This window comes from Phaseolus vulgaris, chromosome 3, assembly GCF_051622355.1.
Source record: "Phaseolus vulgaris cultivar YP4 chromosome 3, ASM5162235v1, whole genome shotgun sequence".
NCBI classification, from domain to species: Eukaryota; Viridiplantae; Streptophyta; class Magnoliopsida; order Fabales; family Fabaceae; genus Phaseolus; species Phaseolus vulgaris.
The window spans coordinates 37,212,359-37,273,487 of record NC_143500.1 but is presented as its reverse complement, the minus strand read 5'-3'; the positions used below and the strand labels follow the sequence as shown (position 1 = coordinate 37,273,487).

The following is a 61,129-nucleotide window of genomic DNA, read 5'->3' as shown; positions in this document are numbered from 1 at the left end:
TCATTTTTCATTAATATTTTATTTCAATATAAATTTATATTTGAGATTAATTCAGTCAAACATTCTAATTATGTTAACCATTCTGAACTAACTATATCATTATTCTTAACTATATAACCTTATCAGGAGTGCAATTTGATAGTTTTTGCAATTCGATTAAATTCAACAATTATTTCTAAAACTCTGTAGAATTACAAAACAAAATTATCTATATTTATATTAACCTTTTTATTGAGAATGTAAAGTTAAAGAAAACAATTTTTAACTTCTAGAGATATATATATATATGTACCTAAATTTCAACCACATTAAAATAAAAAATAAAATAAATTTAATTTATTTAAATTTTGATAATTATTTATTATATTTTTTCATTATAATTTTTTTAATATTTTATAATAATTTTGTATTTTAATTTAAATTTCATTTTAACTTTAATTTACATTTTAAAAAAATCGTTTTTTACATTAAATTATTTTTTAAATTTTATTTTTTTAAATATTTTCTAAATATATTATTATACCAAATTTATTCTAATATATGAATCAAATTCAAGGCACCTTCCTGAAGTCAAATAACCTAAGTTTCCTTACTTTATTTCCTTTAGAATACCGCCTAAAAAATGCAAAATATAAAACAGGATAAAAAAATATATTGTATGTATTTTATTATAAAAATGGCCGTATTTGTTAACACAGTGATGACGAACAGGGGGAACGAAGGAATGAAAGAATTTAAGTATAATATAAAATACACAAAGTATTGGAATGGCACTCTGGTCCTAGAAGAACATAAAAATAAAAGTACTACGTTGCTTTGTGTTTGGCTCAAGAGATGTTGCATTCCGGAGGAAAACCTTGTGGAAAACGCTTCGCATCTGAGCAATAGTTATATATCATGTAGTTCCTCTGCACCCATTTCAACCTCTGTTGGCCTGTAGCGTCCATCTCCTGTGAAAGCCATGATGAGCCACCGGTGGATTCAGAAGCACTGGAACCACAAGATGATGCTCCAGAAGACCATATGCAAGCTTGAGCATTGAAGTTTCTGTAGGAAGCTGTGAATGGAGCTCGTGTCCAATCTGTCTTCACAAGTCCACCTCTTGTTGCCCAGTCATCAGCATTCCACAAACTGGAATATATCCTCATGGGCTGATTCTTTGGGAAGGGCACCCCAATAGCCTCTGAGTTCTTGAACTCTCTAATAGGAGTGCCATCAACGGAGAATCTGAATAATGAGCATAAGAAATTATGTTAAAGATTGAGAAAAAAAGGAAACAAAGTGGTGAATGGGTGAATCAGATGAGGACTTACATAATCCTCTGGGGGTTCCACATGATAGAGTAAGTGTGGAAGTCAGCAGTTGGATCAAACCATAGATAGAATTGTTGTTCCCTGTTCCCTTTGCCTTGGCTGAAAACGTTTGTGTGAAGAATGTATGGGTCACCGCTTAGATTCCCCAGAAATTCATAGTCTATCTCATCCCAAGTTGTTCCTTTTGAAGATAACTGCAAACAAAAAAAGGCAAACTTTTATCATTAACTCTGAGTCTATAAACGAATTGTTATTTGTATTATTGTTGTATGATGACAAAGTGAAAGGAAGAACTTACATAATAGGCGGTGACAGTTCCAGCAGAGTTTCCAGGCACAAGCTTGAGCTGCATGTCAATCTTCCCAAAGAGATACTCATTCTTTGACTGGAATCCTGAACCAGACGCTTTGTCCAGTGTCAGAGTGAGCAACTCTCCATTGTTCAATATCCTGGCACGGCCATCTCCCCAAGTGAGATCAAAGTCTTTGTTGAAGTCACCAGCAAAGGCAACTATAAGTATAACAGGAAATAAAAGCATGTAACACAAAGTTAAAGCCATCTCTAGAAAGTAGAAAGTAGTAGTAGTGTTTGGTAAGTAAAAGATCTTCAGCAATTGGTAGTGATTGAATGGATAATTATGGTATGAAAAAGGGTTGATGATGGTATTTATAAGATCTTAGTTGGTGAGGAGAATTGGAAGGAAGTGTGTGTGAAATTGCAATTTGTAAAACAAAGCTGGAGACAGTTGGCTCCTTTTTGTCTGTAAGAAAGTGTACAGATGGCACTCGCTATTATCCAGAATTCAGGATTAGATATTGTTGGAAGGAATGCGTTTGGTCCCTTTTCATGAAGTTGGAGACATGGTTAAGTTTTAGTAGTTGAGAGAGAGAGAGAGAGAGAGAGAGGTAAGGTAACTCTGACACAGTGCGCAGTTCACAGAGTTGGCTGCACAAACTCTATCTCATTTTCTTCCCTTTGGAAGAGCAACACCGCCAAGTGACAGCCAATGCAATCGCTTTTACAGCTAAACTATTATAATAACAATAGTGTGCTAAACTTTAAGGACCATACCCTATACCCTACACTCCTTCTCCTTCTCCTTCACCGCCATAGCCCCATTTGAAACGAAACTTCACTCCTCCACAATCTAATGCAAATCTACTGTTTCTTTGCTAGACTACATATATACATGAGTGTGTGTGGATTAGGTGACACATGATGTTAAATAAATAAATATAATGGGTGAGTCGGTGTGGTTCCTTGAAGATGTGCGTGTGTTGGGTTGAGAGTAGAAACGTGTGGAGTTAAGGCATTATCTGTAAGTAAGATCTTGGAAAAAGCAACGTAAACCCGCGTGACCCTCTACCCTCCACCAATATTTCTTTCTCATCTCATTATTAATTTAATCAAATACGACACAAGTTACTCTCATACCAACCTTTTCACGCCTTTCTTCTTACCATAACACAACTATCCACATGTCCTTTTCCTCTGGCACTTCCTCACTTTCACTCACTATATATGCCTTCTTCTCTCTTCCATCTTCTCATCACACCGCAAACATTACTTCATTTCCCACTAAACATTGCAAGCAAACCTTACCTTGTTCATTTCTCAACTCATACAAAATATTGGTCAAATGTCTTCTCCCAATTCTCCAACCCTACTACCACTTCTTCCTCTCCTTGTGAGTGCATACTTTGTTCTCTGTGCTGCTGCTAACTTCAACCAAGACTTTCAGATTACGTGGGGCCATGATCGTGCTAAAATTCTCAACAACGCCAATCTTCTCACTCTGTCCCTTGACAAAGCCTCTGGCTCTGGCTTCCAGTCCAACAACGAATACTTGTTTGGCAAGATTGACATGCAGCTCAAGCTCGTTCCTGGAAACTCTGCAGGCACTGTCACTGCTTATTATGTTTGTTCGATTTCTTAAATTATGGAGATTTATTTACATGTTTAATTCTCACCTAACAATTACAGAGACTTATAATATGGTGTTTGTTCTGCTCTTTTCAGATGTCTTCGAAGGGAACAACATGGGATGAGATTGACTTCGAGTTCCTTGGCAATCTGAGTGGTGATCCTTACATAGTTCATACTAATGTGTACACACAAGGCAAGGGTAGCAGAGAGCAGCAATTCTATCTCTGGTTTGACCCAACTGCAGATTTCCACACATATTCAATTCTCTGGAATCCCCAACGCATTGTGTAAGCACTAAGCACCCAATCCAATCTTCTACACACATAAAATTGCAAGCTACTACAATTCGATACACATCAGTTGTTTCTGAGTAGCACACTAGTCACTAATTTCAATTTGTTATAATTGTGTGTTGCAGATTTTCTGTGGATGGAACCCCCATCAGAGAGTACAAGAATTTGGAATCAATTGGGGTTCCTTTCCCGAAGAGCCAACCCATGAGGATATACTCAAGCCTTTGGAATGCTGATGATTGGGCCACAAGGGGTGGACTCATCAAAACAGATTGGTCCAAAGCTCCTTTCACTGCTTCCTACAGGAACTTCAATGCCAATGCTTGTGTTTGGAATGCAGGAAAATCCTCGTGCAATTCAAATTCTCCTTCCTCTGCTACTCCTCCCACTAATGCATGGCTATCACAAGAGCTGGATTCAACTGCTCAGAAGAGGATGAACTGGGTGCAGAAGAATTACATGATTTACAATTACTGCACGGATAGCAAGAGATTTCCTCAAGGCCTTCCACTTGAATGCACACACTCCTAGAACTCCACTTGGATCTCACAATACCCACAACAACTGCTACAAAAACCATTCTTTTATTTTTTTTATTTTTGAAAAAAAATCCTTGTTTCTTCGCCGTTTTTGCTCTTTTATGATGTAAAATGTCTCCAGTAGAATAACGGTTCTGTTATTTGGATGTAACCTTTTATATTACTTATGAGCGTAAAATCTCTTCATTTCTATCCATTTAATTAGTTTATAGTTTTCAAGAAATTAATGCTCATGCTGATAAAAAGAAAAATTAATGCTCACAAGGATTATGTACTGTGAACCAACAAAATTTTCACATGAATACGCTGGTTGCATGTACTAAAAGGAGTTAGGTAGTAAATAAATCAAGTTTATTTTTTTTATTAGGTGACAGATTTTTTAAGAAAATAAATTTGGAGTTTAAATTAAAGTGTTGTCAAGTAAAATAATTTTACATAAAATTAATGATATTTTGATCACTGTCTTATATTATTCTATTCATTAAAATGACCTGCTGACAAGTAGTCATACTTCTTTTCACACTGTTATGGATATACACAAGTTTTTCAAATATTTGGAATTCAATTTTTAATTGCTTCTACAGAAGTAGGATAGATCGTGAGTTTGAGTAACACTATACGATTAATTTCATAAAATCCTATGATTTTTCCATTCTAAATAAAGTAAGTTTTTATGAGCAATATTTGACTCGACATTTTCTCTTCCACACAGTGAGAAAATTTTGGCTTGTTTTTGAAAAATTATAAATAAGTCAAAGGTGTGGAAACTTTCACTTTTAAAAATGGGTGGATACGAGTAGGAGCCTTTATTACTAGTTCTTTCAAATAAAATTTTATAATATCTCTTTCTCTTACTTAGATTGTTATTCATTAACTAAAGCACTTTTTTAATTATTGAAAAAATATTATCTTAACATTAATTGTTTTGAACCATAAAGATTGTGATATACTTATCATCATATAAAATATAAAAGAAAATTTTGATAACAAAGACATCTTGTCCATGTGATTTCATCTCATGATATTCAATTGTGTTAGATATTGAATAGTTAACACAATAGTTTGATTTTTATAAAACGGTCTATCAGTTTTATATATATCAGAAAGAAAGAAAAAATGATATTTTTTAATAAAAAATTATTACTTACATTATAAAGTATGTATTATATAGAGTATCATATTTATATAGTTCACCAGGTTTAATATCGATTATATAGAGTATTATATTTATATAGTTCATTTCTAATGTGATTTGATTTTTTTCATCTTTTGGTTCCTTATGGTTCTAAATATTTTTCATTAAATATATCATTGAGTTCTATCATTTTTCACTATTAAAAAAAATCCTTTAACGACGGTTAAAAACGTCATATAAAGATGATTCTGAAATCGTCGTTATTGTGGGTGTCGCTATAAATCAGTTGTTTATCACGACGATTCTAGAACTATCATTACAAAACCACATTAACAACACATGTAAAAATTGTCATTCTGTCAAATAAATTAAAAAAAAAACACTTATAACAATGATTCTAGTCTAACGGTGTGGGTTTGGAGAGCTTGGATGGTTGGTCATGGGTGTAGCGGCGATCGCGAGTGCAACGACATGATACTCCATTACTGAGTCCGAAAGCATCGGTGCGACAGAGCTGACGGTCAAGACAAGAAGAAGGGAAGAAGAAAAGAGAAATCTAGTGAAGAGGGATATTTCTTTAAAACCACTATTTGTGATCTTATTTATGATTCAATTGCTTGTGTTTTGTGTTTCTATTTATCATTCAATTGGTTTAATAATTCACTTAAATCATTTCAAAGAAAAGCGTAGAAATATTTTAATTGATGGATTTAAAATTTCTATAGACATTATATAAACTATATTGATATGTAATAAATTTAAGCATATAATTTCTTAAATATTTTTATAGTACCAGTTTTAGTTGAATTGAGATTAAAATCTTTAAGTAATGTTTTTGTAAGAAAAAAAATACGATTAAGAAAAATTTCATCAAATGTGACTAGTTAATTTTTATAACAGCTAATTTACAGAGTTGATAAACGCCACATATATTAATACTATGATGAACAAAAAATCCTTGTTCAAATTCAATTCAACTAATGACGGTGGTATAAAATTTGATAAATTATAAAAATATCTTCATTGCATGAGTCATTCTATGATATCTTAATTTAATTTGTAGCTTCTGCCGTGTTACATCACTTTTAAGACTTTTTTTTTTGCAATTTACAAATTTTACTCCAACATAAGTTATAAGACTTATAAAACTTATATGATCTAAACTTTCATATGAATGCTTTATTTAGTTATTGACAAAATATATATATATATATATATATATATATCTAAGATAGAAAAATATTTTTTTTATTCTTATGATTTAATTTTTTTTTAATTTTATATCAGCATAACTCAGTGATAAAAAGTTATAATGTAAAAGTCTTAATCTTAATCTTATAACCGAATATATTACCTCTGAAATGGAGATATTGTAATAAAATAAATTTTATAGACTTTTACTCCATTTAATGATCTCATCCCAAAAATACCTTCAACTTTTTAAATTACTTTTTATGTATCTTTTATGCTTCCAATAGCAATTAAGGAATACATATAACTTGTCAGTTGCTCCTTTTCAAGTGAGTTGACAATCATCAAGTAGAAGAGATGCATCAAAGATTTGACTAAGAATTTTTTTAGTTTGACACTTATATAAAATAAAATACTCTCAATTTACAACCTATTTTATTAATATAATAATATATATTAAAATATAAAAAATGTTTTTAGAATAATAATATATTAAGTTGCAAAATGGGAATAATTTTTTTAAGGTGCACTCATTCGACAAAAGAATATTAACTAGTACAAACGTGTATTACTGCGACTTGAAAAAAAAAAGCCATTTTAAACTTAAACAAATCAAATTTGAGCAGAATTTGCACAGTGTAAAGGATTGAAGAAAATTAATGATGCTTCTTTCTGTTTATTGTAACAGAATGGAAAAATACCAAAGAATAAAAGAATCAACATTCATACAAGTGAAAAATGAATTGAATCGACTTAGAAAGAATGAAGAACTCTGTGGTATTTGTTTTGAGTAGGATTAATAGGAACTCATGATGCTTGGCACTCTGTGGGAAAGCCTTGAGGAAATCTCTTGGTGTCAGTGCAATAATTGTAAATCATGTAATTCTTCTGCACCCAATTCAGTTTCCCTTGGTTTGATGAATCCAACTCTTGGGTGTAGTACCAGGCATTGGAGGAGCCAGAGTTAGAACTGCAAGAAGAAGATGATGATGATCCATAAGGGTCACATGTATTGGCATTGAAATTCCTATAAGAAGCTGTGAAAGGAGCTTGGCTCCAATCGGTCTTCACAAGACCACCTCTTGTTGCCCAGTCATCAGCATTCCAAAGGCTAGAGTATATCCTCATTGGTTGATAATTCGGGAATGCAACTCCTTCTGATTCCATGTTCTTGAATTCTCTTATGGGAGTCCCATCTACTGAGAAGCTGAAACATGTGTGATAGATTCATTAGCATAATTCATGGCACACTGTGTGGAATTAAAATGTAACATTGTCAGGGATGTGTGGTGATTGAGAAATGCTTACATTATGCGCTGAGGATTCCAGAGAATGGAATAGGTATGGAAATCTGCTGTTGGGTCAAACCAAAGATAGAACTGTTGCTCTCTGTTGCCTTTTCCCTGACTAAACACATTTGTGTGAAGGATGTAAGGGTCACCACTCAGATTCCCCAAGAATTCAAAGTCAATCTCATCCCAGTTTGACCCTTTTGATGACAACTGCATTACATCAAACAAAACCAAATTAGAATAAAAATGATGAAGGAATTTCAAAGTTTAACAGGACTAGAATGGAGGAAAGCATCAAGTTTTGCTGGATGTGTACTTACATAATAGGCAGTGACAGTGCCTGCAGAGTTTCCAGGTACAAGCTTGATTTGCATATCAATGTTGGCAAACAGATATTCATTTTTGGACAGAAACCCTGAGCCAGAGGCTTTGTCAAGAGAAAGAGTGAAAAGATCGCCATTGTTCAGTATGTTGGCTCGGCCATCTCCCCATGTTATGTCAAAATCCTGATAGAAGTTGGAAGCAGAAGCTGCAAAGGCATAGGCCAATACCAATGCATAAAGGAAAATGATTGTTGAAGATGTGGAATGAAGAGATGGCATGGTTGGTTTGAATATAAGAATGAGGGAAGGATGAAGGGATGTCTGGGACAGAGAAGTAGGATTGGTATTTATACAAGTCTGTGACTTGAAAGATGTGGAAGCAACAGAGGAATCTGCAATAATTAAAATATTATTATTATTGCCTAAAAGAGTTGAAACAAAATATTAATATATTAGAAAGAAAAATTGGGTGTCATACTCGTTTTCTGTGAGAAAGTGGAGTTGTTTGGTTGTATCTAAGGACGCGCTTTTGCTTTTTTTGGCGATTCACCAAATTGCAAGCTGGTGGGGAGTGGCATGTGGGTCTCCAAACAACGTTCACAACACCTTCTTAATTCAGATTCTATTAATTACTTCCCCTTCTTAATTTTTTATGCACTATCATCAATTGCTTCTTTATTTGAGGAAAAATAAATGTATATATTGTTATTGTATCACATATAATTATAATTTATATCTTAAAATCATAAATGATAATTTAATTGATTTAATTTAACTTGTTTGAAATATGACGAAAGTGTTTAAAATAATTATCTTTAACGTCGAGATCATTTTTAACTACCACAATTAATTTATTTTATTTTAAATTCGAGATTTCGTAGTGATTCTCCTGTGTGTTAAAAGTTATTAACAGCGACAAATAAAACTCGTCAATGGTTTAAAAAGATATTTTAAACTCTTATTACTCACGGTTCAAACTCGTCAACAAGTATTAATATTTCTTCATAAAATTGTTTATTAGTTTTTTTATATCTCAGTTAATGTATGCAGATGTACGTATTTAATAAGAAGAATGGTAAAAACCAGTTTTTTTTTTATGAATAAGAAAATAATCATTGTTATATTCTTTAAAAGAATTGATATATGTATAAACATATCTAGAAAATGAAAATAAGAAGAAAAGGAACAAAATTTTTTTTTTTTATTAATTATGAAGATCATCAAGGTTAAAGTTAAAGATCACAATACAGAATGAATAGTAAGGGTCGGTGCAAACCTTTATAGAAAAAGTGTGGAGTTAAAACATTTAAGTTTGTGCTTCCATAAGTCTGTCCTCCAATTCATATATTTTTTAAATATTTTATTATATAATATATGTATTAAATATAATTAAATATTTTCATTTATTATTTTATTAACATATATATATATATATATATAAATTTATAGTATCTCCATATTATCTTAATAAATTTAATGTCAAAATATATTTAGATAATTCTACATGTTTAGAGAAAGTTAATAATAATTTAAGTATACATTAATTTTTAAACTTTAAAATAGATAATATCTTAAATATAGTAAGTTAATAATAATTTAAGTATACATTACTTTTTAAACTAAATAATATCTTAAATATATAGTGATTGATTATATAAATATTATAGATTTATTTATATGGAAATAATTAAATTTTATTCTTTCTATTTATAGTTATTATTTTTATAGGAAAACTTTGTTTTTACAAGATTCTCAACTTTGAGATTATAATTTTTTTAATTTACTTCGTAAATCTTCAGCTATACGAGATAGGACAGATATTTTAATCCAGAAATATTATGCAAATTAGCCCGTTTGTAGTGAACCAAGATTGGGCAAACATCCATATTGTCGTAGGTATAACATAAGTGTGAAGCTAGACACTCATTATGTGCAGGTATGACAAATTATATGACAAACTACACGTATGCAAATTATATGACAAACTACAAGTATGAAATTCAAAAAATATTTGTTAGATTTTTTATAATTTTAGTATAGTTTTAATAATTTAAAAAAAAAAATTAATTTTCTAAAAATTTAAATTATTATATAAATTTTTATTATAATTATATAAATAAGAAATAAATTCTAGTGAATTAGTCATGAAAAATATTTTTCTACTTTAAAATATAATCAATTTATATAATTCATAATTATATAATATATAGATCTGTGTTTTTTTTTTTATAATGTTGAACTTAAACTATTAAAGAATTATTACTTTCATAAGTTAGTGTTTTCTAGTTACATATTAACCTGGGTCAAGATAATCAATTGTATGTTTTTTTATGAAGATTTAATATTTTTAAATATGTTGATATACATATGACAAGCTTTTTATGCAAATATTTTAAAAAAACTTATAGATTAAGATAACCCTTTTATAATAATATTTATACAATGAATAAAAGAATTTACCATCATGGAAATTACAACAGAAAAGAATAGAAAAATGAAAAAGAAAGTGCAATAGATAGGAAAAAAAACAAAAAATTAGGCCGTATTGCATTCTGTAGGAAGGGCTTGTGGAAATCTTTTGGTGTCAGTGCAATAGTTGTAGATCATATAATTATTCTGTACCCACTTGAGCTTCTCCTGACTAGTGGAGTCCAATTCTTCTGAGAGCCAAGCATTGGGAGAAGACGCAGAGTTTGAGCAAGAAGAAGTTCCAGAGGACACTGTGCAAGCATTGGCATTGAAGTTTCTGTATGAAGCTGTGAATGGAGCTTGGCTCCAATCGGTCTTAAGAAGCCCTCCCCTTGTGGCCCAATCATCTGCATTCCATAGGCTTGAGTATATCCTCATTGCTTGGTTTTTGGGGAATGGAACACCCTTTGACTCCATGTTCTTGAACTCCCTTATGGGACTTCCATCCACCGAGAACCTGAAATAGAACAAATTGAGAAATGGACTCAACACTTTGCTTCTATCACAAGTAGGAAACCAAAGCAAAAGCAGAACAAAGCATGTAGTAGTGATGTTAGTTCATAACAATATCTGGAGAATAGCATAATAGGCATCTAGAAACTTACACAATACGTTGAGGGTTCCAGAGGATGGAATAGGTGTGAAAATCTGCAGTTGGGTCAAACCAGAGGTAAAATTGTTGCTCCCTATTACCCTTGCCTTGGCTAAACACGTTGGTGTGGAGAATGTATGGGTCACCACTCAAATTCCCCAAGAATTCAAAGTCAATCTCATCCCATGTTGCTCCTTTTGAAGATAGCTGAAATTAAGCACCACAAATATTTCCCATTAGTATTTCTAAAAGGTTAAAACTTATAAAGAATATGAATGATTAATTAGATGCATAGAAAATGTATGAGTAATTGAAGGCATACATAGTAGGCAGTGACGGTGCCAGCAGAGTTGCCAGGGACTAGTTTGAGTTGCATGTCAATTTTGCCAAAAAGGTATTCATTCTTAGACTGGAAGCCGGAGCCAGAGGATTTGTCAAGAGACAAAGTGAGAAGCTCGCCATTGTTTAGTATCTTGGCGCGACCATCTCCCCAGGTTATATCAAAATCTTGATAGAAATTGGCTGCAGAAGCAATCAAAAAATACCCAACAATGGATATTAACAGCACAAGTCTTGAAAAAGCCATGCAAAATTGTTTGTGTATAAAAGTGAATGAAATAGGTTTTGGTTATTTGTGAGTGTTGGGTGATAGTGCAAAGAATGGTATTTATAGGTGCAGCAAAAGGAAGAGGGGTAGATAAGAGGAAAGTGAGAAGAAGGGAGGTTGTGAATTTTGAATGAGTTGGTCACAGCTGGTAAGGAATGAGGAAAGAGTAAAAAAGAGTAGCTGTTTGTTGGAAAGGGGGACGCCCACACCAATCATTTCACGCGTTTCTGCTGCATGAAATGCATATCAGAGGACACCGCCATACACACTATATGCTTTCTATAAATAATAAATTAATATTTTATTTATTTATATTTTATTTAATTTAAAAATATTATTATATTGTTATAAACCGTGTTAAATGAATGTTTTTTTAGGGTTTATAGTATCAAACAAACTTTTCTCTAATAGAAACCATGTACTATGTATGGCGGTGTCCTCTAATTTAGAGCATGTGTTAACAAACATGTTCATTCCCACACTTAATATTATATAAAACAATACACGCCTTGTTTCCTTACTAAATCTAATGCTTTATTTTGTACAATCTTGTGTTTTTCTTAATTGACTAATATTGGGAACATATCTTCTATGAAAAAAAATTTATTTACAGTGAAATAGGTTTACACTTTATCAAATCACAAACCATCGTGAGCGTGTAATACACATATATAATAAATTTGTTGATTTTATAACAATTATTTCAATGATATTTATAATTCAATGATAGTATAACATTCATATCTTTTATATACTGTTAATATAGTCATTCAACTATTTTTTTTTATGAAATAATTATGTATTTTCAAAATAAAAATGAAAGTAGCATCTCTTTTACTAAATTTTATATAAAGTTTATTCACTAAAAAATATATTACTAATATTTCTCAATTCTTTTTAAAGAATGGAACTCTCTCTATGGCTCCATAATACCAACTTGTAGGCCAATACTTGAAATTAAAAGAGCTGCAGCATACAATATAGGTGGTTTTGTTATTCTTAGTCTAAAAACATTTGGAATGTCATATATGAACTTATATGTTACATTTTTTTATTAATAAAAAAATATAAATAAATATGAATCACATTAGGAATAATCTAATTTTTGTATAAATTTGAATAGAAATTTACAATATTTCCTTCCAAAAGCTTACCACAAATAAAGACATTTCAAAAACACTCTAACACCTTATCTTAACCTTCTAAAAAAAATAAAAGGCCTAGAGTTTCAAAGTCTCTTGATCAAATACATACAAATTTGATGATCAAGACACCAATCAGAATAAGAAAAACATGCAGACACAAATTTAGAAGTAACTCAAGACCATACATTTAATTGAACCAAGGAAAATATTTCAAAATGATCAATCACTCCACCTTTGAAAATGTGTTTATTCTTATCTCTCCAAATCTCACCAACAACTGCAATCCAAACACTTCCCTCATACAACATTGACATTAACAAGTTTGAGATGTTGGAAGTGTGAAAGAGGATCATGATAATCTACAGACGTCAACCCTAACCAGGCATAACATTGGTTCCAAATGAGTTCGACAATTAAAAGCAAGAAAATCCTTTTATAAATTAACCTTTTCCTCTTGCGCTCCTGTTAACAGAAAGTTGCTACTCCTCCAAAAGTCCATTTTAGTTAACATAAGAATGTCTTCTCAAACTTGCAAAACACACTGCTACATCCTCCCTAAAGCAAAGGGTCCACTATACAAATTCTCTAAAACTAAAACACTACTTCTTAACATATTTCATACATTCCAATGGTTCCATACACCATCCAGAATAAGAGAACTCAACAGATTTTTCTTTACATGTAATCTAGGCTCATGTTTTTCTTTGTACTACCGCAAAAACCTTTAAATAATCAGCTCTTCCATTCTTAAAGACCATCATGTTCCTATGTTTCCATATTTCACCTACCAAAGCAATCCATACTCCCAAACTCTGGACAACAGACCATTCACATTATTAGGACAAAACATCATAAAAAGTACCTTAGCATCAAAGTGATTCACCGACAGGTAACCCAGCCAAGACAAACACAATCCCCAAACTCTCCAAGCAAACTTACACTAAAAAAAGAGATGACTAACATTTTCCTTCTCACTGCACAACCCACATAAACTACTTACCAAGATAACACCTCGTCTCAACAAATTATCCTTTGTTGCTATACTATTTTGCAACATCCTCCAAGCAATAACTTGTGCAAATGTGAGGGACTTGACCTTCCAAAACCTATCAAAAAGGGCCCTATCATCACCTCGAACCTCTTTCTTTAAAGAATTATAAGCAGATTTCATAGAAAAACTCATTTTTTCATCATCCCTCCAAATCCAATTATCCACAACACTCTCCCCCTCCGCAACTAACTTCTTATTATCCAAAAGACCCATCAACTGAGCAACATGATCATTTTCCCACACAAACAAGTTTCTCCTCCACCCCAATTTCCACTCCCACTTACTATTAATCCACTTACCTACATGTGCCAAAAGGCAACCTCGATCTATTGCAACAGAGTATAGTATTTGGACACTTATACATCAGAGGGACATTATTCGCCCACTTATCTTTCCAGAACCTTATTTCCTTCTCATCCCTTAACATCCACCCAATTTTATCTTCAAAGTCGCTCCCCCAATCTTCTAATTTCCAAACTCTTTTTAAATCTATTCACTAGAGGGATTCCTTATAGCTTGTGATCAAACTTTTTAACCCCCTCCACCCTCCATACTTAGATTCCATAATCTCTTTCCATAAGACACCATTATCTAACTTAAGTCGCTAGATGCATTTACTTAATAGGGCAATATTAAAAGATCTTAAATCTCTTACCCCTAAGCCACCATCCTCTTTGGACTCACATATCCTATCCCAGGACATCCAAGCTATTTTTTGCCCCTTCGAACCCATCCTCACAAAAAAGTTTTTTTTGTCTTTTTTCCAATTCCTTCAAACTCGACACGGGCATATAAAAACATGAGATATAAAACAAGGGAATAGAAGTGAGGACAACTTTAATAAGACATATTCTCCCTATCATCGACATAAACTTTCCTTTCCGCTTTCTCAATCTCTTTCCAATCTTTTCGAGCACACCCTCCCAGAAACACAGTCTTTTATGGTTTTCCTCTACTTTTATGTCCAGGTAAGTGGTGTCACATTTTAGAATAGACACATACCCCAACAGTTGACCAAATCTGACACCCTCCTCTCCACTTATATGTCACATAATATTGTCCTTTCCTATGTATCTTAATTGTAGGACACAAATAATCAATATTTCTAAATATACTTTCTAGGTAAGTTCTACGACACCTGCACTACAGTATCATAATCCTGTTCTTGGTATTTTATTTGTTATTTGTGCTGTTCCGAAAATTTCTTGGTTGTGTATTGTTCCATTATCAAATATCACTTTGTTCATTTGTTCTCAAAAGCCTTGCATGAGTGCCACCAATATAACTTTCCCCGATATTTTCTAATCTACTTAAGTCAATAATATTGGTAAAAGTGTTGTTCCACTTGATTATCATGCACACCATGTTTTCCATTTATAACATAACATGCTATTTTGCATTCAAAAGACAAGTTATACGTTATTGATAGATTCATCTTCCACCAACACATACACGACACTTTAACTTAGAAGTTATTTTGACAATGACTTAATTTGTAAAACTGAAAAATAAAATAAAAAATAGCAGTTGAAACTAAAATATATTTGGCACTGTTTTTTTATTTTAATTTATTTTTAACGGAAAACTTTGATAGTGATTTAAACGTTTTCAAAGCATATACAACTATTAAGGCAGTAGTTCAAAATCTAATCAGCAGAAAAAAATTAAGTGATGTATTTTATTAATAAAAATTGACATATATTTATATAATTTTTTTATCATTCTTTTACCTTACACTCAATTATAAGGAAAGAAAAAGTCCCCTATGGACCATTTGGTTTTAAAAAAATATTTTCTGTTTTGTTTTTTTTTTGTTGTATAAAAATTATATCAAAAGGTGAAAACAATAAGTGGGGTTAATATAAAATAGAATATTTTGTGGAGTATTGGAATGAAATGATGGAGGGTATGAAAGTGTTAGTTGAAGTAGACATAATAAAAAAAATGGGAAAAACTGGTTAGCAATGAAGCAGTAACAGTGCTGTTAAACCAACCCAGTCACTCCGGTCCGATTTAACAGTTTACCTAACAATTTTATACAGGGTTAGTTGAACTCATTTTTTTAGTCTAACCATGAGGTCACTTTAACTAACTTTAAACCAATTTAAAAGAAAAAAAATTAAATTAAAAATTAAAAATATACTTTTAAATAAGTTATATTATTAATTTTAGGTATAATATTTTGATATAAATAAATAAATTATAATGCAGGTAAGTATTTTAACAAATATTACTTCAATTTTAATATTTAAAAATATAATTATTTTCTAAAATAAATCAGTCCATAAACTTATGAATCAATCTAGAACAAATCAAATTTAAATTGACGGTTAAATAAATTGATTAAAAGTACTTGATTCAATTTACTTTACAATTTTTATGAGGAATTTGTTGACCAAATCTGTTTTGACAATACCCAATCCCAAAACATCGAGCATAATTTATTTATTTTGACAGCTGTAGAGAATTGAAACAGCGATACCGCAATACCAAAACACTGAATATAATGTGCAGATAGTTTGAAACTAGGTCCAGAAAATACATTGGTTTGAGAAGAAATGAATTAAATTATTTTAATTATATAGTTTATTATCAATTAATAATATATGTTTCAATTTCATAAATCATAATCTAATTTAATTCAAATAGCTATAGGGACAATTTATTTTTATACTATTTAATTTAATTTATTATCATTTAGTTGAATTTAAATAGTATGGATTTATTTGAATAGGTATATTTTTGAAGAGTATTATAGGTAAGCAAGAGATATTGTAGAAAAAGAGGAGGAAGCTAAACTCCAAATTAATGTGGGATTCGTGACATCATTAAAAAAGCTGGATACAGATGGCAGCCAAGTCATGCCATAAACCCCTCATAAAGTGTTAGATTTTGCATTTGAAACAATCAATTCATGTCCAAATACATAGTTTTTAATCTATTATAAAATAAAATTTAATGAGTAAATAAGTTTTCTTTTTTAAGGTTTCACTATATTGAATTTTTTTCCGGGAGACTCTCACTTAATTTGGGATATATGAATCATAATCAGTTTCAAGGTAGTGACCATTCATGTATAAAATCATCTCCAACTCAATTTGGATGCATTAGATTTATGGATTTTTGTCCTTATACATTATTCACTCTTTACTTATCTTCACACTTCACTCTTTCCTCAAATGTAAGTTTTAAAAGTATATGAATGGATTTAAATTCTGATTTGTTTTGGGTATAGTGATAAAAAAAATCTGTGTGAAAAATGATATTCAAATTTAACTCATTTCGTTATTGATCTCTAGAGAGATCGAGTTTCGATCATAGGGAACCTCGTTTAATCTTAACTATATTTGTAGAATAACAATCTGTCTCACTCAATCTTTACTACGTGAAAAAAAAAACAACTCACTAATATCGAAATTATAAGAAAAACCCTTAACAACCCCCAAATTATAATCCATCTATTTTATTGTTAAGGAAAATTTTCATATTTCATTCAAGATTTAAATCATCTAGAAAAGCAACCTCATTAAAAAATAAAAAGAGATGTAATTTTATTTTGTTTTAGTTTAAGGGAAAAGTTAATCACTCTATAACCTTTAAGCCAAAACAAATTCATACACCTTAAATCCTCTAAACCTCATAATCATCTTCTTTAAATATCTATGTTGAGATATACATTTCAGGATCAGTTGTTGAAGTGTTTTTGTAACATAATCTAAGAGATTATAAATGGAAGACATTTTTCTCTTGTTCATCTACTCAATGGAAGACATTTTTCTCCATACTTAATCTACTCAATGTAAGACTTTTTACTATACTTAGTGATTTTTACTCCTTACTTGAATCACTCACACAGATTATATATAGTTTTTATTTTGATCAAATATACAAAAAATATTTTTTAATGGCTAAAAAGGCTAACCAGTAATGGAATAATCTCCCCGAAAAAGAAAGACTACTAAATCAAAATACTGATTTTTTAGATTAACACACTGACAAAAAAGTTAGGAGAATAATATGGTGATACAATTTAATCATTAGAGAATTAATTGAATAACTTATTTTTAAGAATTAATATTTAACAGGAGATCACGTGTATTTTCCATGAAAATATATTGGCAAGTAAAATTAGTAAGTGAGAAAGTATTTTTTGTAGTATTTGCGAACTAATAAAAACACGTATAACTCTAGAAAAGAAAAATTAAAGTTTTTTCTCTCTAAGAATTAATGATAAATAACGATTTTCATCATGAGGATATGTCTTCAATCCTAATTATGCAAATTTAGTATTGCAGAGCATTTAAAGTTTAAATTAAACTTGGAAAAAAATATTATGCTACAACTTCATTTGCTTGTTTAATTGATATTATAAAAAATCACTTGATATATACAAATTATTAGACATCAAGAATATTTATGTTTTTTTTTATGAATAAGAAAGAATTAATAAATAGAATTATTTTTGGGTAATCAATTCTTATACAAATCAAGAAAATAAAGCACATTTCTTAACAACCCATCCCAATAAATCTGGAAAAGCCACCACCTAACAAAAAAAATCAAAACACTAACACAAGTTACCACAACTTAAATCAACATAATCAACATTTCAAACAAACAAAACAAAGATCACCAAAACGTAAAATTCATCCCAATTTCATAGATCGTCAAAACACAACTCAACCAAAATGCTAAAAAAAGATAAAAACCTGTCAACCTAAACTAGAAGCATACAACTTAATTCGAATTCAGACAAATCAAGAGAGCAAAACACCAGATAAAGAGAAGCAAACAAATGAAACTTTAGAAATAACCCAAGATCAAACCTTCAATTGGGTTAAAGAGAAGATTTTTGAATGATCCACCACTTCGCCATTGAAGATGACCTTATTCATATGACTCCAAATCTTTTTAACCACAGACCCAGTCAGAGTCACTAAAACCACAAAGGTGAAGTGAACTAGTGTGAGAAAAATATAGTCCTTCACCAGGGGTGCCTTTGAGGTAACGCAAAAGACGGGAGACAGCTTGCTGATGATGAGTTGTGGGTGCAAATATGAATTGGCTTAAATTGTGGACAGCGAAGGCGATGTCTGGTCGCGTGTTGGTTAAGTAAATTAGACGTCCAATGAGTCTTCTATACTGGGAAGTGGCATCAGCATCGAGAGGTGAGCCTTGGTCGGGAGAGAGACGGGAGGTGTGAGTCATAGGAGTGGCCACAGGTGCAGAGTCAAGCATGTCAGTTTCTTGAAGGAGATCAAGAGTATACTTGCGTTGACTTAAATGAAGACCAGTACTATTGCGAGCAATTTCCAGTCCCAAAAAGTAAGTGAGATTACCTAAATTTTTTATCTTGAAGTGATGGTAAAGGGATGCAGTAATTGTATTGATTTCCTCCGTGTCATCACCAGTTAAGACCAAGTCATCAACATAAACAAGAATAACAGTGAGTTTATCATTATTATATTTAAGAAAAAGAGAGTGGTCAACAACAGAGATAGAGTACTTATTTGATAAAAGAAAAGTAGAAAGTTTTGCGTACCATTGACGACCAACTTGACGAAGACCATACAAAGACCGTTGAAGCTTGCAGACATGCTGGGGAGAAGGAAGAGAGAGGCCAGGTGGGGGGGTCATGTATACCTCTTCATGGAGATCACCGTGAAGAAAGGCATTATTGACATCAAGTTGTTTTAAAACCCAATTTTTGGTAGTGGCAACAGCAAGGAGAGGAGAAGGCGAACGGTAGTGAGTTTAGCAACAGGTGCAAAAGTGTCTAAGAAATCAAGTCCTTCAACTTGGGTGAACCCTTTGGCAACAACTCTAGCTTTGTGGCGCTCAACAGTGCCATCAGAATTATATTTGATTTTATATACCCATTTACAACCAATAGTTTTCTTTCCTGGAGGGAGAGGGTAAGTTGCCAAGTATTGTTAGCAGCAAGAGCTTGAAGCTCAACTTGCATGGCAGATTGCCAAGAAGCATGTTTGGAGGCTTCGGTATAGGTGCGAGGTTCAGGATGAGAATTGATAGAGGAAATAATATTTCTAAAATTAGAAGATAAGGAATTGTAAGACAAGTAATTATGAATAGGATATCTACTACTTACAGTGTTGGTTGCTGTGTGGAAATCAACAAGATAGGCAGGTTGTGGGTGAGGACGAGTTGATCTTCTTGGAAATTAGGGTGAGGTGCTTCCTGGAGGTGCAGGAGGTGATGATGCTGGTGGAGGTGCAGTGTTGGATGCAGGAGCAGAGACATTATTTGCTGGAAGATCAAAGCATAATAAGGCTGGTGGAGGGGCAGTATTGGGTGCAGGAGTAGAGGCACACGGCTCGGCAAGAGATGCAGGAGTAGAGGCACACGGCTCGGCAGGAGGTGCAGTATCAGAAAAAAAATCAAGAGCAGAATTATATGCGTTAGAAATAGGGAGAGATAAAGTGTTGGGGTCCCTAGGCAAGCCACCATCCAATTTATATGGAAAATGGGTTTCATGAAAGATTACATGTCTTGATATCTCTATGCGATGAAACTTTAAATTTAAGACAATATAACCTTTTGTATTTTGCGGAAAACCAAGAAAAATACCTTTGATAGATCTATCATCTAATTTCTTCCGATGTGCAGTAATGGTACTAGCATAACATAGGCAACCAAACACTTTTAAAAAAGAAATGTCATACGGTTTTCCAAACAATTGTTCATGAGGAGTGATGTTATTAAGTAATGGAGTAGGAATAGAATTTATTAAGAAAACAGCATGATTTACAGCAAATTCCCAAAAAATAGGAGGAAGATTTGCTTGAAAAAGTAAGGCCCTGGTTACATTTAGTATGTGTTGATGTTTACGTTCCACAATGCCATTTTGTTGTGGTGTTTCAACACAAGATGTTTGATGTATAATTCCCTTTGAAGCATAAAAACTGGACATAGCAAACTCAACACCATTGTCAGTACGAATTGTTTTGATATTAGTTTGGAAATGATTTTGAACAAAAACAGTGAAGTTAATGATGTGCGAACACACTTCAGATTTATTATGCAACAAAATAACCCAAGTATAACGCGAGTAATCATCAACAATAGTTAAGAAATAACGAAAACCTTGCATAGAAGTTATGGAACAGGGTTCCCCAAATATCAAAGTGTACAAGATCAAAAATAGCAGAGGTAGCAGTAGTACTTAAAGTGAAAGGAAGTTTCTTCTGTTTTGCACGACTACAAGTGTCACATACATGATGAGTATCAATAGTAATAAAAGGGTATTGTTTACGTAAGACATGTAATCTTTCATGTGAAGGGTGCCCCAGTCTATAGTGCCACAGTGTTTTGTCCGTGATATTACAATTAATAAGAGGAGCAAAGTTATGTGGTTTAGAGCGACTAGAAGCAGGCAAGGTAGTGACAAGGTACAAGCCACCAGTGGCTTCAACTGTACCAATCCTCTCTTGGGTGAGATTGTCCTGTATAATGCAGTGAGTTAAAGTGCATTTAAGTTGGTGTGTGAGTTTAGAAACAGATATTAAGTTTAATTGAAAATGAGGCACATATAACACATCAGACAAATAAAACTTGGCCGAAAAGTGTACTAAACCAGAATATGTGGCATAAACAGTTTGACCATTTGGGAGACTAATTAAGACAGGTTTGATTTTAGTCCAAGTAGTAAAAGCGCTCAAATTGTGGCAAACATGATCAGTGACACCAGAATCAACAAGCCAAGATTCTTTTATACCAGATAGTGAAGAGAAAAACTTACCCGTTGAAGATTGCTCGGTATTGGTGAAGGTTCCGACTTGATTAATTTGAGCGTGAGGGACAGGATCCTCAAGGTTTTGCTGACGCAAAATGTTGGTCATGAATTGACACCATTGTGATGTAAGTTGAATCCCCTTTACATCCTGTTCTTTAGAAAAAGACTCAGAAGAAGAGTTAGTAAACATATTGTTGGCTTGGGATGTCCTATTGATGGATTTGTAGCCAGGAGGAAACCCATGCTTTTTATAACAGGTGTCGACAATGTGGCCAAGACGATTACAAAAAGTGCAATTTTTTCTAGTAGAAGAAAACTTTGAGGTTTAACATCACCAGAAGGAAAACCCACTTTTCGAAAACAAACAGCTTCAGTATGACCGTATTTACCACAAAAATTGCATGTAGTAGTGCGACTACTGTTAAGACTGTGAAGACTAGGGGCAGGAACAACAGTGGATAATTGTCTCTCTTGTTGAACAACCAAGGAAATTTTTTTGGATATGGCAGGAATGAGATCCATGAGCAAAACATGAGAACAAATATTTTTATACTGATCATTTAATCCTCTTAAAAATTGCATAGCACGATCCTCACATTTTCTTTTATTTATAATAGAAATGATAGAACAAGAACATTTTACTGGGCATGTGCACACATGATTAGGTCTAAAATTCTCTAATTCGTCCCAAATAATACGCAATTTTGTAAAATACTCTGTGACAGACATATCCCCTGGTTTAAAGAAATAGCTTCAAATTGCAAATCAGAAATGCGAGATAAATCCCCTTGTGAATATCTAACTTTTAAATCATTCCAGATGTCAAAGGCTATGTCCATCCAAACAATGCTTTGCCTAATAGGGATTGAAACAGAGTGTACTAACCAAGAGACAACCATGTTGTTACAGCGTGCCCAAGACGAGAAAGTGGGATCATCCCTTTGTGGGCACGGGTGTGAGCCAAGTATGAACTCCACTTTGTTCTTGGCACTAAGAGCAGTGATGAAGGACCGACTCCACTAGTTTCTTGAATCAAGAACAGGCGACACCAACGAAGCTGCGGGATTCTCGCTTGGGTGTAAGTATAGGAAATTGTTCTAAAAGGGGCATCAGTGTAGGGTTTCCATTTGAAGAGGAAGCCGATGTGGGATTTGCATTAGCCATCGCCTACAAGGATTTAAAGAAAGAAAAAAAAAACAAGAAAAAAATAACCAAGAACAGCAAAGAGGGAAATAAATATCAGAGAGAAGCGCAGCAGAGCTCTTCATTCGAAGAGACCATATTACAGTAAATGAAGATGATGAATATTCCTTGCCTGATGTGATGCTATAGTGTACTTAATTGTACGTAATCGTAATGAAAAAAAGGTTTTGATAAACCTACTTGTAGAGAAAACTAAATATAAAATAAATTTTTATTCACTTGTACATTAAAGAGTAAAATACATGGTGTATATATAAGAGAAAGATTAAGACCTAACTAAAATAGAAAAGGAAAGTTGGGCCAAAGAAACAAAGCCCAATAATTTACAATAGAAAATTAAATATTGTAACAACACACTCTCCAAAACTAAGTTGATAGATTCAGGTGCATTACAAATAGAAAACTAAATGAAATCTGAAAATGGATCAATAGGAGCAAGTGACAACAACCCTAACTACGAGAAACACTGATTCTAAATTAACCATGTTATTTTACAAAAAAAAAAAAATATTAGTAAACTTCTCTTTTAACTTGCACAAACAACAAAAAAAAAAGCTTTCGACCACTACCCACATAGTCAAATTTAGAACATAATTTAAAGCAACTGATATTAAGAAGTAAAGATTACTGGAATATTTTTTTTCTCTTAATAAAATCTTATTTTATATAGTTTAGGAATAAAGCATTTTAATAACATACTTAAATATCCTAATTATCTTCTATCTAGAAATATAAAAAATAGTAGTTGTCCACACTTGTACAATTCTAATTTTACCAAACTAACAATTGCTATATTTTCTTTCTCTCGGTCTCATAGATCATGTTATGAATGTAGCACCATGATATTTGTTGGGGCTTGATATTTAAGATGTAATCTTTGTTTTTTAGGTTTGTGTTTGCTTAATAAAAAATAAAGTTTTAAAACGAAAATATGGGATTATTTTTTGTAAATCAAGAGAGTGATATATAAGATTTATAAAATAAATATTCAATTTATAATTTTTGAAACTATTAATTAAAAACATTTCTTAGTATAACAATAAAGTAGATGAAATAGCCATTTTATTTTAGTGTGGATCTACTCCTGACAGTGGTCAAAAGAACATGAACTTCACCCAGATAAGAATCGTAAAGAAGAAAAGGTAGAGCCGCGAAAATCTGGACCATAACGGTCTCAAACTTCGGAAATATGCGGTGATTCACCTCTGCTTACAACTTTCAAGTATCAAATGATTTATCCCAAGCACAGAAAAATCATATGGTTCTATTTTATTGTATGATAATTAGTTGAAAAGTGAAAATTAAGATCAACATTTGGCTGAAATCACGTTGAATCGATGGTATAAGATTTAGTCAAATTTTGTTGAGAAACTGTTCATAATCTTTCATGCGGGGCCTTCGACACACTTCTTCACGTCGAGAGTGACAGCTCGTGTATGGAATAACATCTCGATAGTGTGTAATAAATCCAATAAACACTCGTTAGGATAGACTCAAAATGACTCTAATACATATTATAAAGTGGACTTTAAACATAAATCAAACTCATAAAACCGGTTCATGAAATAAAATTTGACCCATTTATATATAATTATGAATTGTCCTGATGCGGATATCCAACAGGTAGAGAAGATGTTTTAGTTTAACAACTTTGAAGAAAGGGAATGTTGTCAACACTCACAACACAACACCCTCTAATTTCATGCTTCGGTTTCGGTCTCTCCAGGTTTGCCAATTTATCTTCAGTTGCGTTAATTGTCAGAGGTGCAAACAGATGCACGCTACTGCATCTTGCTTACTGAGCCAATTTTATTATCATCTTATTTTTCCAATGGTTGATGCAAAATAACAGAGATAAATCAAAGGAGTGCTTCGAGGTAGTTGCAGCATTTACAAAGATCAAAGAGAAAGAAATCAGCGAGGTGTGAAGAAACAGAGGAGAGGTGAAGCACGGTGTGAGAGAAAGAGAGGAAGAGAATTTCATTAATCTGAAGTTGTGAATACAGAAAACCCTAAAAAGGGTTTATATACAAGCGGTGCAAAAAGAAAAGGGGGTGCACTATATGAAACAGAAAAACAGAAAAAGGAAAGCCCAGAAAGCCCAACCCAACTGGCCTAAAGTTTTAACAGCCCCCCTCAAGCTAGGAGTAGATGTTCTGCATTCCTAGCTTGGAAAAATGTATATTGAATTGGGCTGCAGGTAGAGGCTTGGTGAAGAAGTCAGCCGCTTGCAGGGATGAAGAGATTGGAAGTAGTTTGAGTAGGCCTGCATTGAGCTTTTCCCTGACAACATGACAGTCGATCTCTATGTGCTTGGTGCGCTCATGGAAGACTTGATTATTTGCAATCTGGATGGCAGCTTGATTGTCACAGTAGAGAAGGGCTGGTTGCAGGTGTTGGATGCGTAAATCTTGTAGCAAATACATTATCCATTGAATTTCACAGGTGGTTGCAGCAAGAGCACGATATTCTGCCTCAGATGAGCTCCTGGATATGGTTTGTTGTTTCTTGGACTTCCAAGAGATAAGTGACTCCCCCAAATACACAGAAAAACTAGTTATGGACTTGCGGGTTTCAGGGCATGTAGCCCAATCAGAATCACTATATGCTTTTAATTGAATAAGAGACTGACTGTGTAAGAAGATACCTGTGCCAGGAGTTCTTTTGAGATAACGAAGGATGCGCATTGCTGCTTGGTGATGTTCACTAGTTGGGTGTGAGACAAACTGGCTGAGATAATTGATAGAGAATGAAATATCAGGTCGTGTGTTGGTCAGATAAATAAGGCGTCCAATCAAACGTCTATATGCAGTGGATTCTGCATCACCAAGAGGGGTGCCTTTTGTGGTTGAGAGCTTGATAGTGTGTAACATTGGTGTAGGTGCAGGGGCACATCCCAACATACCAGTATCTTTGAGCAGATCCAAGACATATTTGCGCTGGCTTAAGTGGATACCAGTGGCATTGCGAGCAATTTCAATTCCTAAAAAATAAGTCAGATCACCAAGGTTTTTAATGTGAAAGAAATTGTGTAACATACTGGTTATAGCAGATATCTCCATAGGGTCATTCCCAGTGAGAACAATGTCATCCACATAGACCAAGAGTGCCGTGGTGTGTTTGCCATCATGTTTCAAAAATAAAGAGTGGTCAGCAGTGGAAATTTTATAATTGTGTGACAATAGGAAATTTGAGAGTTTGGCATACCATTGTCTACCTGCTTGTTTTAGACCATAGAGTGACTTTCTTAGGCGGCAGACCAGGTTGGGGGAAGAAGTGTGAAAGCCTTGGGGCAGTTGCATGTAAACTTCTTCATCTAAGTCCCCATGTAGGAAAGCATTGTTCACATCAAGTTGTTTGAGTGTCCAGTTCTGGGCTGCAGCTAGAGCTAGAAGTAGACGTAGTGTAGTCAACTTTGCTACAGGAGCAAAGGTGTCTAAGAAGTCCAGTCCTTCAATTTGATTGTAGCCTTTTGCTACCAACCGGGCTTTATAACGCTCAATGGAACCATCTGCGTGATGCTTGATCTTGTAAACCCATCTACACCCAATTGCTGATTTACCGATAGGGAGAGTAGTCAGGGACCATGTCCCATTATCTTGAAGTGCTTTCAGTTCTTCCTTCATAGCACGGATCCAAAGAGGGTGTTGGACAACTTCCTCATAGTTGTGAGGTTCCTCAGCAGAAGATATTGACAGAATTGTATTTTTGAAAGACTTTGATAGAGAATTATAATTTAAAAAGGAATGGATTGAGTGTTTGGTACTTACAACACTGTTGTTGATGTTTGGTACATCAAAGTCTTGAAGATAAATAGGGGGTCTTCTGCTGCGGGTAGATCTTCTAGGAGATGTTGTTGCTGTCTCATTTTGCTCTATTTGCTCATTTTGCTCAAAAATAGCGTCAGTCTCAAAAACATCATTAGTAGTATTGTCAATAACATTTTCAGTTTGCTTATGAATATCATCATGAGTCTGGGCATAGTGTTGAGGAATAGGTAAAGAAAGACTATTTGAGTCATTATTTTGAATATGATTTGAATGATAGGGAAAAGAGTTCTCATAAAAAATAACATTTCTTGACAAATCTATCTTGTGATTTTTAAGGTTTAAAAACAAAAACCCTTTTGTGTTTGGTTTGAAACCAAGGAAGACGCCTGGAGCAGCACGACTGTCCAGTTTTTTTCTGTGAGCAATAATAGTTGAAGAATAACATAGACATCCAAAAACACGAAGGGAAGAAATGTCACAAAGCTTTTTATGCAGTTTCTCATAAGGCGTAGCGTTATTAAGCAGCGGAGTAGGCATACAATTAATAAGAAAAGTAGCATGTTGTACAGCAAAACACCAAAAAACAGCAGGAAGATTGGATTGAAAAAGCAAGGCACGTGTGACATTTAAGAGGTGTTGATGTTTTCTTTCAACAATACCATTTTGCTCAGGTGTTTCAATACAAGTGGTTTGATGTATAATACCTTTTAAAGCAAAGAAATCATGCATAGAGAATTCAGCACCATTATCAGTTCGAATGATTTTGACCTTAGTAGAAAAATGGTTTTCAGCGTAAGCAATAAATTTAACAACACTAGCCCTGACTTCAGATTTGTTGTGCATGGGAAAAACCCAAGTATATCTAGTAAAATCATCAACTATGGTAAGAAAAAACTTATAACCAAGCATGGAAACAACAGAACAGGGTCCCCAGATATCAATGTGCAGTAATTCAAAAGGTTGAACAGTTTTAGTATTGCTAGGAAAGAAAGGAAGTTTCTTTTGTTTGGCTTGGTGACAAGTATCACAAACATAGTTCTTATCAATATGCATATTAGGATAGTATGTTTGTAGAATTTTTAACCTTTCATCCGAGGGGTGACCCATTCGGAGGTGCCAAATGTTGCTTGGTTCTGTAGTGCAATTCATAATCCTGCCATCAGCTTTATTGAAGACGTATAGTCCAGCTACAAGATCAACTGTACCAATCTTGTCTTTGGTTCTGGAATTCTGTATTAGACACTCAGTGGAAGAGAAAATAAGCTCACATTTAAGTGATGCAGTTAATTGATAAATAGATATTAAGTTAAAAGAAAAATCTGGTACATACAAAACATTTTCAAGAATGAGATTTTTATTAAAGAAAACTGTGCCAGAACAGGAAGAAATAACAGAATTTCCATTGGGAAGCCTAATGGTAATGGGTTTGATATTTTTATATGATGTAAAATTTGATAAAGAGAAACAAACGTGATCAGTCGCACCAGAATCCAGAATCCAAGTATATTCATTAAAATTGGAATTTTTGAGTTTCTGGATATTACCTGTGACAGCCGAATTCTGACCTTGATGATCAGCAGAGAGGGAACCAACCTGGTTGACTTGGACTTGATTGTTGGAATTGTTAGCATTTTTCAGAAGTTCCGAAAGAATTTGATATTGATGCTGAGTGATGCGAAACTCTCCTCCATTATTCTGCTTGCTTTGGTCTTGATTTCCAAAATTTTCTTCTTGAATGGTAGTGGAGACGTTGTTGGACTGAGAAGACTTACCATATTGAAACCTATACCCGGGAGGGTATCCATGTTTCTTGTAACAGACATCAACGGTATGACCAACTTTGTTGCAGTAAGTACAGACCTTTTTATTACTACCAAACTTTGGGCCTCTGTTATCTTGGTTAGGAAAACCATTTTTCTTAAAACAGACACTCTCAGTGTGACCCAACTTACCACAAAAAGTACAGGAAATGGTATTGGAACTGGTGTGGTTAACGAAGGTAACAGGGGTAACATTTTTTACATTAGCTATAAGAACACTGTTATTAAACTGGCGTTCTTGTTGGATAACAAGAGAAAAATTTTTGGTAATAGCAGGGACAGGTTCCATGAGCAAAATATGAGCTTTTACATTGTTGTATTGGTCATTAAGGCCGCGTAAAAATTGCATTGCCTGATCCTCTCTTTTTCTTTGGGTAATGACAGAAGGCTTAGTACAAGAACATATAGGATCAGGCCTAAAGTTATCTAATTCATCCCAAATGATCCTGAGTTTAGTGAAGTAATCGGTAACAGAAAGGTCACCTTGATTGAGTGAGGACGCTTCCATTTGAAGATCAGAAATACGGGATAAATCGCCTTGTGAGAAGCGGGCCTTGAGATCATTCCATACGTCCAGTGCCTTGTCCATCCATATGATGCTTTGACGTATATGAACAGAGACTGAGTGTACAAACCAAGACGCCACCATGTTGTTGCATCTTGTCCAGGATGAGAAAGACGAATCGGTTTCAGAAGGTCGGGGAGCAGCGCCATTAACAAACTCGACTTTATTCTTTGCGCTCAAAGCCGTGAGAACCGAGCGACTCCAAGAGTGGTAATTTGTGGAATCAAGAACGGGTGACACAAGGGGTGTGGCAGGATTTTTACTGGGATGTAGGTATAAGAAGCTATGAATAGAACTCTCGCCTTGTAAGGAATTCTTGCCCTGATTGGAACTAGGGCTTTCGCTCCCTTCACTATTCTCGTCAGCCATTTGCGTGCAAAAAGAACACGAACTGTAGAAATAAAACAATCGTTAGAGAGAATCAAGAAGATACAAAACAGGATGAATGCACAAAAAGTAAAGAAAAGAAAGGAAAGTAATCTTGAGAGAACGAAGACAGAGTGCGCGCAGCAGAGCTCTTCTCAAAGAAGAGCTCTGATACCATAACAGAGATAAATCAAAGGAGTGCTTCGAGGTAGTTGCAGCATTTACAAAGATCAAAGAGAAAGAAATCAGCGAGGTGTGAAGAAACAGAGGAGAGGTGAAGCACGGTGTGAGAGAAAGAGAGGAAGAGAATTTCATTAATCTGAAGTTGTGAATACAGAAAACCCTAAAAAGGGTTTATATACAAGCGGTGCAAAAAGAAAAGGGGGTGCACTATATGAAACAGAAAAACAGAAAAAGGAAAGCCCAGAAAGCCCAACCCAACTGGCCTAAAGTTTTAACACAAAATCAAATAAATTTTCACTACAAGACCAAGTGAACTATAATAATTTATAGTTCTATGAAAGTATAAAAGGTATTAGTATTCAATCAATGTATAATAAAATAAGATTTTCATAAATTTTATTTGATAATGAAATTAAACTGCTTCTCTATATCAAGAGAAGTCCTTTCAGATGTCATCCTCTGATCTGCACTGGTAGTAAAACGACACCATTTTTTGTACCAGAGCTATTGAATAATAGAATATGGTCCTACCCAGTACACGAATTGCACCAAGGTATATATATACAACCCGTGTTGTTAACGTTTTAAAGAAAAAACATTTTCTTGTATTGCAGTAGTGTTACAAAAGAAAAGGTTGATATTAAGCATCAAATTCCTTTTGTTTTTTCAATTTGGACGTCACATAATTTCTCTTATTGTAGAAAGGGTGAAATTTTGATTTAGTTCCATGACTTTAACTTAATCGCGACTCAATTTCTCTATATACACATGCGTAATCGTATGTATTTTGTAGCATATCGAGGGTCAGAAAGTCAGAAGTAGCTGACGGATAGAAAATCTTCTAGAATTTAGATGCATGTCAGGGAATGAAATGAAACCAACCCCTCCCGCTGCTGACTAGGCAAGCCATAAAGATTACATGGAAAGTACCAGAAACTACATTAAAAAATTCTCAAGTTGTTGCACTTTGGATAATACCAAATCCTTAGAATAAACAATACCATTGCAAGACATGAACTCAGGTTTGGTTTGGTGGAACAAACCTAGGAAGTGGTAGCCTCTGCGCCGAATGTGTAAAATATAAAGAAGCACCACGTAATGGACCACTACAAACTATGATCATAGTGCTAATGAAACATACTGCTCTACAGCTGTTGAATTCCCACATCATCTCACCAACCAACTTTCACTATATTCAAACACATCACCAAGCTTCCCCAATCCCCAGAGACTACTATAAATTGGAGGAGGGAACGAATTTGCCTTCTCATCAGTTGTGCACTGAATGTCAACTCTGTCTTAAATACTATTCCATTAATCACAAGCTCTCCAATGGTTGTTTTCTTTTATGTTAAGGCAATGGTTGGGCTTGTCCTAGCCTTCCTAATCTCTGTGCCTTCCATGGTTGCCTATGCTGGCAACTTGTACCAAGATGTTGATGTCACTTGGGGAGATGGCAGAGGTAAGATTCTGAACAATGGTCAGCTTCTTACTCTGTCCCTTGACCATGCCTCTGGCTCTGGCTTTCAGTCCAAGAACCAGTATCTCTATGGGAAGTTTGACATGCAAATCAAACTTGTCCCTGGAAATTCCGCTGGCACAGTCACCGCTTATTACGTGAGTTCCATTAACCAATCTTATTTATCCTATTCAATAACTTTCCAAAATAGTGCCAGAAACTTGCTTAATACACCACACGCGCACACATATACTTCTATTGCATGTTCAGGTAGCTATTTGTAACTATTTCTAATGTATATAATTTCTGCATGATGCAGTTGAGTTCAGAAGGGTCATCTTGGGATGAGATAGACTTTGAGTTCTTGGGAAATCTGAGCGGGGATCCTTACATAGTTCATACTAATGTGTACACGCAAGGCAAGGGTAAGAGAGAGCAGCAATTCTATCTCTGGTTTGACCCAACTGCAGATTTTCACACCTATTCCTTTCTCTGGAATCCTGCACATGTTGTGTAAGTTCATAAAATCCAAAACATGCATACTAGTATATATAACCTGGCATGGAAATTGGAACATTCAATATTCAACTCAATTCAATTCTTTTACTTTTCAGATTCTATGTTGATGGTAGACCAATTAGGGAGTTCTCGAACTCGGAGGGTACGGGTCTTGAATACCCAAATAAGCAATCTATGAGGTTATATTCAAGTCTATGGAACGCTGATGATTGGGCAACAAGAGGAGGGCGTGTGAAGACAGATTGGAGCCAAGCCCCATTCACTGCATCGTTCAGGAACTTGAGAGTGAATGGATGCGTTTGGTCCAATGGGGCTTCTTCATGCAACTCCAGCTCTTCTGGTAAAACTTGGCTATCTCAAAAGCTTGATGCCACAAACCAGAAGATGCTAAAATGGGTGCAGAAGAACTACATGATTTACAATTACTGCACAGACATAAGACGATTCCCTCAGGGTCTCCCTCTGGAATGCACAGTTCGCACCGAGACATCATAAGAATACAATCACTGCTCTTGTATATGTGTGTGCATTTCTTTTTTTCCCACTATTCGACATAGCTTGTCTATGTCGTTCTTTCTGCAAATTTGAACTCAGGGCGTGTTATGTAATCATTTTTATTAAAATAGAAAAAATAAAGTGGGTATTGATTTGATTTTTAGCAATAAAAGAATTTTAGGGATATTGAAGCAGCAGACATGGACACATTTTTTCTGGGAGTTTGGATCAAAACTTAGACCACCTGAACCAACACTCGTCTCACTTTTAGTGTTAGTGAATCATGAGGCATGAATTATAAACACTTGTGCTCAATATTTTTTTAGAAGGCTAATATGAGAAGGAAAATATGTTGCATCAAGGAAAAAATGTAGATACCCTTCATGAATATCCGAAAGAATTCCAGAAAAAATTTGTATCTTCAATTTCAGTTTCATATTCTCCCTTGTGATCTATTAAAGTAAAAGCTTTCAGGCTTAGCAAAAAAAGAATAATTGTCAAGTAATCTTGATTCTTGTGTTAAGATTACTCTGTAGGCAATTGATCTCGTGTAGATACTGTATTGTTATAAGTTCTAAGTAGACTGAAACAACTACTTAATGTGTGTTGTTGTTCAACTAAATAAGTGTGTATAATTCTCTTAATGCTGTGTGTAGAATTCTGTGAATTTGCTTAGGAAGCAAGATTTTTTTTTATATGTTTCGGCTTATGTGTTTTGTTATTCTTGAATTTTTTTCTTCTCGTTTTTACAACTTTAATTTTGATAATATAGTCCAAATGAATTGAGTATGTTTATTTATTGACTCAATGTGTTAGATAGTTCAAATCTTTCGAGATAAATAACTGAGAGATTCAATATTAATATGCATAAGCAAATTATATAAGATACACTTACTCGACCTTAACGACATTAACCCCTGTTTGCTTCCATGAATGTGCTGTTTAAGAGGAAGGATGTGAGTGAATATCCATGGTTTGGATCAAGGGATGTGCAGGGAAGTGAAGGAGAGGATATACATGTGAACAGTAAATATCTTCTTCCCTCGAAATGAAGAGATGTAGAGGGAAAGCCATGTCAGCATCCCTTATTTTCAAATTTACCCTTATTTGAATGTATCACAATGTTTCATTTGAATGTATTAGTATTTTAAAAAATTTATTATACAATGTTTAAAATATATATATATATATAATATTTAAAATGAAGAAACAAATCATAATAAATTTTAAAGAAGTTTTTAAGTTTGTTTATTATTTTATAAAATATTATAAATCAGTGTAAAAAATATAGTTAAATAAAATCTTCCATTTATATATTAGTTATTAGAGTAGATCAGGTTATACCTATTTTTCAAGTTCTAATAAGATATTTTATTAAATGTGGTTGGATTTAGTTTTTTTTTAAGAAAAAAATATACTATATCTGATTAAAATTGAAAATATTACCTGGGTTGGATCATGATCATCACCAAAAGATTATACTAAACATTTTTCATTTTTTTATACTAAATATTTAATTTATTTAATACAAAAAAATCCCTAAAAACAATCCATCACTTAAAATAATTTTATTCTAACATAAATTATTTATTAGAAACTGAAAATATAATTAATATATTTTTACGTATTTTTACATAATTTATTAATAAAAACTACACTTTATTATAAATATTAGTTATTAAATAAATTTAACTAACACAAATATTTAATAAAACAAAATAATAATAATTAATTATTGAACTATACCGAATTATACTACTAATACGTTTTTATCCTTATTTTTTATTATAATTTTTTATGAAATCCTTTTCTATGGTTAATTAAGTTATATTTTTGTTACTATTATATTTTTTAGATTGCTTTATTATGAGGTTTTTTAATATTAAAAAATAGTAATTTTTTATTTATATAAGATGTGATTTATTTTTTAATTTTATAGTATATGTTTAATATTTAAAAAAATGTTTAATATATTTCTATATATAGTATTTATGTTTATGAATTATAATTTATTTTATTATAATTTTTTATGAAATTTTTTTCTATTGTTAATTCCGTTATATTTTTGTTGTTGTGGTATTTTTTATTTTTTATTTCTAGAGAGTTTTTAATATTAAAAAATAATATCTTTTTATTTATATAAGATTTGATTTATTTTTCAATTTTATTACTTGAAGTTCTGTTTTTATTTAATTTGTTGAATACATATTTTTTTTCTAATTATAGTTTTTATATTATACATATTTACATTTAACATATATTTTTTTAATTATAATTTTTAAATCTACGAAATGTTTGAAAGTTTTTCATTTTTAAACAAAAACAACTCATTTTATTATTAAATTTTTTAATAGGCAAGGGTTAATCTGTAAAGTAACATTTCACACCTTTAAAAAAAATTAAAATTTCCTCGTAACCATCACATTACTCACAAACTCCCATAAACTTTCCTCACACATCTATCCTAACATACCTCAATCCAAACACTCTCACTTTCTTCACACTTTCCTCACATATCCTCACACATCCACTCTCTCAAATCCTCACACATCCCCTCCCTAATCCAAACAGAGCCTAAGGGCCTGTTTGCTTCAAGGGAAGTACTGTTTACGAGGACGGAAGTGCAGTGATATCCCCTATTTGGATCAAGTGATGTGCGCAGAAGTGTGAGGAAGGATATCCACATGAACAGGGAAAATCATATTCCTCTAATATGCAGAGATTGTTGTGAAAAGACACGTCAGCATTGGTGATTTTCCCAATTTACCCCAGATTTTGTTTTGACATGCTAAAGTGAAGGCAAAGGAAAAATAAACAAGACAAGAAAACAAATAAAAAAAATAAAGATACAATCATATTACAACACAAAAATATTAAGTATATTTATAATAAAAATATAATTATTAAATATAATTATAATAAAATATATAATCAATTATGAATAATATATAATTGATTATGTATATAATTTCTATAAATTATTTTTTAAATATTATTATTATTTATATATATATATTATTATTATTATTTAATTTTAAATAAATAAATATATTAATTAATTAATTTTTTTAAAATATAAGAATAAATTTATAATCTTAATATTTTATTAATTAAAAAAATTAAAATTTCAATCATACTGGTCACATCATTTACAAACTTATTATATTTATGAAAATTTTCTATGTTCAAAGAATGATAAGAAACTCATGTTTTTTTTAAATAATTAGAAATAATTCACAAAATTTTAATTAACTCAAATTCATAAAAAAATATTTCATATTTCATTATTCAAATATTTTTAAAGACAAGGATAAATTTGTAAACTTACATTTTACACTTTTAAAAAAAATCAAAATTTCCTCACAACCATTCCATGAATCACAAACTCCCATAAACTTTCCTCACACATCCACTCTAACATACTTCAATCCAAACAACCTCACTTTCTTCTCACTTTCTTCACACTTTCCTCTCACATCCTCACACATCCACTCCCTCAAATCCTCACACATCTACTTCCCAATCCAAACACACCCTAAGTGTAGAGCACACTTACTCAAATTATATAAAAAAAATCCAGATATCATAATTTTTTTTTTCATTTTAATTAATGTGAACTCAAATTCATGCTTTGAATCTATGAAAAAGCAATAAAAAATTTATTTTAGCTTTCAAATAGAGAGACGTATTATTTAAAGTTGTAAATAAACTAAACTATTTTACCATAAAAGAGAAGTTCTATTTTTTGGCCCATTGATTATTTTAGAAATTATAGTTTTGTTAATATTTTCTTATAAATAGAATCTCAATTATTTTATTATTATTTTGCTTGCTATTTTCCCCTTCAATCAAATTGATTAACGTTATGTTTATATATATTTCTGTTTTTTAATTCTATAGGGAAAAGTGACCTTTATTAATTTCTTTGAATTATACCCTATCACTACTTTACTCTGGCTTTTTCTTGAAAGAGTAAAAAATAAGTTTTGTAGAAGTGTCGGCAACAGATACTGGTTGACGAAGATGGTGAACGAAGGACCTCAGTCAGTGCTCTGTGGTTTAATTTTGGTGGGAGGATAGATATTTGAAGGGTTTATAATTATAACCCATATTTTTAAAACTAAACCAAATATTAAACCGGTTAAGATACCGATTTAAGGTTTAATGATTGTACTAAAATTGAACCGCTATTGGTTAATAAAATTATTTTAACAATTCAAAATATAAAAAAAGTATTGTTTTTAAAGTATTTTCAGAAAATTAAAATAAAATTTTATCCATAGATTCTTAACAAAAATAAAAATATATTCATTTTTTCGTTGACACTAATTTTGAACTTTATCATATTTTAATAGTAAACGGAATACTGAGTTTTCAAATGAACTAATCAAATCAGTTCTTTTGTCCAGTTCTAATAACCATGTTCTAACCAATGACATTGATGTTGGTTACAATAGTTAGTAAAGATTCAAAATCCCATCATGTTCTAACTAGTGATTTGATATTAGATACAAGATTAAGGTTTACAAATTTAACCTTTAATGTTAATGTTGTGGTGGTACTTCCATATAATTTAAGAATTGAGATAAAAAAATATAAAATTATGATATGAATTCGAGTTTTAAAATAGATAATATTTTAAATATAGTAATTAGTGTTATTTTAATAAATTTTAAATTTCATATTTATTAATTAAATTTGTATACAAAATTTCATAAAGTTTCAAAATTATTTAGTTGGTATGTAAATATTTTTAATATATGATATTTGAAGTATTTCTATAAGAAAAAATGTTTCTGTACCGTCTCGTATCCGGGCGTTGACAAAGTCAAGGTCAAAGTCAACGTAAAGGTCAAAGTCAATGTAAGGCGTCGCCTAGGTGGAGGTGACGCCAAATACAGGCCTCGCCAAGAGAAAGCGTCGCCAAGGTAAGGCGTCGCCGAGATAGGGCGCCGCCCAACTGGGTGTCGCCAAGATGGAATGGCGCAAGGGCAAGGTGACTACAACGCTGCTCCCCGATACCCATGGGTAGGAAAGACCATGGAGGGGGCGACGCCGTGGGAAGGCCCCAAACCCTGGATAACCAGGGTTTAGTAATAAAGAGAAGAGAAAGGTGGCTTCAAGGCCATAGAAATAGCGCCAGTATAGAGCAACCTGCCTCGTGAAGTACCCCTGTCGTCCAGAAACGTCCTTGGGATAGATACGACCCAGGAGAGAGGTCACGCCCGGGGGCAGCCAGGCACAGGGCACGAGAGGAAGGTAGATACGCTCTCACAGTGAGTGACTAGAGGCTTGGGGGCATGAGTTGGCACCCAAAAAGTCACCCCTTGCGCAGTTGCACTCCCAGGTAAGAGGACTCACGCGAGGAAACACCCTCAGATAGGGTAACGGTGCTGTGAGGCCCTCCACGTGTACAGCAGCCAAGTCAGGATGGAAACGCCACGTTGCAGGGTGTGAGGTAATTAAGGTTATTTAACACATTTTCTGTTTCGAGCGTTTAAGGTACTGTAAATGCTCCCGCACGTTTCGAACGTCTTAAATGCGCTGAGCGTTTTATAATTAAATGCGCTTTAAGGCGCTTTGAAGACGGGAAGAGCTTAAATAGCGCCTTGAATGTTGGGAACGGGGTTTGAACTTTTGGCAAATTTTCTAGAGACACTCTAGTTGCTTGTTCGAGCCTTGAGGTTACGCACAAGGGACTAGGGAAAGATTGTTTGCCAGAACGAGAATATACACACAATACACAGTCCATTTTTAAGACCTTCAGAGTGCCAAACGCGGTGCTCAGAGACGGAGGTGCACAGTTTTGGTGTTTCTTGCTGGCTGACTTGAGCGTCGGAGTGCAAACGGCCGTTAGGGCGCCCTTTTGTCCTCTTTTTGCAGGAATCCACAGGTAACCAGTGGGAAGGAGTCCCTAGCTGACGATTGAGGTCGCGCACGAAGACGTCCCAGTCAACCGGACGGAACATTTGGTGCCCACAGTGAGGCCGATATAAAACATTGGTCCCATCGCAAGTTCGAAAGGTCTATCAAGTCACGATCGCATTTGAGGAAACAGTGAAGAATGGCCACCACTAGACGAGGTACCGCACGCGCTGCGGGAGAAGAAATGTCCATGCAGCAGGTCCTGGAGATAATGCGGGGGCTGCAGGATGATATGGCGGATTCGAAGATAGAGCAAGAGCGCATGCAGGCGGATCTTGACGCCTCGCATGTGAGAAACGACGAGCTCCGTCGCGTGAATGAGGAGTTGCGTCGGAGTCTGAGGAACAATCAGGTGCAGCGCGAGAACGAAGAGGTGGAGCATCTCACTCCACCAAGGGGGTTCTCTACTCCCTTCTCGCAGGAGATCCTGGACGCGCCGATCCCCAACACCTTCGCAGGACCTAAGGCGATTTTCACTGGGATGGAGGACCCCGAGGCGCATCTCACGGCATTCCACACACAAATGGTGTTAGTGGGCGGTTCTGACGCCGCAAGGTGCAAGCTCTTCATGAGTACTTTGACAGGAATGGCCATGGATTGGTTTATCAGCCTTCTTAGCGGCCATATCACCTCTTTCCAACAGTTGTCCCAGTTGTTTAGAGAGCAATACCTGGCGAACAGGGCCCCGCCGCCGGTATCTTACGATCTGTTTGATGTGAAGCAATACCAAGGAGAAAGTTTGAAGGAGTATATCAACCGGTTCGGGTCCCAGGTGGTGAAAGTGGGCACGACGGAGGAGCCCATGATTGTGTATGCCTTTAGGAAAGGCGTATGTCCTGGCCCTTTTTGCGAATCTATTATTCGCAACCGACCAAGGACTTTTGCTGAAATATGGCGTCGGGCGGTGGAGCATATCGCCTCTGGAGGAGAGGTGTGCGAGAAGCGCACCAGCGTAGTACCTTCGCGCCCGAGAGCGCAAATGCGGGCTCAGCCCGTCAGGGTCAATGAGACCACGACGGGGAGAAAAAAGCCAGAGGGAAGACGCCCCTATGAGACCAGGAAACCCCAGTCCAGGGGTCCAGCAGGAGGCGATCGCCCAGTCAGAGAGAGGGCGAGACCGGCGAGGTACAACTTTGTGGTGGAGCTGAAGGACCTGATCGCCGTGCCTAATATAGCTGAGAGGCTGAGGCGACCGGCGAAAACTGACAAGGTGTTAGGACCACGGAAAGACTCCTGGTGCGAGTTCCACGAGGCTTTCGGTCATCACATTGACAACTGTCTCTCATTGGGTTATCAGCTTGATGAGCTGGTGAAGAGCGGGTTTCTGAAGGATTACGTCGCAGAACCCGCCGCGACCGCCGCCCTGCCGACGCCAACAGAGGAGCAAGCACACGAGATGCCTGTACTTGACGAGGTCCACACCATTGCTGGAGGTTTTTCCGCGGGGGACCCACCGCCTCCCAGCGGAAGAAATACGCGAGGGGGGTCAATTCAATCGAAGAGAGAATCTCGGGTGAGCCATGGGAGTCGGACCTCGTGCTCACGAGAGGAGATCTCCGAGATGTGGTACCCCACGACAACGATCCCGTTGTCATCTCAGTCGTCACAGCCGGAAGAAAGGTGCATAGGGTTCTGGTCGATCAGGGAAGTTCAGCAGACGTCTTGTTCTTGTCGACATTCAACAAGCTGCGATTGTCCCCTGACCTTCTGAGGCCCTACACAGGCTGCCTATATGGGTTCGCAGACAACCAAGTGGAAGTCCGAGGCTACTTGGAACTGCGGACGACATTCACAGATGGGGAAGCCTCGCGCACCGAAAGCATACGATACTTGGTCGTGAACGCTCATTCTGCCTACAACATCTTGTTGGGGAGACCGACGCTGAATAGGCTCAATGCGGTATCCTCCACACGTCATATGAAGATGAAGCTACCAGACCTTAGCGGCAAGGTCATAGTTATCAAGTCGGATAAGGAGGAAGCGTGGAAGTGTTATGAAAACAGCTTAAAATTGAAGAAGAGCGTGTGCATGGTGTTTGAACGACCGCCAAGTGTCGACGCGACGATGATAGAGGCGACGCCCGAGGTAGATACACTGATGGAGGAGAGACCTAACGATACGGCGCCCGTGGAAGAGGTGGCGCCCATTCAGGGTAATAGCAGGAATCAATAGGCGGCTAATGCCGTGGAGAGGGAGATTGGCGGCAAGACGTTTAAACTAGGGCGTCTGCTGGGCCAAGAAGAACAGGAGGCGGTGGCAGAGGTGATCTCACGCCATTTGGATGCCTTTGCGTGGTCTGCCTCGGACATGCCTGGCATCGATCCTGATTTCTTATGCCATCACCTCAGCATGGACGCTACGGTTCGCCCCGTGCGCCAAAGGAGGAGAAAGTTCAATGAAGAGAGGCAGCTAGTAGTACGCGAAGAAACGCAGAAGCTGTTGAGGGCTGGCCACATCAGGGAAATCCAATACCCCGAGTGGCTAGCCAACGTCGTTCTAGTAAAGAAGGCGAATGGGAAGTGGAGGATGTGCGTGGACTTCACAGACCTAAACAAGGCGTGCCCAAAGGACTCGTACCCGCTGCCCAGCATTGACGCGTTAGTAGATAGCGCCTCCGGCAGCAAGGTGCTAAGTTTCGTAGATGCTTTCTTAGGGTACAACCAAATTAAAATGCACCCGAGAGACGAAAGCAAAACCGCATTCATGACGGAAACCAGCAGTTATTGTTACAAGGTGATGCCTTTCGGCTTGAAAAATGTGGGCGCCACCTACCAAAGGCTGATGGACAAGGTCCTAGCACCTATGTTAGGAAGAAACGTATACGCCTACGTGGATGATATGGTAGTGGCGTCGAAGGATAGGGCACAGCATGTGGCTGACCTGGAGGAATTATTCGTCACTATATCCAAGTACCGCCTCAAACTAAACCCCGAGAATTGTGTCTTTGGGGTAGAGGCCGGGAGGTTCCTAGGTTTCATGCTTACAGAGAGGGGGATAGAGGCGAATCCCGACAAATGCGCAGCGATCATCGCCATGCGTAGCCCGACGTCAGTAAAGGAAGTACAGCAACTGACGGGGCGGATGGCGGCGTTCTCGAGGTTCGTTTCTGCCGGAGGAGAGAAGGGACACCCATATTTCCAGTGCCTTAAGAGGAATAGTCGTTTCGCATGGACGGATGAATGCGAAGCGGCTTTCATCAAGCTAAAAAATACCTGGCGGCGCCACTGGTCCTCTGCAAACCGGTAGAGGGCGTGCCTCTCCGACTCTATTTCACGGTGACGGAACGAGCTATCAGCTCTGTGTTAGTCCAAGAATAGGACCAGATTCAAAGACCTATCTACTTCGTAAGCAAGGCCCTACAAGGTGCGGAGACGAGGTACCAGGCATTGGAGAAGGCAGCGCTGGCGGTGGTGTTTTCCGCCAGGAGGCTTCGTCATTACTTCCACAACTTCACGGTGGCAGTGATGACCAACCTCCCCATACAGAAGGTACTGCAGAAGCCCGATGTGACTGGAAGGATGGTGCGCTGGGCGGTGGAACTTTCAGAATTCGACATCCAGTATGAGCCCAGAGGATTTATCAAAGGGCAGATATACGCAGATTTCGTTGCAGAACTCTCGCCTGGAGGCGAACAGGAGGTGGAGGCAGGCTCGCAATGGTCGCTCTCAGTGGACGGCTCTTCCAACCAGCAAGGAAGTGGTGCGGGAATAGTCTTGGAAGGACCAGACGGTGTACTGATCGAGCAGGCTCTGCGCTTCGCTTTCAAAGCCAGCAATAATCAGGCTGAGTATGAAGCCCTGATTGCAGGAATGCTTTTAGCCAAAGAGATGGGCGCGCGGAACCTCTTAGTGAAGAGTGACTCTCAACTAGTTACAGGACAAGTGTTGGGTGAGTTTCAGGCGAAAGACCCGCAGATGGCAGCATATTTGAGGTACGTCGAATCGCTAAGAGGAGCCTTCAGTGCTCTTGAAATGGTGCATGTCCCAAGGGAGCAGAATGCCAGAGCTGACTTGCTTGCCAAGCTGGCCAGCTCAGGTAAGGGGGCAGACAGAGGACTGTAATCCAAGAGACGCTTAAGGCTCCGAGGAAATTCATAGAGGATAACAGGGTGGATGTCCTCCACATAAGCGCCGCGAGAGGAAGGCTAAGAAGTCATCGTTCCTTGACTCAGGATACGTTGAAGGCACCTCACATTAGTGTATACACGGACACGCCCGAAGGAGGGATGCGAGCGCAGATACATGTTTTAGCCGAAGGAGACACCTGGATGACCCCATACAGGCGGTACCTGGCGGATGGGGTTCTCCCAGTGGAGCCTGAAGAAGGTAAGAAGGTTAAGAGAAATGCGGCAAGGATAATGACGGAGCTCCACGAAGGCGTTTGTGGGAGCCATGTAGGCGGAAGGTCCTTAGCTTCTAAGGTGGTGCGCGTAGGGTTTTATTGGCCAACAGTAAAGTAAGATTGTGTGCGACACGCCCAGCGTTGTAAGCAATGCCAAAAACACGCAGACTGGCACAAGGCGCCGCTAGAGGAGCTGCGATCCATATACAGCCCATGGCCTTTCCATACCTGGGGGATCGACATCCTAGACCCGTTTCCGTTGGCGATAAGGCAGATGAAGTACTTGATCGTCGCCATCGAGTACTTCACCAAGTGGATAGAGGCGGAGCCAGTGGCCCAGATCACTGCGCACAAAGTCCAACACTTTGTGTGGAAGAATATTGTGTGCCGTTTCGGCGTACCTAGGCGGCTGATATCCGATAACGGAACCCAGTTTGCCAGTCAGCAGTTGAGAAACCTATGTGCTGAAGTAGGCATCAAGCAGGTGTTCGCTTCAATTGAACACCCCTAGATTAATGGGCAGGTAGAGTCAGCAAACAGAGTTTTGCTGAGAGGGCTAAAGAGAAGGCTGGAAAAGGCCAAAGGAGCATGGACGGAGGAGGTGCCAAGGATCGTGTGGGCATACCACACCACGCCCCAATCTTCCACCATGGAGACGCCTTTCAGCTTGGTGTATGGGTCGGACGCGATGATCCCAGTTGAGATTCACGAAAGCTCACCACGTTTCCAAAACTTCGTGGCGGAAGAATCCAACGAAGAAAGGCGGGTGAACCTAGACCTACTGGACGAAGCCAGGGAGGAAGCCAGAATAAAGGCCGAAGCAGTGAAGAGAAGAGTAGAGCGACAATACAACTCTAAGGTAAAGCCGCGGCAGTTTCAGATTGGCGACCTAGTTATGAGGAAGGCTCATCCATACGAGCTGGAGAATAAGCTATCTCCCAAGTGGACCGGACCCTTCAGAATTACCGAGGCTAAGGGCAACGGTTCGTACAACCTAGAGACCTTGGAGGGGGGTCCCATCCCACGCAGCTGGAATGCAGCCAACTTAAAATTTTATTTTATTTGACTTATGTAAGCAGTCATGTAACAATTTAGTCGAAGGGGACACTCTTTTTCCCTCTCGGGGGTTTTTTAATGAGGTCACCCGAATAAAAGAAAAAACAAGTTTGAGAAAAAGCCGTGACTTGGTTTTCAGCCTTTACTTTTCTCCGTTTGAAGTAGTGTGAGGCGTCGCCAAGAAAGAAGGTGCCGCCAAGAGAGAAGATGTCGCCAAGAAGACAGGTGTCGCCTGAATACAGGCGCCGTTGAGGAACATGAAGAAGGAAAAGCGCACAATATACGAAACGTATGCAAAGTAATGCGGCGTTGCAAAAAATCATGTACGGTATAGAAAAGTTGATGTTACAGGCAATGTTCGATACAAATGGGCGTAATGCGGTTAGGGCAAACATTACAACTCATGCAAATTACAAACGAGCCACTTCTCAATGGCCATCGGAGTCAGCACTGGAGGAAGACGAAGCCCTGATCCCAGCCCGCAGAGCTTGGGTAAGTCGTGTCCTCCTCTCTTGGTTTATTTTCGAACCTGCACCAAGGGAGATAAATGTGTCAGAGACACCATGAAGCAAGACATGCACAGATAGAAAGCAATAAAGGCCGAAGTTTCTAGGGCAGTGACTCGTACATATGTACTTTTTGAGAGTTCCAACATTGAACTCCAAGCTGATCAAGGTGGCGGAGTCAAAACTTCCCGCCTCAGCAAGAATCTGGCAAGCCACCTGGTCATTCGGGGCCAGCTTCTTAAAGGGTTTGGTTTTGAGAACCCTCGCCTCCCTCACCCAATACAGTGGAAAACCATCCAGGGCGTTGGGGACGAGGTCAGTGCAGCAGATCTTGAAGAACCGGCCTTTTCACCCGGTGAATGAGTTTTGGAAGGGTGTTAGGAGAACTCTCCCAGGAACGTTACCGAGAGTTACCCAGAGGTTGTGCCTTTGCCTCTTCACCTCAAAGAAGTGAAGAAAGAGGTCAACCGAGGGCGCACAACCCAGAAACCCGAAGAGGATGTCAAAGGCTTTGATGAAGGCCCAGCTGTTGGGGTATAACTGGGCCGGAGCAGCATTGATCTCCGTCAGCAGTTCCTTCTTGAACCGGGAGAAGGGCAGGCGCACGCCGATGGTCTTGAAAACCACCTGGTAAAAGTAGAAGAAGGGGACCCCTTCGTTGGCCCGTTCGTCTCCACATACAGGCTCCCCTAGAGTGCAAGGGAGCACAGCAATGTCGTCATCATGCCTCCTCGCGAAGGTGCGGTGATCATAGGAGCATGAATCCCCTTTGTGTTCCTTTATTGCCCTGGTGGCGAGTAAGCATGAGCATTCCTCAAGAAGCTCACTCGAAGCCCAAGCGTACTGGTCGGTCCTTGGGATTGACCCTGGGAGAAGTAGCATGAGAGGACATTCTTTAACAAGATCAGGGATTGTCGAAGGCGTATGACCCGCCGGTAACGCAAGAGTCGAGCGATGGTGGGAGCGAACGCTGGAAGAACCCTTTGCGAGAGGAGAAAGGGTGCAAGAAGAGAGAGTGTAAGTAGGTTACGAAGAGTGCAAAAATGATGAGAACAGTTTCAGAGTTTAAAGAATTAAATAAAGCGGTTAGAGCGCCAAACGACACAAGTAGAAGTATTGCAGTTAGAGCATTAAACGACGCGAATGGATGCACCGCACGATCGAGCCACGTGGCAGAAGATGAAAGGATGGCCCTGGCACCGCTGGTTAAACTCAGAAAACGTCGTTTCGACAGAATACCTAGTGGTACGATGCGCCGTCGAAAGTGGGTCAGGGGCACAGTAGGAGTCAAGACTCAGTCGAATGACTGAACGTCCCATCAGCCATACAAGAAGCGCCATGTGGATGGCACCGGCGAACCTCGAGCTTTTCGCTGTCCTCAGGAGTCGACCAGGGCCAAGGTCAAAGTCAATGCCAAGGTAAAGATGACGCCTTAGGCGACGCCAGCATGAGACGCCCGAGGCTTTGCCAGGAAAGAGTAAAGGGCGACACCAGCGTGAGACGTTGCGGGCGTCGCCAACCCAAGTATCAGTCGCCTCCCCGATACCCGCAGGTAGGAAAGACTGTGGAGGGAGATGAAATCGAAGAAGTCGAGACAAGTTCCTGGCGGCGTCGCCTCCCCGATACCCACAGGTAGGAAAGACTGCGGAGGGAAACGAGATCGCCAAATGCCAGTGGACCGCTAGCAGGGTTGTTCCCCGACACCCATGGGAAGGAAAGACCACGGAGGGAACGACCCCCTAGAGCACTCGGCGTTTTTAGACACCCTGGGACGATACGACGCTGCTGTAGCAGGCCTTTCCTTAGGCGTGGGCGCCAGGCACCAAGAATCAAGGGACAGATCGCTTTGGTGTTTGAGACACCCCATGGACGATACGGCTCCGTTAGGCAAGCCTCTCCACGGGCGTGGGCATCGACGCGTGACCTTATCCCAAGTGTTTAGGACCCGGAGTAGGTCTCAACTTTCGCGTTGCGGCAATGGTAAAGCCACTGACGCCTTCACGAAGCATATGCGCCGGGCATACAGGGTCGCCCAACGCAGCGAAAGAAACAGGTAGAGTACAGGCAAAACGATTTCGCACGCGAAGGCAAAGAATGAGAGTAAGATCACACAGGCAGAATTCTATATCACGAAGGCACGAAAGTAATTATACAAAAACCCAGAGTTGTAACAAGCGCGCAGACAGTTCAAAGAATCACAAGTTCAACAGAAAGAGTAAAAAACAAAGGTAAACTGTAAAAGGAATAAAGCTTGAAAGGTAAAGGTGGCAGGTGAGAGACAGCGGTTCAGTCATCCAAGTCCATGGGCACGATCTTCCCGTCGACGACATGGTGTGTGGGGTCGCAGTTTGAAATATTGATGCCAGGGTTCTCGCAGGACGTCTGAGTCAGAGCCTCTTGGAAGCCCTCTTCAAACGTGCCCGCCATCTCCCCAGTCAATTCTTGGACCTCCCCCTCTAGTTCCGCAACCCTAGAGTCCTTGGATATCAACTACTTCTCCAGAAATTCCTTCTCCACGCAGAGCTTGTTAGCCTTGGCTTGGAGAAGGCTCAAGGCTTCGACCTTCGCAGCCAAGGCGTCCTCTCTCTCACCTAGCTTCTGCCTCCAAGCAGCGTCCAGTTCTTCAAATTTTCTCCGCTGTACTTCGGAGGCAAGAGCCGCCTCTTGGAGGCCAATGCTTTGGATTTGGTAGGAGGTGAGCTGGGCCAGTTGATCGGCATGCGCCTGTTCGAGTTCGCGCGCGTACGCCTCAGCTCCCTCCCTGTCCTCGTGGGCCAGTTTTAGCAAAGATTAGGAAGTTTCCTCCTAGAGCCCCCAGTTTTGTTTCTCCTCTTTCAACGCTCCCACCTCTTGTCTCAGTTTGCGGAGAGCCTTCCTCCCCTTGATAGCGTTTCGAGCCTGGGTGCGCCACTTGAGTGCCACTGCTAGGAATGCTCCCATATAATAAGGCATGCCTCCCCCCTTTTAAGGATCAGTCGGCGACATTCCTTCGGTGAAACCCTGCGTTAACTCCCTATGAATGGGGCGACGAATTCGGGGTTTGCGAGAAGTCGAGGCAGGGACTGATGCAGGAGGGGCGGAGCCCGAGGCCTCAGCGGTGTCACGATGCGGCAACGACGAGAGTGGGGGAACCAAGTCAATCCTTTCTTCTCGTTCCTCGTGGGCTGGTGGAGGTGGAGGTGATGTGGCACTTGGAGGATCGTCCCTGAGAGAGCTCCCACCACCGGGAGATGCGGCTGATGAGGCAGGAAGGCCCGTAGCCCTCCTCTTATGGGAAACCAGGGCAGTGCCCGAGTCTTCGCTGTCAGAGTCTACTACCAGCACCCTTTTTCCTTTGTTGGGGCGTGCTGGGGCAGGGGTCGACGCCATGGCTAATGGAACCGCGGCAATGGGAAGAGGAGAAGCAGATGGTGGAGGAGTCGGCAGGGAAGCGACGGTGGGCACGTCAGAGGCGACGACGTCTCCACCCTCTTTGTCAGATTTTGCCTTCTTCAGAAATTTAGCAAGAGCGAGTCGTCTCGAAGAAGTCATCACTGAACCTGCAGCAGCGAAGAATAGCAGAGCAAAGATTAATTCAGATAAAGCAGAAGGGGAGTTTTGTAGCCAGATACGCGCAGATAACTACAAGGGTTCAAGCAAGCAAGTGAATTCGTATAACCACAACAGCTAATGCAGTATAAATAATCAAGGGCAGATACCAAAGTAGGTAGAGAGCCCATGGGCGTTGAATTCATTTGCGATGAGCTTGGCAGTATCGAAGACTACCCCAAGCCCCGCCAAGGCTTTGCACACGTCCCGATCAGCGGAGGCGAGCTGATCCAAAGCCAGGGCCTTCATGGTTATGGGCTTATCCGTCCAGTATAGGGGGAAGCCTTCTAGGGTGGTAGGATCGCGCTTGGTCGCACGTACTTTGAAGAACTTCCCTTTCCATCCTTTGAACGAATTTTGGAAGAGCGTGAGGATGATGCGCCCGGCGACGCCAGAAAAGCTCATCCATAGGCTCTTCTCCTGTTTCTTTACCTCGAAAAAATGAAGAAAAACGTCCACGGAAGAGGGGACACCCAGATATCCACAGAGAATCTGAAACCCCCTTACGAAAGCCCAGCTATTGGGGTGGAGCTGGGCTGGGGCGGTGTTTATCTCTGTGAGCAGTTCCCTCTCGAAGGAAGTAAGAGGCAGACGCAGGCCCACTCTCTTGAGTACCATTTGGTAAAGGAAGAAGAAGGGACTTCCCCCAGTGTCCCTTGAGTCCACACAAACGGGTATCCCAGGTCTCACCCGGCATACCAAGATGTGGGAGTCGTGAGTTTTATGGAAGGCGTTGAAATTGTAAAGCGCGGGGTCCCCCCTGTAGGCCTCCACGTCCTCAACAGAGTTTAGGGTGGAGCATTCGTCGAGGAGATCGTCGGGGGCCCAGTCATACTCACCTTTATAGTAAGACTTAGGGAGCGGAGGAGGCGCGGCGGTCTTAGTTTTCGCCATTGATGCAAGAGCTGAAGAGCAAAAGAGGAAAGAAAGGGTTCAGAGAAAAAGGGTTTGGAGAAGAAAAGGGGAAAAAATGGAGGAATCCTAGGAGAACCCTACCCACACGAGAGAAAAGAGGAACGAGAGGAACGAAGAAGCACAAGAACGATATCTAAAGAAATGCAGTAACATGGACAGTCCCAGGCAGTTCATGCTGTAAAGAGAATCATCAAGGAGAGGAAAAACCGTACCTTTGGGGGTGGAAGGGCGTGGAGAGTGAAAGCATGAAAGGGCAGGGGTCGCGAGAGAAGGGATTCGAAGAAGATGAACAGTGAGGAAAGGCAGAGAAAGTGGATGTAACAGTGGTTCCAAGCGCGGGGTTTGGGTAACTTAAACGTTACACTTGCAACTCAAGGAGCGTTAATTGGGGACTGTGCGATGGTGCTGCGTGTCAAAGGATGGGGCGCTCAAGGGGAGCGCAAGAGGTTCTCAAGGATGACCGCGTGATGAGCCACGTGGCACGCGATTAAGCATGGCCCCAAAAAGCGTTGCTTTCCCCGTTTCAGAGGATGTCCAATCAGTCATTAAGAGCACCCCAAGGGTTCGGAGAGTGTCACGTCAATGGTTTCAAGGTTGCTACGTCATCAAGAATGACACGTCACCGGGTGCCACGTGGATGGCGTGGGCGAAGCCTTAGTCTTTTCGCTGAAGACCAGTCATCAGCTTAAGACTGGGGGGCTTGTGTATCGTCCCGTACCCGGGCGTTGACAAAGTCAAGGCCAAAGTCAACGTAAAGGTCAAAGTCAACGTAAGGCGTCGCCTAGGTGGAGGTGACGCCAAATACAGGCCTCGCCAAGAGAAAGCGTCGCCGAGATAGGGCGCCGCCCAACTGGGTGTCGCCAAGATGGAATGGCGCAAGGACAAGGTGACCACAACGCTGCTCCCCGATACCCATGGGTAGGAAAGACCATGGAGGGGGCGACGCCGTGGGAAGGCCCCAAACCCTGGATAACCAGGGTTTAGTAATAAAGAGAAGAGAAAGGTGGCTTCAAGGCCATAGAAATAGCGCCAGTATAGAGCAACCTGCCTCGTGAAGTGCCCCTGCCGTCCAGAAACGTCCTTGGGATAGATACGACCCAGGAGAGGGGTCACGCCCGGGGGCAGCCAGGCACAGGGCACGAGAGGAAGGTAGATACGCTCTCACAATGAGTGACTAGAGGCTTGGGGGCATGAGTTGGCACCCAAAAAGTCACCCCTTGCGCAGTTGCACTCCCAGGTAAGAGGACTCACGCGAGGAAACACCCTCAGATAGGGTAACGGTGCTGTGAGGCCCTCCACGTGTACAGCAGCCAAGTCAGGATGGAAACGCCACGTTGCCAGGTGTGAGGTAATTAAGGTTATTTAACACATTTTCCGTTTCGAGCGTTTAAGGTACTGTAAATGCTCCCACACGTTTCGAACGTCTTAAATGCGCTGAGCGTTTTATAATTAAATGCGCTTTAAGGCGCTTTGAAGACGGGAAGAGCTTAAATAGCGCCTTGAATGTTGGAAACGGGGTTCGAACTTTTGGCAAATTTTCCAGAGACACTCTAGTTGCTTGTTCGAGCCTTGAGGTTACGCACAAGGGACTAGGGAAAGATTGTTTGCCAGAACGAGAATATACACACAATACACAGTCCATTTTTAAGACCTTCAAAGTGCCAAACGCGGTGCTCAGAGACGGAGGTGCACAGTTTTGGTGTTTCTTGCTGGCTGACTTGAGCGTCGGAGTGCAAACGGCCGCTAGGGCGCCCTTTCGTCCTCTTTTTGCAGGAATCCACAGGTAACCAGTGGGAAGGAGTCCCTAGCTGACGATTGAGGTTGTGCACGAAGACGTCCCAGTCAACCGGACGGAACAATTTCAACGGGTTATTTTTACATTATCTAAAATTAAACCCTTTATTAAATCATTTATCCAGGAATGTAGTTTTTCCACTAAACCATCTATGGGAAATGTGTTTTCTGGGTTTTTTTTAAACATTAGGAAAAGTCTTTCAAAACTTCGGTTAAATACCATGGGTTTAAGAACCTCCGTAAAATACCATGAATTTAAGAACATTTATTAAATACCATGAGTTTAAAAACCTTTGTAAAATACTATGGGTTTAAGAACCTCCATAAAATACCACGGGTTTCAAATTTTTCGTAAAATGACTTATCATCTGTAATAACCTTCAACCTCATTTTCTACTATCTCTAACGATTCTTCTGACTTCTCTCTTCCATCTTAGACACACTGCTCTCCGACACAGACTCAATGACCGCCAATGAGTCCTAGCAAGGAACCACAATTTATCCACACTTATGCCTATTATATCTAAGGAGAAGAATCACTAAATAAGGCACCATCACTTTACTGTCGAAGTCACAAGTCATCGTTACCTAGCTCGGCAACAACCAGTATTTATCCTAAATAATTGCATTATCGGTCAGATGTAGGCTTCAAAGTTATGTGTGTTCTTGGTTATGAGGACTTCAAAGATTGCAAGAACATATTGTGAGAAGAAATTAAATTTATGACCAGTGAATTAATTATTGGATGCATTTTAAAATAAAAGCCTTAATTTAAAATATTTAAAAATTATGATAATTAAATATAAATTATAACTAAAAGTTGCACGTAAAATATACGTACATCAAAAGTTAAAACAAAATAAGTAAGAGTTTTTGAAGTATGAGCTCATAACAAAGAAAAACTAGAAATTATATAAACCAACTACCATCAATCATAAAAAAATGCAAATATTGTTGAAATTCTAATTATCTAAGGTTATTTTGGTGAGTTTTTAAAATAAATTTTTGAAACTTTAGTTATAAATAAATTTTTGAAATTCTAATTATTCTAATTAAAATAAAGTTATACTTTCAAAATTTTAAAAACTTAGTTATAAAATATATTAAAACTATATAATTTTTAAATATTTATTTATTAAAGTTTGAAAAATCTGAAGTGTTTTATTGAGGTTCTAAAGTAAAGTTTTTGAATTTAATTAAGATTGAACAAATTTTGTTATTTTTCAGAGATTTTAAAATAAATCTTTCAAACTTAAAAAATGTTAAAAAGACTTCCGTTTAATTTATTCAGACGGTAGAATATACCTTTGAAACTTATAGAAAGTTAAAAAAAAAACCTCCATTATTTTGATGAGATTTTAGAATAATTTAAAATTTAACGAAGATTTAAAAAAACCTTTATTTTGCTTAAGTTTTAAAATAAATCTTTAAAAATTAACAAATATTAAAAGAATCTCCGTTATATTAAAAGAATCTCCGTTATTTTATTGAGGTTTTAAAATAAACTTTTAAAATTTAAAAAAAAAATTAAAAACACTTCTGTTATTTTGTTGGAATTTTAGAATAACTTTAAAACTAATAAAACTGAACGAATGTTAACAAAATCTTCATTAATTGATAATTTTAAAAAAAAAATCTTTAAAACTAACTTTAAAATATTAATTTCCATTAAATAATTTTCGTTAAAATTTTTGTTGTTGTAGTGTATATAAATATTCACTAATTGATAACATTTATAAATATTAAAAACTATAAAATTCAACTGTTGGATTAATTAAATTTACCTTTCATAAAAAAATATTGAAGGTGTAAGTTGACTAACCACCTATATATACTGAGCTTTTGAAACTTTGATTTTAACTCTTTTAAATAGTCAAAATGTCAAAAGTTTGATTTTATTCATTTAACTAAATAAACAAGCTTAAACAAACAATTAATAAAATCCAAAAAAAATCAATAATAATTAGCTTTCTTTACATTAATTTCTTCACGAACATAGAAGTTATTTTTTTTCAAAATTACTGAAATAAGTATTTTTTTTAAATATTACGAATTTGTATAAATTGGGATTAGAATAATGCCTACCCAAATAATTCTGCCTCTTACATTGATATTTTGTCCGAATATGGTGGAATTCTTAGTCAAAATTACCACAAGTATTTTTTAAAAATATTATGAATTATACTATTGGAAAAAAAAGAAACAATTACGATTTATTAAACAATGTATTATACCTGCCATAAAAAGTGATGCGATGATATTTTTGTAATAATCATGAAATTTATTATGACCATTAAATTAAAACTAACGTAGTAAGTATACATTATGCCTCTTCAAGATACAACTATCATAATAACTTTTTATTATGTCATTTTTTATTTTAACTAAGATGGTAATTATTTTAACATATTTTAATTTTTTCTCTCAAACAATAATTTTTTTTTTGAATCCTTCACTAACCTAGTACCATCTTCATTTTCTCTTATCAAACGACGAAAATTTTAAATCCTTCAGCATTGAAGTTTTTCTTTCGGTAACCTAGTCATAGTAAATCAACTTATTATGTCAATTTTTCAACAAATATAGAAATTGTATAGTTTTTATAACGTCTAAATTTATATCACCAACCTAAAAAAAAGTTTTTGTAAAACTATAATATAATTTTTTTTTGCACTAGTAAAATCTTAATTAACTTTATTATAAAAACAACAATCACCACTATGAACTTTGTGTTTTCTTAATAAAGTGACACCTTGAGTTTTTCTAAAGTTGCTACTTAAATGATAATTTATTTTTCTTTTATATATATATATATTATACAAGTTTAATTGATATTTGAAAACATAAAACAATTTTTAAAATAAGTATAAATATATAAATTAAAATGATTGATATAATTAAAATTTTTATTATTTATATTTTTTAATTATAATAGTTTTATTTTTAAAAATAATGTTTAGATATTTTTTTTAAGATATAATTAGTTTTTTAATATAATCAATTTAGAATATTTTTTAATTTATAAATTTAGGTTAAATATGTGATCAAAGATATTTTTTTGTTAAAAAGAGAAATATAATTGAAATAAATTTGTCGTAAACATTTTAAATTAAGTATTAAATATTATTGAATATACGTAAATAATATTTTGTACAAAGCGATAGAGTCAAATTTTTCATGGAGGCTTAACCTACATATAAATCTTCTAGATTTTCGTGTAATTCTCCTCTAATACTTAAAAAACCTATAAAAGTGAATCATACTTTCAAGTGACAGCTTTCGAAAAAACCAAAATAAATTGAAGTTGTTGTAATATTATAAAGCTCATTGAATGACTTCTTCTTCGTGAAATCGTCGGGTTTACCAAAATCCATAATTTTATTTTTTAAAAGAACACCCACTTTAGTAATTTCGAATAAAAACTGCTCTATATTGGTTAAAAAACCCATTTACAGACCTTATTAGCAAAGAACGTGGCATTTTTTACTGCACTTTTTCATTAATCGTACTTTTGAATTGAAGGGATGAGTGGATTTTGGTTAATTCATCATCCTGCAACCTATTTAACGTGTTAAATTTTGAACACGTTTGAGTGGAGTGTTAAAATATGAATCCAATTCAAAAACAAGTTTCAAGAAAGAAAAAGTAAAATTTGTGAATAAATTGAAAATAAGAAAAGCATGGACCTCGGTGTGGTTGTGAGAACAGATTCAGTCCATTTATAACTAACTACTTTAATTAGTTACACGTGTCCCACACCCAAGTGGCAATCTTAGGTCACTTTCTTTTCCGTTTTCCGTAAATTCGTCACGTCACGCACCACATTAATACAGAGAGTTTAATGAGACAACAAATGTCTATATTTACGAAATCAGTGAAAATTGGTTGGATCACTGCGTGGTAACAAACCAGGCTAGCGAGGTAGTTTGGGCATATAATTTAATGAAATAAATACCAGTTTTGTATAGTTTCGTCCCATATATATGCTTATGATAAAACGTGTGCATGTTGAAAACTAGTTTATGAAAAAATAAACATCATTTTCCGGTAACTATTTATCCCCAAAAGAAGAAAAAAATGGTTAAAATTAATTCAGCCCACTTTACATTGTTGGTTACAAAAACTTCAAACTTTTGGGTCTCTATGGGCACACAGAAAACCTTAAAACCATCCATACAACTGCATGTGTAACGTTGCAGTAGTTTTAAAAACCACTTATTTGGGTCACAATAAGTACACAAAAAGATAGCGATCCACCAACTAATCTAGTTGGATAAGATGGATAATAATAAAAGTTAGGTAACTGTTGATCGGGTTGATACAGACCACACTCGTGTATAGTTGTGAGCCAGAATTGTGAGGTCAACCATTTTGAAAAACGTAATAGTACGGCCATAGGCTACAATGCAATAAATAAGCTAAAACACAAGACACAATCGATTCATTTGATCCACAAAATGAAGTTGGGAATGGCGAGAGGGGAAGTCTATCTAAGGTTCTCAGCAATACTGGTTTTGGTGTTAAGTGCATGCTTGGTTGCTTTTGATACTCAAACCAAGGTTGTCCTCTTGGGTATTCAGAAGAAGGCTACCTACAATGACTTGCACGCTCTCAAGTAAGACCCTCTTCTTCCTCTATGTATATTCTCCCATTCCTGTGGCTTAATATTCTCCAAATTAGAGCCATGAATTTTATCTCTCTTTAGGATCTCCGTCTATGTTACATCTGCGGCTGCGGGTTATAACCTGCTTCAATTATGCAAACACTCAACTTGCTCTAGAGGAAACTTCAAAGGCTCATATATGTGCATGGCTTGGATTTCTCTATTCTTGGATCAGGTAAATTCACTATTCTTTTCTTGGCTATCTATGTGTTTTTTTCATTGAAAGGGTTTTGTATTTGCATCCTTTGATCAACATATAACTGTAGAAGGGAATAAGTTAACAAAAGCTGATTCGGAATCTTCAAATTGTTCACTACAACAGAAGTTGAGTGTACTATTTTTTCCCCAATTAGGTAGCTAGTTCAAGTTGAAAACAGATTGCACACTCTCGGGATTCATTTGGGTGATGATGATAGGGTTGTCTGTTTCCCAATTAGAGGTGCTGTCATGTTTATTCAAGGAAAAGTCCTAGCCTAGCTACAAGGCACAGTTAAGATGTTACAGGGTAACCATGTGACCCTCAGAATCTAACCATGTACCAAATATGACAAATATGAGCGAAATTGAATCTTTAGTCATTTGACAAATATGAGTTTGTGTTAAAATTTGTGAACAGATTGCTGTGTACATTACACTTGGTACAAACACTGCATCAGTTGCAGCATCGATGATGGCAGTGACCGGGTCAGAAGCCTTACAGTGGATGAAGGTATGTGACAAATTCAGCAGATTCTGCATCCAAATAGGAGGAGCCTTATTGTGTGGCTATGTAGCGTCCATCTTAATGGCTCTAGTCTCCACTATCTCAGCATACAAAGTGTTCAGGATGTACTCCCCAAAGTGGTTCCTGCGTTTGAAGAGCACGTGATCATATTTGTTATTGTTATCTTTCAAGGGCTACTTTGTGTTCTGGAAACTTTCTTTTTCTTCATTGTAATCTGGAAAACATGAAGCAAAATTTATATGATGAAACTTCTGAAGAAGAGTTTGTAAAATTTGTTGTCATAAAAAAAAAGGTTTTAGGTTGGTGTATCTTCCTTCTCTTTTGCTTGAGTTTTCCCTGCCTATATGATGTTCTTGCTCTCTTTTTCCAGTTAAAGAAATGTGAAAAAATAAACAATATAACAGTGAAGAAAAATAGGAAGAAAAAAAGTATCAATTTCATGAATAAGAAGATCGACAAAGAACTGAACAAAACTTTTTAGAGTAGTGTTTTGGTTTTATTTTTTTAATACCTTTTTCATTTTCCATTATATTAATTATTTTTGTTTCATACTATGATTCGTGCTCTTAGGTTTGTTCGATAAATTTAACAGCAAATTGTAGAGATCAAAGTAAAAAATAAATTTCAAGGACTGAAATTAAATAATTAAAACATTTAAGAGAACCCAAAATATATGAAAGAAAAATCCTATATTATTGAAACAATATAATTATTTAAGCTCGTAAAAGTTAAACTTTTAAATATTGCAAATCTATAATTGAGAAGAAAAAAAATTTAATATGCCACGAACACATTGATAACTAGAAATCTAATTTGTAAAAATTAAAAACATACAACTTATATGAAGTACATAATGACATATATTCATCTAGCAAGTTAAGAAATAAAGATAAAATCTAACAAATTAGAAGTACAAAAAATCAAACATACCCTAAACCAAATATAAATGGTAATGGTTGCCCAAACGTGTAGATCCCTTCCAGCCTCTCCAACAACAACGTCTCCTCGTGCAAAGACAAGATCGTCCAAACAGTATCGAGAGTGCTCCTCAGTTTTTCTTCAAAGTAGATGGCAAATTATGTCCATGGTAAGGTTCGTAAGCCACAACAATCATCATGTAACTACATAATTTTTTTCTTCATAAATTTTTTGGGTAGTTTGGGAAATATGACATAATAAAAAATTTTCAGAGATGGATAAGGTTGAAAGAAGTGTTCATTTACCGTAGACTTAACAAGTAGGGGAGAAGACTAGGGTTCATGAGGTTCTTTGAGGTGGCAAATGTGAGTAGGCTGGAGAAGGAGTTTGATCAAATCCACATTGATAATACTATGTCAATATCTCAAGATACAGAAAAGAAGAGATTGAACAACCAGTTCGTCCGTCCAGAGAGGTATAAAAAAAATACCATCATGAACCTATGAAGAAGAATAACAAGGAGGTATGGAGGGGAAAGAAAGAGAAGGAGAAGGAGGAATGGAGAGTAAACAAAGGGAAGCAATCCTTTGCAGATGCAGTAAAAAGACCTTCACAAGAAAAATGGAAAGGCCTCATTGTTGAAACCCAACAACAAGTTCTTCCATGGATGGTAAATAGTGTGGTTGGCCATATGTCAGCAGATTTGAACTACAATCAGTTGTGTGAAGAATTCGTTAAGGGGGAGTGAATATGATAAAAGTGAAGTATATGGGAGATAACTTGGTTCTCTTAATACCAAGAGAAGGTGAATGGATGGAAGACCTGATCAAGCTCAACAAAGTGGTTTGAAAGTATTTTGAGGTCATTGATCCCTAGTCAGATTCCTACGTAGTAGGCCATAAAATTGTCTAGGTTAGATGCTATGGTCACCTCATCTCTTTATGAAATAAGGATTGCTTCCCAAAACTGGTTAGAGAAGTGACTTCCCTGGTGTGCATTGACAAGGCAACGAAATCACGAGAAAACCTTGAGTTCGAAATACTCCAAGTTTTCCTTCTCAAGTCTTGCAATTCCAGGTTATCAAAGGGTATGCGGATCAATGGCCAAGTCTATAATATTTGTATTGAAGAGGAGTCTTCAATCCAATCTAGAGGTAAATGCAAGTGCACCTATAACCACTATGTCTCATTTGATAACATCTCATCATTGAATCCTTTGTTGAGGACACCGAGTTCTCTCTGAAGAGTTGTGACAACAATGATAGGCAAGGCATAAAGGTGATATGGCGGTCGGAGGAGCCTCTGGGGTGGGAAGGAATGACATATGCAAGCGACAAACTTAGTGTACTTTGTGGAGCCTTTTGTGTCTGATAAAGCTAGGCAGGAGAAATGTGGTTTTCTTTCACAAATGACGTTAAGTTTAGGTAGAAGGATTATGATGTGGATACAACTATTTTTGCGTTTTATAAGGTCAACTCTGCATGCTCAAGCCTTCTTGTCCAAATAGCCCTGGCGAACCTCCTTGTAGTCGTGGAGGCTTCTAATCACACCTTAGCTAAGCCTATTGAGAACGCGACTCAATTGAGGAGTGATGTTGCCCATCTCACTGAGGGAGGCTTCAAGGACGTGTTGAAAGGCCCAAAACTCGCATGTGAGGGGGAAAATGGTGATATCGCAAGTGGAATCCAAGCTAGCTATCCGAATGAGGATGAGAAAGGGGTAGAGAGAGGGGCAACACTCTGTTCGTCGAAGAAGGGGTGCAATCAACACCTACTAATCTTTGTGTTAGCCACAACCATGTGCGTGTTTCGACTATAGAGGATGGTCCCCAAACCAGTCTCATAAACCATGCATGTAGTGAAGAAAGAGGTACGAATTTCGAAGGTCTGGCGATGCGCTCTCTGCTGTTAGGGGATGAAAGAGTTCTTGTGAGAGACAATTTTAACACTCCTCCAGGGGTCTAGAGGCAACATGGTCTATGGGAGTTGGGAGAATCAAGTGTGCAACCGCGGTAGTGGGGAACCTACATGTAGGGAATTGCTCTTCCTCAAGGGTTAATACTAACTCTAATGTTTTATTTAACGATGATATTGTTAAATGTAACAATATAATATGGAATGCTGAGAATATAGATGAACCAATCAAATTGTTGGAGTCAGGTAAACAATTAGGGATTTCTTGTTGTTGGGATGAGGAAGCCCTAGTTAAGAAATTAGAATGTATGGAAGCAAGGGATCTATAAGTTATGAAAAGGTACGAGGAGGGAAACAAAAAGGGTTATGATAATTGTAAATCTAAACATTAGAGGTTTAGGGGGGGCACTAAAGCTAGATATCTTAAAAATATTATAGCTAATGAGGGAGCGAAATTCTTATGCCTACAAGAAACAAAAATAGTTCTTCTTTCGGATGTCAGATGCTTTTCACTATGGGGGATAGTAATATGGGATGGATACATAATGAAGGTATAAATGGTGTTAGAAGTACATTAATTATGTGGCATAAAGAAACGTTCTATTGTGACATTCATGTTGTGGGAAGGGGTTTTATCGCAATTTTTGGGCAAAATCTCAAATCTAAAATGAAATGTGATGGTGGTCAATGTGTATGCAGCCCGCAATCTGAATGACAATGTTGTTTTATGGGAGGAACTAACGAACATCAAAAGTGCATATTAGAATTTGGCTTGGTGTTTTTGTGGTGATTTTAATGGTGTTAGATGTGTAAATGAAAGGAACGATGCTAGAGAAAGGGGTAACCAAAGTAAGATTAGAGGTTTTAACAACTTTATTGAAAGGAACTTTCTGTTGGACTTGCCAATTGTTGGTAAGAAGTACACTTGATACAAAGAAAATGGATCAAGAAAAAGCAGATTAGATAGAATGTTTGTTTCCGACGACTGGCTCCAAAACTGGCCAATGTGCAAACAATATGTACAACTAAGAGAGGTGTCAGATTACTGTGCTATAGTGGTAAAATCTATGGTCAAAGATTGGGATCCAATGCCTTTTAGGACCATTGATGCATGGAAGTTGGAGCCTAGTTTCAAGGAGATGGTGAGTGATAAATAGAATTCCTACTATGTGTAGGGAAATAGTATGATCATATTCAAAGAAAAGTTGAAATTTTTTAAATTTGACCTCAAAGTTTGGAACCGTGATGTATTTGGGTGTTTGGACACAAACAATAAGAGAATCTTGAAGGAAATTGAGAAACTAGATACACAAGATGATAATTGCGACCTCAAGGGTAATGCAAGGTTGAAAAGAATGGACCTTATAAGTCAATTAAGAGTGCTTAATAAAAAGCTTGAATCTCTGTTCAGGCAAAAAGCTAGAACTAATTTAAGCATGGGGATTCCAACTCAAAATTTTATCACTCAGTAATTAGATGGAGAAGACTTAGGAATGAGGTCAAAGGTGTTGAAGTTGGAAGTTAATTATGTGAGGAACCTAAAGTTGTCTGAAGGAAAGCGAAAAAATTGTTCGAACATAGATTTATGGCTACACATGATTTTGGGGTCAGACTTGGATATGTAGAGTTTAAGAACATGCTCTTGGAGATTAGCTTAAGTCTGATCTCCTACTTCACAGAGGAAGAAGTAAAGGAAGTCGTCTGGCTATGTGAGAGTTCAAAAAGCTCCGAACCAGATGATTTTAATTTTAACTTCATCAAGAATAACTGGGATGTTCTTAAACATGATGTTGTAGCAACTATGCACCATTTTCAAGTTACAGGCCATATCCTGATGGCTTGTAAAGCATCCTTTATAGCCTTAGTTTCTAAAGTGAAGGACCCCACAAAGCTTGACCAATATAGACCAATCTCCCTAGTGGGTGTCCTATATAAAATCATCTCGAAGGTGTCATCCTTTCGCATTAAGAATGTTCTTCCTGCAGTTATTGACGAAAGTCAATCGACATTCTTGAAGGTAAGAGGGGTGTTAGAGAGTAGAGAAGCTCAAGTGGAATGGGAGAACTGACATGTGTTTGAAGGTGGACTATGAAAAGGCGTATGATTCGGTTAGGTGGGACAGGGAGACCTCTTAGCTGAAGGCTTGGCTGGGCTAGTAAGACATGCAATCAAGGTCAATTTGCTTAAAGGTGTAAAGGTAGGTAGGAATGAGGTTGAGTCTTGTGTGTTACACTTTGTTGATGATACCCTCGTTATGTGCGAAGACTCCTTCACCAATGTTTTCACTGTGAAAGTTATACTCAGGAGTTATGAGCTTGCTTCTGGGTTGAAAATCAATTTCCATAAATCAAAGTTGGTAGGTATTAATGTTGAAAGGAACTTTTGACTTTTATGCAAAATCTCTAAATTGTACTCTAATGAGGATACCTTTTAAATATCTGGAGTCAGAAGTAGGTGGTAACCTTAGGAAGAAAAAGTTTTGGAAGCCAATGTTAAATAAAATAAGCGCTAGACTTAGTGCTTGGTAGGGGAGATTCTTGTTGTTGGCGGGAAGAATTTGCTTAGTCAAATCGGTTTTCACGTTCTTACCTCTCTTCTATTTATCCTTTTTTAAAGCTCCAGAATCAGTGTGTAATAGAATGATTAGTATCCAAAGGAGATTTGTCTGAGGTTGGGGAATGGCTAATAGGTCTATATCTTGGGTGAGCTAGGAGAACCTATGCAAACCTCTGGATAAGGGTGGGTTGGGAATTAAAGATATCAAAAAGTTCAATGGGG

At 37.0% G+C, this 61,129-nt stretch overlaps 7 protein-coding genes across 8 annotated transcripts; 3 read left to right on the top strand and 4 right to left on the bottom strand.

The window, feature by feature from the left end:
• Positions 1 to 640: 640 nt before the first annotated feature.
• Positions 641 to 2,518, bottom strand: LOC137807355 (xyloglucan endotransglucosylase/hydrolase protein 22). Its single transcript, XM_068607965.2, has 3 exons — positions 1,612 to 2,518; positions 1,314 to 1,507; positions 641 to 1,227 (listed from the first exon to the last, which is right to left on the bottom strand). The coding sequence occupies exons 1-3, from the start codon at positions 1,870 to 1,872 to the stop codon at positions 828 to 830; spliced, it is 855 nt and encodes a 284-aa protein (XP_068464066.1). The 5' UTR covers positions 1,873 to 2,518; the 3' UTR covers positions 641 to 827.
• Positions 2,519 to 2,743: 225 nt separating this feature from the next.
• Positions 2,744 to 4,261, top strand: LOC137807354 (xyloglucan endotransglucosylase/hydrolase protein 22). Of its 2 annotated transcripts, none has more exons than XM_068607964.2 (3): positions 2,744 to 3,211; positions 3,333 to 3,526; positions 3,658 to 4,261. In XM_068607964.2, exons 1-3 carry the CDS (start codon positions 3,068 to 3,070, stop codon positions 4,061 to 4,063), a joined length of 744 nt encoding a protein of 247 aa, XP_068464065.1. In that variant the 5' UTR covers positions 2,744 to 3,067; the 3' UTR covers positions 4,064 to 4,261. The 2 variants fall into 2 exon arrangements, with proteins under 2 accessions (XP_068464065.1, XP_068464064.1); XM_068607963.2 differs by having other exon boundaries at positions 2,847 to 3,231.
• Positions 4,262 to 7,043: 2,782 nt separating this feature from the next.
• Positions 7,044 to 8,346, bottom strand: LOC137807351 (putative xyloglucan endotransglucosylase/hydrolase protein 23). The gene is made up of 3 exons (XM_068607958.1): positions 8,010 to 8,346; positions 7,706 to 7,899; positions 7,044 to 7,604 (listed from the first exon to the last, which is right to left on the bottom strand). The coding sequence occupies exons 1-3, from the start codon at positions 8,289 to 8,291 to the stop codon at positions 7,205 to 7,207; spliced, it is 876 nt and encodes a 291-aa protein (XP_068464059.1). The 5' UTR covers positions 8,292 to 8,346; the 3' UTR covers positions 7,044 to 7,204.
• Positions 8,347 to 10,402: 2,056 nt separating this feature from the next.
• Positions 10,403 to 11,935, bottom strand: LOC137807350 (putative xyloglucan endotransglucosylase/hydrolase protein 23). Its single transcript, XM_068607957.2, has 3 exons — positions 11,396 to 11,935; positions 11,087 to 11,280; positions 10,403 to 10,938 (listed from the first exon to the last, which is right to left on the bottom strand). Exons 1-3 carry the CDS (start codon positions 11,657 to 11,659, stop codon positions 10,548 to 10,550), a joined length of 849 nt encoding a protein of 282 aa, XP_068464058.2. The 5' UTR covers positions 11,660 to 11,935; the 3' UTR covers positions 10,403 to 10,547.
• A 16,435-nt stretch (positions 11,936 to 28,370) lies between these two features.
• On the bottom strand, positions 28,371 to 29,356 carry LOC137805593 (uncharacterized). The gene is made up of 2 exons (XM_068605534.2): positions 28,463 to 29,356; positions 28,371 to 28,385 (listed from the first exon to the last, which is right to left on the bottom strand). The coding sequence occupies exons 1-2, from the start codon at positions 29,354 to 29,356 to the stop codon at positions 28,371 to 28,373; spliced, it is 909 nt and encodes a 302-aa protein (XP_068461635.2).
• Positions 29,357 to 30,397: 1,041 nt separating this feature from the next.
• Positions 30,398 to 32,164, top strand: LOC137807349 (putative xyloglucan endotransglucosylase/hydrolase protein 23). Its single transcript, XM_068607956.2, has 3 exons — positions 30,398 to 31,153; positions 31,315 to 31,508; positions 31,610 to 32,164. Exons 1-3 carry the CDS (start codon positions 30,869 to 30,871, stop codon positions 32,007 to 32,009), a joined length of 879 nt encoding a protein of 292 aa, XP_068464057.1. The 5' UTR covers positions 30,398 to 30,868; the 3' UTR covers positions 32,010 to 32,164.
• A 22,116-nt stretch (positions 32,165 to 54,280) lies between these two features.
• Positions 54,281 to 55,829, top strand: LOC137807348 (CASP-like protein 2C1). The gene is made up of 3 exons (XM_068607954.1): positions 54,281 to 54,749; positions 54,840 to 54,972; positions 55,414 to 55,829. The coding sequence occupies exons 1-3, from the start codon at positions 54,592 to 54,594 to the stop codon at positions 55,663 to 55,665; spliced, it is 543 nt and encodes a 180-aa protein (XP_068464055.1). The 5' UTR covers positions 54,281 to 54,591; the 3' UTR covers positions 55,666 to 55,829.
• The last annotated feature ends 5,300 nt before the right edge of the window (positions 55,830 to 61,129 follow it).

Bases quoted from the DNA above. Each gene is read 5' to 3' on its own strand.
- LOC137807355 (XM_068607965.2), bottom strand. From the start codon at position 1,872: ATGGCTTTAACTTTGTGTTACATGCTTTTATTTCCTGTTATACTTATA. The intron at 1,508-1,611 runs GTAAGTTCTTCC...TTTTGTTTGCAG, and splicing joins GAACTGTCACCGCCTATTAT to TTATCTTCAAAAGGAACAAC. The intron at 1,228-1,313 runs GTAAGTCCTCAT...CTCATTATTCAG, and splicing joins TGGAACCCCCAGAGGATTAT to ATTCTCCGTTGATGGCACTC.
- LOC137807354 (XM_068607963.2), top strand. From the start codon at position 2,953: ATGTCTTCTCCCAATTCTCCAACCCTACTACCACTTCTTCCTCTCCTT. The intron at 3,232-3,332 runs GTTTGTTCGATT...TGCTCTTTTCAG, and splicing joins GCACTGTCACTGCTTATTAT to ATGTCTTCGAAGGGAACAAC. The intron at 3,527-3,657 runs GTAAGCACTAAG...TGTGTGTTGCAG, and splicing joins TGGAATCCCCAACGCATTGT to ATTTTCTGTGGATGGAACCC.
- LOC137807351 (XM_068607958.1), bottom strand. From the start codon at position 8,291: ATGCCATCTCTTCATTCCACATCTTCAACAATCATTTTCCTTTATGCA. The intron at 7,900-8,009 runs GTAAGTACACAT...GATGTAATGCAG, and splicing joins GCACTGTCACTGCCTATTAT to TTGTCATCAAAAGGGTCAAA. The intron at 7,605-7,705 runs GTAAGCATTTCT...CACATGTTTCAG, and splicing joins TGGAATCCTCAGCGCATAAT to CTTCTCAGTAGATGGGACTC.
- LOC137807350 (XM_068607957.2), bottom strand. From the start codon at position 11,659: ATGGCTTTTTCAAGACTTGTGCTGTTAATATCCATTGTTGGGTATTTT. The intron at 11,281-11,395 runs GTATGCCTTCAA...GCTTAATTTCAG, and splicing joins GCACCGTCACTGCCTACTAT to CTATCTTCAAAAGGAGCAAC. The intron at 10,939-11,086 runs GTAAGTTTCTAG...GTTCTATTTCAG, and splicing joins TGGAACCCTCAACGTATTGT to GTTCTCGGTGGATGGAAGTC.
- LOC137805593 (XM_068605534.2), bottom strand. From the start codon at position 29,356: ATGGCTGACGAGAATAGTGAAGGGAGCGAAAGCCCTAGTTCCAATCAG.
- LOC137807349 (XM_068607956.2), top strand. From the start codon at position 30,869: ATGGTTGTTTTCTTTTATGTTAAGGCAATGGTTGGGCTTGTCCTAGCC. The intron at 31,154-31,314 runs GTGAGTTCCATT...TGCATGATGCAG, and splicing joins GCACAGTCACCGCTTATTAC to TTGAGTTCAGAAGGGTCATC. The intron at 31,509-31,609 runs GTAAGTTCATAA...TTTACTTTTCAG, and splicing joins TGGAATCCTGCACATGTTGT to ATTCTATGTTGATGGTAGAC.
- LOC137807348 (XM_068607954.1), top strand. From the start codon at position 54,592: ATGAAGTTGGGAATGGCGAGAGGGGAAGTCTATCTAAGGTTCTCAGCA. The intron at 54,750-54,839 runs GTAAGACCCTCT...ATCTCTCTTTAG, and splicing joins AATGACTTGCACGCTCTCAA to GATCTCCGTCTATGTTACAT. The intron at 54,973-55,413 runs GTAAATTCACTA...ATTTGTGAACAG, and splicing joins TTTCTCTATTCTTGGATCAG to ATTGCTGTGTACATTACACT.